This window comes from Chenopodium quinoa, unplaced genomic scaffold (genome assembly GCF_001683475.1).
Source record: "Chenopodium quinoa cultivar QQ74 unplaced genomic scaffold, ASM168347v1, whole genome shotgun sequence".
Lineage (NCBI taxonomy): Eukaryota > Viridiplantae > Streptophyta > Magnoliopsida > Caryophyllales > Amaranthaceae > Chenopodium > Chenopodium quinoa.
This window is the reverse complement of record NW_018744151.1, coordinates 1154023-1214970: the sequence shown is the minus strand read 5'-3', so window position 1 is coordinate 1214970 and position 60948 is coordinate 1154023. Positions and strand designations below refer to the sequence as shown.

Genomic DNA, 60948 nt, shown 5'->3' with positions numbered 1-60948 from the left:
ACTCTAATATGAATAAAAGTTATCCTGACATAAATATAAGATACGAAATATTTATGCTTTATTAATAAAAATAATTCAAATTTTTTAAAAAGTGACCCTAAATTTGATAAAAGTGTCCTTCGATGTACATTAAATTACTGTACACCGGATGTATACAAAAGTTTTGGAGTGGCTTATTTTTATTAACTTTTAGAATGAATTAATGTGACGGTGAGTCACCCAGCACCCATAAAATTCTGGATCCGCCACTGATTACGAATAACACAATTCTTATTGCAGACTATCAGTTAGTTTATTATTAATCAGTTCAATCAAAATATGTACATGACATGGAAACAAGTCAGCCTGATAGAAGTTCCTCAAATTATGTGTCAACGAACAACATATTCGAAGGAGTATTATACAATATTGATTAGAAGTATTTGTATTAAGGTAATGATTTTAATTGCATCGTTATTATAGTAAATCATTAATAATAATAATAATAATAATAATAATAATAATCTAATATATATAAATAAAGTAGGCATTTTTCGGGAGCATTTGGCGCGCCACATAAGAAAAGGTATTATTTTGTCCAAAGAAAAATTAGATTAATAATTTATTTTAGAATTAAAAAATTTACTCGCCACCTAAGCAAAAGTGACGAATAATATTTAAGAATTTTGACACATACGTAAAAACAACGAATAGAGAATAATTAAAATTTAAATTATTTTAAAAAACCAACAATTATCTTCTCTTAAAAAAACAAAAAAAAACACAAAAAAAACACTAAGTAATAATTATCTATATGAATGCAAATTTTTTATCGCAAATATTTTTAATCTTTTCCTAGCAAATATTATAAAAGTTTGATTTTAATAATGTACCCATCGAGACGAATAAAACTAAATCTCACATGACTAATTTCCCATAATTTTTAATAGTTAAACAATTATAAATGAGACTACTATTTTAAACAGAATGAGTATATTACATAAACACATAGGCAAAAAACTTATTTTGATCAATAAAAAAAACTAGATTTGTCATTTATTTTATGAATTAAAAATTTAAATTGTCACATAAGCAAAATTAGTGAATAAGGTTTGAGATTTTAAATTCAAGTGTCACATAAAATTAATAAAAACAACAAAATATAACTTTAGTGTTAAAATTAAAAAATTATCTTATGATATTAGAAATTTTATCCATATATTTAATGAATGATATTCATAAATATACAAAATTTTAAATTAAATAAAATAATTTATTAGAACCGTGCATCGCACGGGCTTACATCTAGTAATAATAATTCTAATCCTTCAATTTTTTCTGCTAAATTATTGGTCATATATTAAACATGTTAAAATTCTATAAATATTAAATAAGATGTAAATAGAAAAAGTAATTCTAATACTTGATTATAACTACACTTCTACAAAATCAGATAAGTTTTAAACAAACTTGCAATTTGTCACACACATTATTACTTTGCTAGCTTTCTATATATGTTTTCCGCAATGTATTCTCTTCTCCGTTAAAAGCTTCCGTTGCCAATGAGCCACAACCAATCAAGGCAAGCGCCGGAAAATATACCACCTAAAAGAAATAAGACCAACAAATTTCCCAATGCATTTTGCTCCGGTCCCTACATATCAATTTACACCAAAATTTCAAATTGTAGATACATTTAGCCATACTATATTAGAACAATGCTAGCTATCAAAATATGATCAACCAATGAGTTTGTCAAAGTACAAACCTTGTAACCTTTAGGTGTTGCAGTCATCACACAAACCGTGAGATGGCCATTCGTAAATCCCAATAACGATGTGAGCATGATCATCCATCCTTCATTTGCATATTTTGCGGTGAAGTAAAATGCAGGGACAAAGAGGAAACGAGCTAGTATCGCGATCATTAGGCCCTTTCGAGACTCCACGTTTAAGCACTTTATCAAGGGAGTGTATCTTCCAACTAAGTCCAAAACATTGTACATGGCAATTAACACAATGGAATACCTACAAATTAAAAGAAATGATATTATAACCTTATATTTGTAATATATATATCTCTTGAAGTCTTGATATAATATAATAGTAATAAACTTAAGAATATAATTGACACGCTATGCTACCTAAATAATTAAGAGCTATACCATGCACCTAATGTGTGGTTCCCTGTATCTTCATACAAAAAACCAGGGAAAATTGACAGTGTGAGCGCATAGATAAGGTATAAACCCAAAAAGTAATCCCAATTTTGACGTAGCAATTGTTTCAGTGTGAAACGATCCACAACTTTCGCACCATCATCAACCTGCAATGTTTTAAGAGGTAATCTCATCAAAAAGTTGCTTAAATAATTCACAACTAAAACTGAAAAATGAAAGTGAAATGAACTGATGTTGTATCTTGTTTATTACTTGATTGATACCGGCAGCAGCAAGGTCAGCTGTAACAGTTTTAGATCCTTCCGAAGCTGCCTTGGACCGGAAATACTTGACAATTGGCAACTTAGGGAAGTAGTATGCATACAAGAAAATGCATAAAAATTCTATTCCTGTGGAGATTGCCAAGAATAGTACTGCAAAAATAGATTTACTAAACAATCAAGACGTGATAAGTGTCAATTTATTCACAAAAATGTCCTCATGAGAAACAAATTTCATTTCTCAATGTGAGAAACAAGGAATTTCCCTAATTTGTATAAGTATTTTTCAGATAAAAAATGAAGCGAGTTTTAGTCAAGAAAAGAGTACTAAACAAGTCGTCCTAAACATGAAGAATTAATATACTTACAAGCACCCTTGCGTAGTCCATCATGAGATTTGTCGAATGCTGCCTTTGTAACTAGCCTCAGAACAGAGGTCAGAGCACCGGATGCAGCCAAACCAGCAAAGAAAGACTGTATTTAGGCATGCATTACAGGAATAATTATTAGTATTACACTATTACATGTATACTTGCATTGTGTAACATTAAAAGATCAATACTATAGGTGAGTTTAAGTAATAACCGCGACACATTTTACATACTTGTAAAAGTTCAGGCACCATAAAAGCCAAGTCTCCACACATCCCACCTTGGACACAAGCATCTGCAACACCGAAAGCACCAACCAGTATGCACAGACCAATATAAGGAACAACTCCGCCTTTTCCAGATGTTCCAAGATCTAACTGTTATGATCATACAAAAGGGATCGATATATTCACAAAAAATCCAACTTTGAATTAAATTCAGAATCTGAAATCACACGTGTAAGGTAAGTTACCAATAAACATCCCAGAATACTAATGAAGAACAGAATGTATCCAGCTATGTTTCTCGTTCTAGTATTGATCCGATGTTCATTATACGCCAATATTGCCATTGTTCCAACAGCAAACGGTTGATATATTAGTGTAAGTACCCTTGAAGGATGGTAGTTCTTCACATGAAAAAGCCGCGAACCAAATTAGCTAAAATATACGTAGTATACTATTATAATCTTCTGAAGGCAGTTTAGTTCTAACAGATTGATTAAATAAAACAGGGGAAAGATGAGTATCTACTACCTCCGTTACATGTTATTTGCAACGATTAGACATTTTTCCTCTCAACTTTATGTCAAATCGTTGCAAATAATATGTAACAGAGATTATATATGAAATTATTGGTACACAAGCCAACCAAATTCATACCGGAAAAACTTGGTAATAGTAATCTCCAACGGTGAGCATGGTGTTCCATGAAAGGAGAGTCCCCATTCCAAGTAACCAACATACTAACACAGCGCTCCATTTTCCCTGATCACCACACACAATCAATTCTTTATTGAGGCTCATAAGGGTCCCACCCCTTTAAATATGTTGTACAGAGTATATTGAGTAAAGTAATAATTGTTTTTGTTCAAGATCCACTACTGCTTAAAGAGGGCTTACATAAAATTTGAGCAATTTCTTACCTCCAATCGAGTAGGGGTACCATCATTTCCATCAGCAGTAGTACTCATGGCTAGTTCACCACCTACTGTATTAAATCACAAAATTAAGATGGCAATTTATTTGTTAACCATATTTCCACTGTCACACGTTATTCTTTTATTGTACTATTAGATTCCTTTCAATTTATATTTTTAATACATCAAGTTTTTTACATTACTATTTTATTTAGAATTAAGGATATTAATGGTCAAATTTACGTGTTGATGAACGCAATTTCTACATGTTGCAAAATTTGTAGGAGTTTTTTTTTGACAAAAAATTCATAGGAGTTACTCCTAGTAAGAGGGACGGGATCATGCATTCATGCATGTCAAACAATTTAATAAGTAAATTGAAGCAAACAACACCCGAAAAATATAAGTTGTGAAGATTTGTTTGGTTTATCGATAGTGCAAACTTACTAAATTACACGATCAACATGACAATTGGCTTTGAACAAGGGATGTACTCATGTACAATACTACAATAAAAAGGGAGCAATTTAAATAAAATCAGATGAAAGATCGAAAAACTTACTTTGCTCTGAGCTCTAGTGTGGTGAATTTATGTGGTGATCAAAGAGAACAAGAGAAAATCAAGGCAATCGTACGTGTTACCTTTGCATAACGGATTTTTTTAAGAAAAAAAAAAGTTAGAAAATAAATTATTAAATATGAAAAGATTAGATAGAAGAATTTAATTTCAATTAGGTTTCTATAAGATAGAATTCTGAAATTATACGGAGTATCATATACAAGTGTATGAGATAGTTAGATTATGTGTTTCTTTACACATCTATAGCCTGAAGTTAAAAAAAAATATTTAATAATGAAAATAATTAGTAAACTAAAACAGTAATTATGTAGTTTTCTTTAGTGCAATTGGGCCGAAATATCAATAACTTTAATCTAGTGGACAATTTTGCAATGGCTACAATAATATTGAAGCCATTGTAATCTTTCAATCTGAACCCTTAAAATTTAGTACTAAATCTTGACCATTCATAAAGTTGACTTTATAATTAATAGAGTAGAATGATGTATTTGTATACAAAAAATAAAAATTAGTTCTGTTTGAAAAAATTAGTAATAATATCTGATTACTTAAAAAAAACTTAAAGTTTAATTCTCAAACCTTAATTCCATTGATTTTCGTTTGATTCTGAATTTCAACTTTCGTAAGATTACTTCGTGGTGTTGTTTTTTTCCTCCAAAACTATTTCCCCCCCCCCCTTTTTATACTTTTTATTGTAAATATTCTTTATATATATATATATATATATATATATATATATATATACTAGTTTTGTGCCCGTGCGATACCCGGGTTGTTTATTGAATTTTAAGATAAATTTTTAATCTATATGTCAAATTTTAAAATATATCATTGATACAAAATTAGTTAGGAATTGATGAGTTTTTGTGATGATTTAAACTATATAGTAGACATGTAATGACTAATAATAATAACATTGATGAAAAACATTTATTGACCCGTAGCCTGAAGTAATGACCCTATCCGAAATAACTCGTGACCCGACCCGATTGACAGGTCTACACACAATAATAAAATTATATTGGATTGTAAAGTATATTGTTTCAATTGATTATAATATATTATAAATAATGGATGTGGTGCATTTTGAGCTAATTTTTTCGCTCCAAAAAAATACTATGATACAAAAAATAAATTTATATGATAATTTATGAGTGTTATAATTTTTTTTAATAGAAGTTAATTTAATTTTGTACATATGAAATATTGGTACTTTATCGAAAATAAAATTCTAAATTAACAATTTTATCCTAAAATTCTATCCAAATTTGATTGAAAATAGAATTCTAAATTAATTTTTTTATCCTACAAATTGAATTCTATATAACTATATCCTACGTGGCGCAACATTTGGCGAAAAGTTGGAACGCCAAGTGTCGCTATCTCGTCGCCTGGCTAAAAGTTTAGCTTTATATATTAGTTATTATTATTATTATTATTATTATTATTATATATATATATATATATATTTGTCAAATCATTTTATTTGTGTTTTTAATATTTTCCATATCTTTTTATTGTATATTTTATTATTCTATATCTAAACTATTCAATCTATGACGTAAAAATTGTTTCCAAAAAAAAATCTATAACGTAATATTAAAACAGACATCAGGAAGAAATCGACTCTAAAAATTAAACGTCTCATAATTTGTCATTGTTTTTTCCTCTATGTTTTTTTCCATGGTGACATCAACTAGTATAATTATATTATTCCAAATATTTTATATTATCTTTATATCAAAAATAATTCTTTTAATTTGGTGTTCAAAAATTTCCGTACACATTTACCTAAAATATTATTTCAACACTTATTTAATAAACAGAGTAATATTATATTTTGCCAAAAAAAAAAAGTAATTTTCCGTAGTCACTTTTATTTGTTAGATATATTATGTTTTTCTTAAAATAAAAAATAGATAGGGTTTGTTCATATTTACTTAATTTCAGTTCAGTTCAGCTCCAATTAGTTCAGCTTTTAATTTCCCTCTCTCATAAAATATTCATTTCAGCTCAGTTCAGCTCCAATCAGTTCAGTTCAACTCCAATCAATTCAGCTCAGTAAATATGAACATGTTCTTACTGTCCATAGCACGGGGCCTAAACTAGTTAAATTACTAGAGGAAAGGGGATTTGAATTAGTGACCTATGATGTACGGGTTCTCAATGTTTGCCACTAGCCAAAACCACTTTGGTATTTATGTAGTTAAGTGGTCGGTGATAATTAAGTTGATAACACTCCTCTTATATCACGTATATTGTCTTCATTGCAAATATGAAGACATTCCTCAGCTTGTTGGGATCTTGATAAAATTATACTCCACTTTTTTCCCTTAAATCTGTTACATGGAAAAAGTGTGTATAATTATTAAAGTCCATATATAAGAGTAGTGAATTTATTTATGTTACTATTATCAAGTTATGAATGATGATTTGATTTACTAGAAATCTGCTAAGAATCAACTATATACACCCAAAATAATTTATTTATTTATTTATTTATTATTATTATTATTTATTTTTTTGAAAAATACATCCACAAAAAACGTCAACCAACCCATTTTTCTAAAGGTTCCCACATTTGGAAGGCTGTAGGGAAAGGATGGGACCTTTTTAGGCATAGTCTAAGGTGGGAAGTAGGAAATGGTGAATTAATAAATTTCTAGGAGGATGCTTGGCTGCAAGAGGAATCTGTGAGGAACCTTCTCATTGGCCCTTTATTAAATGATTACCAAACCCAAAACATCTCTTCCCTCCCTATTCACTCAAAACATGAACTTGAAGAAAAAATCCATTTCCAGATATCTGAGCACCTTTTTTCCAGAATAAATTGCACAATCTTTTCAGATGACATGGATTATAATTACACTTGTTCCTCAGGCAGGTGAACTGGGATAGACTTCCAACTTCCTCAAACCTACACATCAGAAAATGTTCACACTCAAAACACTTGCTCTTTCTGCCCAAACCAACCTGAAAACTCATCTCACATCTTCATGGCTTGTCTTGACTTGTCTCAGTATCCCAGTGCATTTGGTCTGCTAGTGAATGGTACTACTCTACTGTAGACCCCACTCCTAGAACAAAGCCCATCTCCCCCGCATGGGACCCTCTCTCTCCTCCCTTCTTAAAAATAAATGTTGATGCCTCTTACCTAAACCCTTCAAAAGATACAGGGTGTGCAGCTGTATGTAGAGATGAGAAAGGACATTGGCTGGGTGGAATTCAATGGAAGGGCTTCACCCCATCCATACTTGATTCTGAAACAACATCAATCTACTTGGCTATGAAATGGGCTGAATCGAAATTCATCTTGAAATCTAACAGTAAACAGGCTGATTTACATAAATGCAGGGAACAGCTGCAGCTTCTACCCGAGTTTCGTCTAAGCTATGGAGAAAGAGGGAAGAACAAAGTAGCAGACTTCCTGGCAAAGAATGCAAGAGGAGCTCTAAATATTTTGAATCAGATTTGTAATATAGAACAACCTCCTTTGTAATGTATTAAACTCCTTGATGACGATTTATGTTCTGCTCGTAGGACTCTAGTTCCCAGGATGTAATTTTGGGCTTGCCCATGGGTAGCCACCAAACTTTGATGTATGATGCTAACTTAATTAATTAATCTTACCCTCTTCTTCTCAAAAAAAAAATAAAAAAAAAATGTTATTATATCCATAAATTCATATAATAAATACTCCGTATATAAGCTTTAAATAAACAATATATTCAATAATATTTCATTTCAATTCATTGCATTTTGATTTCTCTTCTTTAAAAGCTTCCGTGGCCTATGAGCCACAACCAATCAAGGCAAATTAAAGGCCGGAAAATAGGCCAATGAAAAACACAAGCAAATTCCCCAATAATGTGTTTTGTTCAGGTCCCTATACATCAATTTATAATGTATTAATGTAAATCTTGACAGACCTTGTAACCTTTAGGCGCATCAGTCATCACACAAACTGTGAGATGGCCATTTGTTGATCCCAATAAGGATGTTAGCATGAGCATCCATACTTCATTGGCATACTTGTCAAAGAGGAAACGAGCTAGTATCGCGATCATTAGGTCCTTTTGAGACTCCAAGTTTAAGCAATTTATCAAGGGAGTGTATCTTCCAATTAGGTCGAAACATTGTACATGGCAACCAACACAATGGATCAAAAGCTTCCATTGCCTATGAGCCACAACCAATCAAGGCAAACGCCGGAAAATATACCACCTAGAAGAGATAAGACCAACAAATTTCCCAATGCGTTTTGCTCCGGTCCCTACTCATCAATTTACACCAAAATTTAATTGTACACATTTAGCCACACTATATACAATGCTATCAAAATATAATCAACAAATGAGTTTCTCAAAGTACAAACCTTGTAACCTTTAGGCGCCGCAGTCATCACACAAACCGTGAGATGGCCATTGGTGAATCCCAATAATGATGTGAGCATGATCATCCATCCTTCATTTGCATATTTTGCAGTGAAGTAAAATGCAGGGACAAAGAGGAAACGAGCTAGTATCGCGATCATTAGGCCCTTTCGAGACTCCAAGTTTAAGCACTTTATCAAGGGAGTGTATCTTCCAACTAGGTCCAAAACATTGTACATGGCAATCAACACAATGGAATACCTACAAATTAAAAGAAGATCACCGATTTTATCAGCTTTTATGTTCCAAGTTTACTTTTGATAATAGACCATATACTATACTTATTAAGTAAGAGCTATACCATGCGCCTAATGTGTGATGTCCTGTATCTTCATACAAAAAACCCGGGAAAATTGACAGTGTCAGCACATAGATAAGGTATAACCCCAAAAAATAATCCCAATTTTGACATAGTAATTGTTTCAGGGTGAAACGATCCACTACTTTGGCACCATCATCCTCAACCTGCAATGTTTGAAGATGCAGTCTCATGAAAAAGTTGGTTAAATAATTCACAACTGAAACTGAAAAATGAAAGTGAAATGATTTGATGCTGTATCTTATTATTACTTGATTGATACCGGCAGCAGCAAGGTCAGCTGTAACAGTTTTAGATCCTTCCGAAGCTGCCTTGGACCGGAAATACTTGACAATTGGCAACTTAGGGAAGTAATATGCATACAAGAAAATGCATAAAAATTCTATTCCTGTGGAGATTGCCAAGAATAGTACTGCAAAAATAAAAGGTTCAAATAAGTGTCAATAAGAAAGAAAAATCAATCAAAACGCGATAAGTGTGCCTATAATTCATATAAGTATGTTTCATATAAAAAAAATGCACAAAGTTAAGTAAAGACAAGAGCACTGAGTACTAATCAAGCTAAGTCCTCCTAAACTAACATCGAGAATGAATATACTTATATACTTACAAGCACCCTTGCGTAGTCCATCATGAGATTTGTCGAATGCTGCCTTTGTAACTAGCCTCAGAACAGAGGTCAGAGCACCGGATGCAGCCAAACCAGCAAAGAAAGACTGTGTGTAGGCATGCATCACAGGACTAATTAGTATTACACTATTACATCTATACTATAGGTGAGTTTAAGTAATAACCGCGACACATTTTACATACTTGTAAAAGTTCAGGAATCATAAAGGCCAGGTCTCCACACATCCCACCTTGTACAAAAGCATCTGCAACACCGAAAGCACCAACCAGTATGCATAAACCAATATAAGGTCCAACTCTATTAGAGTTTGGTTTTTCATATATGTTAATATTGTATATTTGGAAAGTTTATCTTGTTTAGGAGTTTTAGGCAAGTTAGGTATTCTATTGTAGATTGGTATATATTTGTGATTAATAGAATACAGAAGGCCAAGCCGTTTTCTCCCATATTTCTCCACTTTAACATGGTATCACAGCCTCTCTAATTTTTAGAGAATTTTTCGATCCTTGGTTTGTTTGTTTGAATTATTTCCGCAAATTCATTTGTTTGTGAGATTAGGCTTCAATTTTTCGTTACAACTTTACAAAGATTACATTTTTTTCGGAATTAGGGTTTCTTTTCCCCCAATTATCAGTTTTGTGGTGCATTCCTTCGAGTGTACTGCTGGGCGTTTTTATTTGGTTTGTGGGGTGTTGCGATCTGCTTCGTGGTGCTGCTGTGTGGTGTTGTTTGGTGTGCGTGTTGCTGCTGTGTGGTGCGTGTGCTGTGTGGTGCGTGTGTTGTGCTGCGTGAGGTAGTGCGGTGTTGTTGTTGTTGTGCGTGCTGCTGTTGTGTGGTGCGTGGGGGTGCTGCGTGTGTGTGGTGCTACGGTGTGTGTGCTGTTGTGTGTGCGTGGTGCTTTGTGTTTATTGGTTTTGGTTTGGTCGTGCTGTGAGGTGCGCTTGTGGTGGTGGTGTGTTGATATTTGTTTTATATTTTTTGGTGAGTTGTGGTTTGGTTAATCGTGGTGTAGTGCGATGCCGGGTGATGATGACACACCTCCTAATCCTCCTTCTAAGTACGAGCCGTTCACCGATTACTACCTTCATCCTAGTGAGGGCTCTGAATTGGTGATTTGTCCAGTGTTGCTTACCGTCGACAACTATGAAGAGTGGTCGAGGTCAGTTCGCAACAATCTTCGGTCCAAGAGCAAGCTCGGGTTCGTGGATGGCTCTATTGTTCAGCCCGATCCCAAGCATCCAGATTTTCGTCAGTGGGGTATTGTTAATTCTACTGTTGTTGCTTGGATTTATAATACTCTTGATGTTTCAATTCGTTCTATTGTTATTATTCCTGATGATGCTAAAACTTTATGGGATGATTTGCATGATCGTTATTCTCTTGGTAACGGTCCTCGTATTTTTGAATTGAAACATGATATTGCTGATTGTAAGCAAAGAGGTCGTTCTGTTGCAGTTTATTATGGTGAATTGAATAAATTGCAGAATTTATTGTCTAGTTATGTGAAATTGCCTACTTGTACTTGTTCCGCTGCGAAAGAATATGCTAAGTTGCATGAGAATGAGTTGTTGCATCAGTTTTTTCTTGGTTTAGAACCTAAGAAGTTTGGTTCTGTTGTGTCTACTTTGTTGATGAGTGATCCCTTGCCTTCTATGAATGTTGCTTATGCTAAAGTTGTTGCTGATGAGCGTAAGCAATCTGTGTCTGAGGCACATGAGACCTCTTCCTCTACGACTGTTGGTTTTAATGTAACAGGTACGGCTTCCGGTCGAACTACCGAACGGATTGAGTGTACTTATTGTAAAAGGTCTGGTCATGATAAGGACCATTGTTATCAACTTCATGGCTTCCCGGGTGGGGTCGTGGTGGTCGTGGTGGTCAAGGAGGTAGTGGTGGTCGGTCATCTGGTAAGGGGAAGGGTGAGTTTGCTGGTGCTGCTGGAAATTCTCGTGGTAATAATGAGCCGGTTTCGGATTCTGATCGTGGGAGTGTTCCTACGATTACTGATGCTCAATGGAAGGAACTCATGTCTACGGTAAAGGGTGCCAAGTCTGGTTCTTCGTCAGATGGCAACAAACTTGGTACGTATAATTCCTTTGATTGGCTCATTGACACTGGCGCTTCAAATCATATGTCTGGTAATATTGATCTTTTCACTGATTTACATGACATCCCTTCGCCTGTTGGTTTACCCAATGGGAAGAGTACAACGGCAACGAAGGAAGGAAGAGTTATTTTGTCTGATAATTTAACTCTTGATAATGTTTTATAAGTTCCTGCTCTTACATGCAACTTGTTATCTGTGTCTCAATTGTTAGAAAAACAATGCTATTTTATTATGTTCACTGACAAGCTATGCATTATTCAGGATCGCAGTTTGAGGAACCTGATTGGAGCGGGGGTCCAATGTGATGGGGTCTATATTTTTCGTCCGGTTTGTGCTCGGATTCTGCAGGCAAACAAAGTGGTTATTTCAGATGCAAGTTTGTTATGGCATAGGCGTCTCGGGCATCCGTCAATGCAAGTTGTGAGCTCTCTTCCGGGAGTTTCTAGTAGTCATAGTACTCATAGTAGTAACTCTGTTTGTTCGTTTAATTGTGACATTTGTTTTATGGGGAAACAACCCCGAAACTCTTTTCCGTTAAGTATGAATAAAGCATCTGGAATTTTTTGATTTAATTCATTGTGATATTTGGGGTCCAAATAAGATTGCCTCTAGTTGTGATGCTCGTTATTTTCTAACCATTGTTGATGATTTTTCTCGTGCTACTACGATTCTGTTAAAAAAACTACTTCAATTTAAGTATTTGGAATTACACAATGCAAGTTGACATACCAATAGACAACCCAGGGTACTAATGAAGTATATACTGTATCCGGTTATGATTCTTTTTCTAGTATCAATCAGCGATTCGTTGTACGCAAGAATCGCTATTGTTCCAAGAGCACATGGTTGATATACTAGTGTAAGTACTCTTGAAGGATGATAATTCTTCATAACAAAACAAGGAAAACCAACATTAAAAATAAAAATTCGCAATCTTAACTTAGGAAAAATTATTTTTCTTTAGAACGAACTAACATTATTGCAATAAAGAATATTCATCTACATTACTATAATTTTACTGCACTAAATCAATAAAACTAAAACATTTATATACATACACTATTTTTGTATGTATGTTGCATGTGTTATGTGTATATACATTCACACATATAATGATATAATTAGGTGTACTTAATAATTTATAGATTACTGATTAAATATATATTGTTTTTTCCCAAGTAATTCAAATATACCCCTTTTTTTTAACCTTTTCTTTTAGTTGTTTGTAACAAGTTTTTTCAATTAGTTAAATAGAGTCAATTAACCCATTTTTTGAATAGATTTTATATTTCAGATTGTTTCATACTTTCATATCAACTTAATGCAACACATAACAGTATAACACTAATATCATATTTTATTATTTTTGTTTGAGTTGATCCTTTAACATAAGACACATATACAAAACTTGAGATCAAATCCTGTCATATTTTAATTTGTCGGGTTGCTCTGAGGCAGCCCAAAAGTTATTAAATACATAAAGGGACAAAAAAGGAAGAGAATCATACAGGGAAAACTTTGTAATAGTAGTCATTAATGGTGGCCATACTGTTCCATGCAAGGAGTGACCCCAATCCAAGAAACCAGCACATTATCACAGCATTCCTCTTTCCCTGATTAATCACCAGGAAAAACAAATAATTAAAAATCTTATCCATCATAATAGTTTCTTTGAATTTACTGAAAATTAGAAATAAAATCATTGAAACTTTAATTCAAACACTTTATTAATTAATTACCTGCAATTTCTCAGGAGCGCCATTTTCAACCTCAAAAGAGTCAAATCCCATGATTAATTCACAAAATCAATTGACAATTCTGATTGAACTTTTTAAACCATTGTATCATTTGTATACATGAATATATGACTTATTTTTATACGAGTAGATTAAAGACTTAACTTGTAAGTTGTACTCCTCATTAATTACTACTGCCCACCCACTAAACATGCATCTTATTACATATGGCAACTTAATTGCATGAATGCCATATTGCACTGCATGCAGGGCCTTTGGAGTACTTTATTAACAATAAATAATATTGTGCATAGAGTTAGGGCCTCTTCTCTTCAGATTATTTTCAGTTCAGCTCAGCTCAACTTAGTTTTGTTGAGTTCCTATAAGTTCAGTTCAGTTTAGTTTTATTTCCTTCTCTTATAAAATATTCAGTTTAGTTTAGTTCAATTTAATTCAGCTCAGTTTAGTCAATTAGAACAAGCCCCTTAGTGAGTTACAAAGGGTAGTGACATTAATGTTAGGTGTTATACATTAAAAGATTGAGTAAAGAGTTATGCCATGTCATTTCTTTCTTTTTTTTTTATTGTCAATTGGTTTTAGCATGAAATCTTACAAAACTAAATACTTCAAACTTACTGTTGTAAGGTTGTTAGAATAACAACTTTTTTATGGGAAAACTGTCCAAAGTTCATATATAAACAGAAAATTTTCCAAGAGTAAAAAGATATATTATCTTGCCTTATTGCTTATATAAATAATGAAAATAATATGATGAGAGCAAAGTCTAAAAGGGGCTAGGAATTGCCTCAAAAAAAAATTAAAAAGGGAAAATTTAAATGAGTGACATTGAAGATTACAACCCGGAGTACCCCAATCAAATTATGTCTAGTGTTGTCCAAATGCCAAACGGCCCAACTTTCAAGCCCACCACATTGTACAGTCCAACAAAATAGAGAGCCCAAAGCCTGTCTTAACCTCGTTGATTTGTTTAAGTTGCGCAAGTTGACCTTTGTGTTGTTTAAATCTTTGATTGATGATCTTAAATATCCTAGGCACGACTCTTCACCAAAAAAAAAAAAAAAAAAAAAAAAAAAAATCCTTGGCACGACTAATTGACTGTTGGTGTAGTGGTGATTGGGCCTACACTTGGTAGGTAGGACCAGTGTTCGATCCCATGCAACAACAATTGGGAGGGGACTAGAACCTAACCACTCAGAACTGAGACTTAGGTAGGGAGGAGGAAAGCGCGATACATGTAGTTGAGCTCCTCTATAAATTCAGGTGCTTTTGATGAATAAGATTTCATGAAAGTATAAGTCAATCTTTTTTTCATCAAAATTTCATTTCTTCACTTTGACTTGCCTTTAAATATTAATGATATGCAATTGATTATTACTTCTTCCCTGTTTCTTGTTCGGTATTGTCTGCTTTATTTTAAAGAAAAACGCGTTTAGGTTCTTGTTAGCATGTTAGGATTGTTAGCCAGTTAAACACTTTTTTTTTTTCTATTGTTTGCAATGAGTGATAATTGCCATATTCGTCAACTGTTGTTTCTTGTTTAATTTATAGGCTGTTGTTAGCATGTTAGCTATCTGAACAATTTTTGTATGATTTGCAATGAGTGATAATTGCCATATTTGTCAGCTGTTGTTTCTTGTATACTAGCTGATCATTGCTACAAAGCCATGGAAATTTAAATATATCGGGTTTGCAGCTTAGTCTGTTGTGATTAGATAGCAGGTTCAATTCTAGACTGGTGAATTCAGTCTCGAACTAGAAGAAGAAATTCTCAACAAGGATAACCGAAAAAGAAACACTTGTATACAATTGATAACAGAGACATTTCTTTCCAAGTATCAAAATAATAATCAAACTATGCACAACTTCCCCTGCTTCTAGTGAATTGTATTGTTCAATCTATCAGCTCACCTTAGTATCAAGACCTAGAGTTTCAAGGCGATAAGAAATAATGTGGAATATTGTTTGTATATCCCTTAAAGATTAAAGAAACTAGCAAAGCTATTTATAAAGTGTGGCTCACCATGTCTTGTATTTTATCTCTACTAGAACGATCGGTTGCCTATGATCCACAGCCAATCAAGGCAAACACCGGTAAATATACCTGCTAACAGGAATAAAACAAGCAAATTTCCCATCGCGTTTTGCTCTGGTCCCTGCAATAATTAAAACCAAAACTATTTAAAATTTGCTTTAGAAAAATCCATACAAGATATCAACCAGCACTAAACTACAGGACTGATCAGCACTTCACACCATATAACGAACCTTGTAACCCTTGGGCGCGACTGTCATCACACAAACTGTGAGATGGCCATTGGTGAATCCCAATAGGGATGTGAGCATTATCATCCATCCTTCATCACCATACTTAGCTGTGAAGTAAAACGCGGGGACAAAGAGGAAACGAGCTACTATTGCAGTCAATAAGCCTTTTCGAGACTCCAATTTTATGAACTTTATTAGGGGAGTGTATCTTCCTATTAGATCCAAAACATTGTACATAGCAATCAACACAACAGCATACCTTCAAAACCAAATTTGATAGAACAATGTATACTACAAGAGGGGGGTGAATTGTAGTGTATGTAGACTATGGTAAATTTTGCGGAATTAAATCTACTACTAAGAGAAAAGACACTGAGATAGGCAATGAATAAATTCACTATGTAAAAATGATTTACAATCACTAATACGTTGCCTAGACTCAAGTTCCGTGAGGAACTCAAGTTACCCAACTGTGATCCCTTAATCACAGTTTCTCACACTTTGTGATTCTATTCCGAATCACTTGTACAGTGTAACGAACTCTCTCAAGTCTCACACTTTACAACTCTCACAACCCAATCCCAATTACACAATGATTACAAATATTTCCTAAGGAACTTAAGAGACTAAGGATGGAAGGAACTTCTCGTTTTAAACACTTTGAAACTCTACGCTCAGAATACTTAAAATTGTTTTTCCACACTTTCAAAAAGCCACGTTGATCTATTTTTATAGGGAGATTATCCAAGCTTCTATCATGTTCCTACTTCCCCCTCAATCCCACGTTCACCTATATTGGGAAGTTGGGATGTAAGTGGAGGAAGTTGAGAAACATGATTTCACTAACTTGACTCCCAAGTCCAACGTGCATCCTGTTTTTAAGCAAATAGAATTTTACCAAGTCAAAATCAGTTTAAAAGAATATTTATTAAAAAGATAAATATTTATTTATTAAAAAGATATTTAAACAATTAATTAATTTAAAATAAATTTATCTTTTAAATTAAAGAATTATTTAGATTTTATTTATTTATAAAATAAATCTTTTCAACTGATTTTATCCCAATATTTTCAAACTGATTTTATCTCTTCCTTAAATTAAGGATTTTGAAAACTGTCAAAAACTTTTCTGAGTCATCCGTCAAGTTCCTTCAGGAACTTCAGGTTCCTTCAGGAACTTCAGGTTCCTTCAGGAACTTCAGGTTCCTTCAGGAACTTCAGGTTCCTTCAGGAACTTCGAGTTTCTTCTTAGTTCCTTCCAACACTTTTGTTTCTTAAGTTCGTACACTGAGTAACTAAGTATATAGAGTCGTGAGGATATCTTGAAAGCTTGCATTCATCGTCAAGTCTTCCAAACTTTGTTGTTCCTACTCCGGAACATATTACTTCAAACCTGAATCTTCTGCTTAACCAAGACTCTTTAAACATCATTAGTCAGAGTTTGTTTTATGTAAGTCAATCATCAAAATATAAGGTAGTCAATTCAACAATATTCCCCCTTTTTGATGATGACAAACAAAAACAAACTCGGTTAAAACAAAATAATCATCCAGGCAAATGTCGTAACCATTAACTGAATAAACTAATTATATAAACAAAACAGTAAAATAAACTAAGTATTAAGAAGTCTGCATCATTCATGAAATTAATAAATTATGAAATTTATACCTTTGTTTAAACGATGAAGACTTGAAGAGGAGTCGGTTTGAGTCCAGCTTTCTGAGTTTGTTCTTCTCTTCCCCCTTTTGACATTATCAAAATGATAGAAAGAGCATGCTATATATAGTACTAAACTACGGAGGGAGTAGTAAATCTGAATTCATGAACGATTAAGCATGCGCGCACAGTTCATATGCAACCAAAATGAGAATATCAAATTTAAAAACAAATCAAGCCAATTGATTTCAAACCGAATCAAAACAAAATGTATAAAACAAACCAAAAAAGATCCAAAATTAACAAAAGAAAAACTGAACAGAAGAACATCGTTCATAAATCACAAGAGACAGTGGGGTAGGTATGTTTGGCAGAGAGTGGAAGTGGTAGGAGCTTCATGGTAAAGGAACATCTTTGATTGCCTTGAGAATGGTCTTGTAGCACTGTTCCTTCACCGTAGCTTTGACTTCCTGGGATGAGGAGTCCATATGAGCATTGATTTTATCTTCCAGAGAAATCATCTGAGTTTGCAGCCCCCCAACTGTAGTAGCCAAGTGATCCACTTTAGAGGTAAGGGTAGTTATACTCTGTGTAAGTGTAGTGGACAAATGCTGAAGTTCCTCCTGGATTTGCAAGAGACTTGGACCAGAGCTAAAAGCGCTGAATCCGAAACCAGAAGTACAAGGCTGGGAAGCAGGTGGAGAAGGTGTGGTTTGGTGAGCAGGGGATGGAAATGGAGGTGGTGATGGAGTTTCTTCTGGAACAGATGAGGAGGGACCCTGAGGAACTTGGATGGAAGTTCCTTCGGAAACTTTGGTTGAATCATCATCCAACTCAACAATAACAGGCTTAGATTGCAGGGTTCTGGGTTTAGATGTAGCAAGTCTGATACTTCTCCTTCTTCTTCCTGTTACAGGGGTGTGTTTGACAGAGCCCCCAATTTCCTGAAGCAACTCTTTCATTAATTTCTCTTGATCATCCTCTTCCTCCTTCTCACTCTCACTCTCTTTTTCTATTATATCACTCTCACTCTCTTTTCCAATTGTGTCTTTCTCTTTTTCTTTTTCTCCTGCTTCCTCTGATTTACCTTCTGTTTTCTCTCCTTTGCTACTCTTCTTTACTACTGCCCCATCACTCTTTTCTTCTTCGTCCTCTTTGTCACTATCTTTTTCTGTTTCTTTCTCACCAATTTCTTCTTTATTTTTCTCACTATCTTCCTCTCTCTTTTCTCCTTCCCCCTCACTGTGTTCCCCCTCAGACTCACTTTGCACATCAGATGAAAAACCAACATTCCCATGCACCACTTTTAAATTCAGCTTTAACAGTGATTTTTCTTGAAGGATGTGTTCAGGTTTGAGAATGTATGTCTCGGTTTGTGGCAAAGGAACTTTCAAATCCTGAAACACCACTGTCAAAAGGGAACCATAGGGTATGTGTAGGTCGGGAATGCAGTGGTCTAGGTGGGCTATCATTAAGGCAGGAAAGTTAATGCTAACTTTCTTTGCTAGACAGAAGATAAGGGATGCATCTAACAGGGTAACAGTGCTGCGTTTTTGGGAACGAGGAAGAATTCCTCTCCAAATGATGTTGAACAATAGTTTATGCAAAGGAGTTAAGGCATTGTGGTTAGTTGTAGTAACTTTCGGGTTTCCACCAATAAATGTGACAATGTCGGTTTCATTGTGGCCATCTACGGTGTTTTTGGATTTGTTTTTGACATAGGTTCTATATCCAATATTTGGGGTTTTAAACAATTTGGCCAAATAACCTGCATCAAACTCAATATTCACACCACCAACCGTAGCACTACATACACCATCAACGCAAACAAAAGATGAGCAAAATTCATCCATTAATGTAGGATAAATTGGAAACTTTGAACATACATCCAACAAATATATCCAATTTTGATAATCCAACAACTCTAAAATTTCGGAAAACTTACAATCCGTGCACCATGAGTGATCAATTGCATACCCAAGTAAGAATTTGTCGTTTCGGGTTTGCCGGGCTTTGGTGCGACGGGCCTTAGTTTTTTCTGGTTTTTCCTTGGGTTGAGTAGCCTTGCGTTTTGGTGCGTGAGAGGAGGAAGGGATTATCATAGTTGGAGGGACGGGTTTTGATGGTGAGTTCCGTCCGGATCGTCGTTCTAAGGGGTTGGAATTGATGTTGGTTTTCATGGTTGGGTGAATTTTGAGAAAGTAGGAGAAGTGTATAAATGGAGGTTGGTGGGAACGTGAAGGTGAGGAGGGGTTTGTGGGGAGTGACGGGTGATGATAGGTGATGAAGTTGAAGGGTTTGTAAAAAGTGACGGTTTAAGGGGTGTGGTGAAGTGACGGTTTAGGTGAAGTGAATGTGGGAGGGAATGTGGGAAAGCGTGTTAGTGGGGAGGTTGAAAGGTTGTGTGATTTATTTACAATAAAAAGAAAAATAAAAATAAAAATAAGATAAAATCTAATTGAGAAAAAAAATCTTTTTGTTGTTTTGGAATTTATAAGATGAAAAAAGATAAAATTAAAGATAAATAAAAATGCTAGTAAGTTACTTCAGAGTAAAATACTGGTTGACCTGTACAGAGCTTTTCAAAAAAACTTGGAAAATAATATGGCTTAATTTGTCTTCTTTATTGACATAATCACATGATCACACACTCATTAGAATTACATGCTTGTTCATTGCAAGATTCGAGATTATGTTTTTCACACCAAGGTTATATATAGCAATGCTCAGTCGTTTCACTAAGACATACCTTGGGGTTCCAAGAAGAACTGCTCAATTCAGCTTTATCATTCCGAGTTCCAATCGCATCTTTTCGAATTTTTCTCTACTCAAAGGCTTTGTTAGAATGTCAGCAATTTGATATTCAGTTTGTACAAATTCTAATTTAATAGAGCCTTTTTCCACATTGTCTTTTAGAAAGTGATGCCTAACATGAATATGCTTTACACGTGAATGATGTACTGGATCTTTTGAGATGCAAATAGCACTAGTATTATCACAGTATATAGGAACACATTCTAAAATTATGCCAAAATCACGCAACTGTTGCTTTATCCATATTAATTGGGAGCAACATGCAGCAGCAGCTACATATTCTGCTTCAGCAGTGGATAGAGCAACAGTGTTTTGTTTCTTGGAACTCCAAGAAACTGGACAAGAGCCTAAGAATTGAACCATACCTGACGTGCTCTTGCGATTTACTAAGTCTCCGGCATAATCTGCATCAGCAAATCCTTTGAGATCGAATGTATCACTTAGTGGGTAGAATAAACTCAAGTCTGCCGTTCCTTTAAGATATCTCAGTATTCTTTTTACGGCAGTTAGATGCGACTCTTTTGGATTTGATTGGAACCTAGCACAAAGACCAACACTAAAAGAAATGTCAGGTCTACTTGCAGTTAAATATAATAAGGAACCAATCATACCTCTGTACATTGTCTGGTCCACACAAGTTCCTGAGGGATCTTCGTCTAATCTAGAGTTAGTTCCCATAGGAGTGTGGTTAGTCTTTGCGTTGTCAAGGTTATACTTTTTCAGGAGTTCCTTGACATATTTTTGCTGATGTATAAATATTCCTGATTCTGTTTGTTTGATCTGCAGTCCTAAAAAGAAATTGAGTTCCCCCATCATGCTCATTTGGAACTCACTACACATCAAGTCAGCAAAGTACTTGCACAAAGATTCGTTAGTTGCACCAAATATAATATCATCAACATAGATCTGTACAGATAAAAGATGAGTTCCTTTAGATTTTAAAAACAAAGTTTTATCAATTTTTCCTCGTTTAAAATCATTTTCCAAAAGGAACTTAGACAATCTTTCATACCATGCTCTTGGAGCTTGTTTTAGTCCGTAGAGAGCCTTATCAAGTTTAAAAACATGGTTTGGAAAATTTGGATTCTCGAATCCAGGGGGTTGATCGACGTAAACTGTTTCTTTTAATAAACCATTCAAAAACGCACACTTTACGTCCATCTGATACAGTTTAAAACCCATAAAAGCAGCAAAAGATATTAAAATTCTAATAGCCTCAAGTCTAGCAACAGGAGCAAATGTTTCCTCAAAATCAATACCCTCCTGTTGGTTATATCCCTTTACAACCAACCTAGCCTTATTTCGTACAATTGTACCATATTCATCAAGTTTGTTTCGAAAGACCCATTTTAAGCCTATGACCTTTTTATCTAGTGGCTTAGGTTCAAGATGCCATACCTGATTTCTTTCGAATTCATTGAGTTCCTCTTGCATGGCTATAATCCAGTCAGGGTCTTCTAAGGCTTCTTTGTGGTTGCGAGGTTCCAAAGTAGATAGAAAAGCATTGAAGGCACAGAAGTTCCTCATTTGCGATCTAGTCTGAGTTCCTTTGCATAAGTCACTGATAATTTTGTCCAGTGGGTGTGACTTTTGGTGCTTCCAAGGTTTGGGCTGGAAGGTTTGGATAGGAACTCGACTATTCTGATTTCCTGAGCCTGTTGCTTCTTCTTCAGTGATTTCCTCTTGTGTTATTGGTTCCTCGGCAGGTTCTTCATTCTGAGGCTGTTCTCTCGAAGGAACTTCAGTCTGTATGTCGAGTTCCTTCTCTGGATTTTCATGATTTTCATTTAATCGAGTTGGCTGCTTATTTGGAATTACTGCATCTTCTTCTTGTTCTTGAGGACGTACTAGACCAATTTCAAAGTCATAGTCCTCATGTTCCTGTGTACATGGAAGTGGATTAGTTTCATCAAATATAACATGCACACTTTCCTCAACACACATAGTGCGTTTATTGTAAACTCTATACGCTTTACTGTTAGTAGCATATCCAAGAAATACGGCTTCATCACTTCTTTCATCGAATTTCCCTATGTTCCTTTTACCATTATTATGCACAAAACATTTACAACCAAATGCTCTCAGATGAGATATATTCGGTTTTCTGCCTTTCATAAGTTCATAGGGTGTCTTATTTAATATAGGCCTTAGCATGACACGATTTATAATATAACAGGCTGTATTCACGGCTTCTGCCCAAAAGTTCCTTGGAAGATCGCTGGCTATTAACATGGTTCGAGCCATGTCTTCTAAGGTTCTGTTCTTCCTTTCCACAACTCCATTTTGCTGTGGAGTTCTTGGAGCTGAGAAATTATGACTTAAGCCTTGTTCCCTGCATAAATCATCAAATTTAAAATTCTCAAATTCAGTGCCATGATCAGATCTAAGGTGTATCAGTTGATGTCCGGTGGACTTTTGAATTCTCCTGAAAAATGTGACAAACTCATCAAAAGTCTCATCTTTGCTAGACATAAAAATTACCCATGTAAATCTAGAATAATCATCAACAATTACTAAGACATACTTCTTTCCACTTCTACTTTGAATCCTCATAGGACCACACAAATCCATATGAATTAACTCTAAAGGTTTCGTGGAACTCACCATTTTCTTGGATTTAAAGGATGATCTGACCTGTTTTCCTTTCACACAAGCATCACAAATTTTGTCACATAGGAACTTGATTGAAGGAAGTCCCTCTACCAAGTTCCTTGTTCTTAATTTATCAATCAAAGAGAAACTTGCATGACCAAAACGTTTATGCCACAGTAAAGGATCATCCTCAATGACACTGAGGCAAGTTAAGTTGTTCCTCGGAACTGTATTGAGATCCACTGTATAAGTGTTCCCTTTCCGAGTTCCTTCCAGCAAAACTTTCCCAGTGTCATTCTGAATGATGCTACATTTTTCAGAATCAAAACTTACTGAGTTTCCTTTATCACAAAATTGTGATATGCTTAATAAGCTGTGTTTGAGGCCCTCGACTAAAAAAACGTTATCAATAGCTTGGGAACTTGACCTTCCAACTTTTCCTACGGCAACAATGCTGCCTTTCTTATTATCACCAAAGGTCACAGTTCCTCCTGTATAGGCCGTCAGTGAGAGAAATCTTGATTCATCTCCTGTCATGTGCTTGGAACAACCACTATCGAGGTACCATTGGTTGTTCCCCCTCACTACGACCTGCAAAAGAAACTAAGGGTTAGATTCAGGAACCCCATCTTTCATGGGTTCCTTCGTTGATACAGCAGACTCATTTTTCTTTTGCCATACATAAACTATATTTTTAGTGGACTTAAGTTCCTTTCTTTTGCATTCAGTATCTTTGTGTCCTGACTTGCCACAGAAGGAACACACAGTCTCACTAGGAAGTTCCACATAGTTTTTCTTTTTACTACTACTCTTCTTTTTGTGGTTGAAACCCAAACCTTCTGTCCTTCTGGTTTGAGCTTCAAGTATCCACTTTGGAACTCCCATGTGGATTACACTCTCATTGTTTCTTTCTCTTTCTAGATCCTTTTCAAGGAACTCATTTTTGTCTTTAGTAACCTGCAATTCTTTTTTCAAATTTTCAAGATCATCATTAAAGGTTACTAAAGGCAATTGAAGAGCATTATTAGAATCAATGTTAGTGCATAGCAATTTATACTGAGTCAATTCAACATTTAACATGATATTTTCATTTTTGACTCTTTCCAGTGTTTCTTTAAGCATAGTATTTCTATCTAGCAAATCAAAGAATCTTCCCTGAACATCTGTTCTTGAACTATTCAAATATTTCATATGATCCTTATAGATTTCTAGAGCTTTTTCATTTTGTCCAAGTTTAAGACATATTTCTTTATATTCATCCAATGTTTCTATGAGCAAAGAAATTAATTTGTCTTTTGACAGGGATTTCAGAAATTTAGGTTCGAGATTTACCTCCTTTGACTTTTCACTGTGTTTAGCCATCAAACACAGGTTTGCAGTTTCTTCTTCCGTGGATTCTTCTTCATCCTCAGAACTTGTGTCTCCCCACGCAGCTATCATGGCTTTCCTGTAATCAGATTTTGAAAAGTTAGGAGTATTAGATTTTCCGTGTTCCTTCATTTTGCCTTTTCCTTTTTCTGATTCCCAGAGAGGGCATTCCTTGATGAAGTGATCTGTGTTCCCACATTTGTGGCAACCTCCTGTTTCCTTGGAGTATTGGTTCTTCTTGAAGTTCCTTTTCTTTTGGTCACCAAACCTTTTGTTGCGGTACAGCTTTTTTAACTTCCTGACTAGCATGGCAGCTTCTTCCTCTCCAGATTCGGAATCCTCATCACTTGGTTGGGCAACTTTTAAAGCGATTCCTCGGCTTTTTGAGCTTTCTTGACTTTTGTTTGATAGGTGAAGCTCATGAGTTATCAAGGAACCTGCAAGTTGTTCAAGGTTAAAGGTTGTAAAGTCCTTTGATTCCTGCAAAGCAGCCACTTTGGCTCTCCACCGTTCATCTTCAGGAAGGCTTCTTAGAATTTTGCGTACCTGTTCATCCATAGGAACAACTCTACCAAGAGAAACTAATTCATTAGTAATATTTTTAAAACGAGTAAACATTTCTTGAATAGTTTCTTTTGAACCCATTTCAAAACGTTCATATTTAGAAAGCAGTATATCAATTTTAGAACGTTTGACTTCATGAGTTCCTTCGTGGGTTATTTCTAGTAAATCCCATATTTCTTTTGCTGTTTTACATCCCATAACACGGGTGTGTTCATCTGGCCCTAAACCCCAAACTAGGAGTTTTTTAGCAGTAGCATTAATCTCTTTCTTCTCAAAGTCATTTCTATCATATTCAGAGATAGGTTTAGGAATTACCTCATTTTCTGCATTGGTCTTGGTTACCTCGTAATCTCCTACTTCGATAGCTCGCCAGACTTGATAATTCTCGGACTATATGAACATCTCCATCCTTGTCTTCCAATAGGCATAGTACTTCCCATTGAAGAGTGGTGGTCTTTGTGTAGAGTAACCTTCAGCTAGTCTCTCGTCCTTTGACATTGTTCCTCCAGGAACTTGACTCGACAGGGCTTCCTGCTTTTCCGAGTTCCTTGCTCTGATACCAATTGATAGAACAATGTATACTACAAGAGGGGGGGTGAATTGTAGTGTATGTAGACTATGGTAAATTTTGCGGAATTAAATCTACTACTAAGAGAAAAGACACTGAGATAGGCAATGAATAAATTCACTATGTAAAAATGATTTACAATCACTAATACGTTGCCTAGACTCAAGTTCCGTGAGGAACTCAAGTTACCCAACTGTGATCCCTTAATCACAGTTTCTCACACTTTGTGATTCTACTCCGAATCACTTGTACAGTGTAACGAACTCTCTCAAGTCTCACACTTTACAACTCTCACAACCCAATCCCAATTACACAATGATTACAAATATTTCCTAAGGAACTTAAGAGACTAAGGATGGAAGGAACTTCTCGTTTTAAACACTTTGAAACTCTACGCTCAGAATACTTAAAATTGTTTTTCCACACTTTCAAAAAGCCACGTTGATCTATTTTTATAGGGAGATTATCCAAGCTTCTATCATGTTCCTACTTCCCCCTCAATCCCACGTTCACCTATATTGGGAAGTTGGGATGTAAGTGGAGGAAGTTGAGAAACATGATTTCACTAACTTGACTCCCAAGTCCAACGTGCATCCTGTTTTTAAGCAAACAGAATTTTACCAAGTCAAAATCAGTTTAAAAGAATATTTATTAAAAAGATAAATATTTATTTATTAAAAAGATATTTAAACAATTAATTAATTTAAAATAAATTTATCTTTTAAATTAAAGAATTATTTAGATTTTATTTATTTATAAAATAAATCTTTTCAACTGATTTTATCCCAATATTTTCAAACTGATTTTATCTCTTCCTTAAATTAAGGATTTTGAAAACTGTCAAAAACTTTTCTGAGTCATCCGTCAAGTTCCTTCAGGAACTTCAGGTTCCTTCAGGAACTTCAGGTTCCTTCAGGAACTTCGAGTTCCTTCAGGAACTTCGAGTTTCTTCTTAGTTCCTTCCAACACTTTTGTTTCTTAAGTTCGTACACTGAGTAACTAAGTATATAGAGTCGTGAGGATATCTTGAAAGCTTGCATTCATCGTCAAGTCTTCCAAACTTTGTTGTTCCTACTCCGGAACATATTACTTCAAACCTGAATCTTCTGCTTAACCAAGACTCTTTAAACATCATTAGTCAGAGTTTGTTTTATGTAAGTCAATCATCAAAATATAAGGTAGTCAATTCAACAAAATTCAACTTAATCAGCATATATATGGTTTTTATTGTTTCTTATAAATAGATTAAATAGAAGATTCAGAGACATACCAGTCCCCTAATCTGTGAGTTCCTGTATTTTCATATAGAAAACCAGGGAATATTGACAATGTCAGCACATATATCAGGTATAAACCCAAAAAGTAATCCCAATTTTGATATATCAATCGTTTGAGTGTAAAACGATCTTCAACTTTTGCACTACCTTCAATCTGCAAAGATTCAAGTAGTCATCATGAAATGCTGCATAAATGTACAGCAGAACTTAATAATGCAGTAAAATAAACAAATGTAGCTTGCCTGGTTGATACCACCAGCAGCAAGGTCAGATGTAACTGTTTTAGACCCTTCTGAAGCTGCCTTTGCACGAAAGTACTTGACAATAGGCAACTTTGGGAAGTAAAACGCGTACAGGAAAATGCACAAAAACTCAACTCCTACGGTGATAGACAAAAACAATACTGCAAAAGGCAAGGGTATGATACATCAGTTACTAAGTCAAGACAATGGTACCCCTGTATGGCTATATAAGTGAGATTCGTAAATACAATCATTTACAATAATAACACCCTCCAGGGCTCTATTAGATACTACGGAGTCTAATAGTAACCCTGTATGGCTGTATAAGTGAGATTCGTAAATTGTTATTGCAATATTAACAAGTCTAATAGTCTAAAATAACTCTGCATAAACTTAAACGATTGTGATAGAGGGAGTAATAAACTCACAAGCACCCTTGCGTAGGCCATCATTAGATTTATCAAATGCTGCTTTCGTCACTAGCCTTAAACCAGAGGTTATAACACCAGAAGCAGCCAAACCAGCAAAGAATGACTGCAGATCAGAATCACAGTATTAGTAAGACTTATTAAACACTAACAAAACAACAAATGAATTTTTTTGTGGAAGTGCAAAGAATGGATGGATAACCACAACACATACTTGAATAAATTGAGGCGGCATAAAAGCCAAGTCCCCGCACATTCCACCTTGAACATGTGCATCTGCAACTCCAAACGCGCCAACAAGTAAACATAAACCGACATAAGGCCCAACTCCTCCTCTTCCAGATGTTCCTACATCTAACTGTCATGATCAAACAACACAATATTACTAAAATTCCAACTGAGAGACCTATAAACATTTAAATTTATTATATTCCACCAAACTATTTAAAGTGGCATACCAATAGACAACCCAGAGTACTAATGAAGAACAGAACCAATCCAGCAAGGTTCCTCTTTCTAGTATCAAGTCGCGATTCATTGTACGCGAGTATTGCCATAGTTCCCACAGCAAATGGTTGATACACAAGTGTGAGTACCCTTGAAGGATGATAATTCTTCATAAGAAAATAAGAGAAGCCAAAATCAACAATAACAACAACAAAAACAATCTTCACAAAATGTAACCAACATTGCAATAATGTACAAAGAAACTAAATCTTTAATTAGCTCCATACTTTCATGTAAACTTTAATACAACAAAATCAACTATTACATTATCATGCTTAAAATAGAATTTTCATACTGGAAAAACATTGTAATAATAATCTCCAATTGTCAGCATACTGTTCCATGATAAGAGTGACCCTAATCCAAGTAACCAGCAAACTATCACAGCATTCCTTTTTCCCTGATTACCAACACAAAAACAATCAAATCCAGCAAAAGGGTATCCTTGAATTTTACTGAAATTATGAAATAAATTCAAATTGACATAAATAATTTGTCAAGACATTATTTAAGAACACCTTACCTGCAACCTTTCAGGAGTGCTAATTTCTTCAGTAGTAACACCCATTTCTTCAATTTTACCTGTCACAAAATTAAAAAGACAGTGTGAAATAAACCAGTATATATGAGCATGAATTATATATCAGCAAACATATTATATTATGATTATTATAATATTAAGTAGCTTAAATCTGATCCCAAAAATGAGGGGAATAATGTCAAAGATACTTGCTAAAGTAAATCCCATAAAAAAAAACCATCAAATCAAATAAAAAAGATGAATTCTTTTTAAAAGATTTGGTTCGTAATTAAAGTTGCAGAAAAGAAATGACAAAAATAAGTCAAATAAATGAATGAAAGAGGAAGAGAAGATTACTCTGCTCTTGGCACTGGATTGGGCGAAAGTGTGTAAGAATAAAATGATTTAAAAAGAGAGAGATACTCTACATTAATATTGAAAAGAATCTCATAAAAATGGTAAATTCAATGGAAGATACGTAGAATAATTGAGCATTCATATTCTCATGACAATTAGGGCATGTTCTGTTCCGTTGAAATTCAGTTTAGTTCAATTCAGTTCAATTCAGTTCAGTTCAGTTCAGTTCAGCTCAGCTCTGCTCAGTTCAGCTCAGTACAGTTCAGTTCAGTTCACTTCAGTTCAATTCAGTTCAGCTCAGCTCTTAATTTATGTCTAATGATATTGCTAATGATATAAAACCAAATTTCATTCTTTTAAGCTCTTATTACAACGACGACAACAACAATAATAATAATAATAATGATAATAATAATAATAATAATAATAATAATAATATTAACAATAATAATAATAATAACAATAATAATTGAAATAATAATAATAATACTAATAATAATAATAATAATCAATAAATAATAATAATAATCATCAATAAATAATAATAATAATAATAATAACAATAATAATAATAATAATAATAATACTAATAATAATTATCAATAATTAATAATAATAATTATCAATAATTAATAATAATAACAATAATAATATTGATACAATTCATTGTTCAAATGGTTCTATTTTTTTGAAACATATTTCTAATGTTAATCTCATTGAGAAAATTAGAGTACTACACAACTTAAACTAATTTTAGCTAATTTCAGCTTTTCTTGTTGGTTTTTTTTGGTTTTTTTTTTATATATATATATATAATATTTTATTTAAAATTTGTTTAAATAGGTTAGATACATGTAAGTGTTTTGTGTTCTTTTGTCTAAATACTATTTTATTTTTAAATTAAATAGTATATGTGTTTAAAATGTTTAGCGGTTTTAAGTTTTTAATATATTTTTCATACATTTTATAATATATTTTCCATACATTTTATAATTATCAATAAATAATCAAAGATCACTAATCCATAGTTAAAAATCACTAATTAATAAGTTCAGTTCAGTTCAGTTCAGTTCAGTTCAGCTCGGTTCAGTTCAGTTTAGTTCAGTTCAGTTCAGTTCAGCTGAGTTCAGTCAATCGGAACAGGCCCTTATAGGTGTTTGTAATTTGTAAATTGTAATGAATCAATGTATCTTCTAAATAGTATTATAGGAGTATTAAGGAGGACTTTTATAGAAATAGTATTAGCTGTTTTTTTGGAGTAACAAACAAATTACAGCTTGAAATATCATTGATGAAAGATTATTGAAAATGAAATCAAAGTTGTGTTTGCTAAAAATTATTTTACCAAGCCGGAAAAAAAAAATCATACATACAAATTCTTCGAGGTGAAAATTAAATCGGATGGTTTGATGGGATAATTTTGGGTTGGGTCATTGAAGTAAGACTTGTTTGGATTTCGGATTGATTTTGGTTTTTGTCGAGTATTGAACATATACGTATACGTATTAATTTATTTGGGTGAGGTCAACATTGATGTTAATACTCCGTATCTTATATTTATATAATTGAACAAATTAACAAGTTTATGAAATAGTCTGTATAAAGGATTAGAAGATATAATCAATAACCTAAGTAATCCAAGTTACTCTCTCATAAGAAAAATCATAATAACACCAAACGATTAAGATAATATTTACTAAGGGCTTATTCTCATACGTTTATTTTCAGTTCAGCTCCTAATTTCCTTCTCTTATAAAATATTCATTTCAGTTTATTTTAGTTCAGTTCAGTTTAGCTCAGTTCAATTCAGTTCAGTTAGCTAAGTTTAGTTTATGAGAACAGACCCTAAATGTATAATACAATTGTAAGGATATTGATTATATCTTATACAAAGTATCTTTAACCATCAATAAACCTATACTAAAGGCGAAACCAGAAATGACATTCCTGATTAACAATTTTCCCGCCTTTTTTTTCCTTTCCTTCTTAGTTTTTTTTTAAAAACATATTTAATCCAATTATATTCAATTAAATATTTTACATATCTATTAACTATTACTAAAACAGAAGAGGATGACATCATCACTGCCCACGTGTCATTTTCTTAATAAATATTTTCCCGCCTAAATGCAATGATGATGTCATCCTTTTTTTTTTTTAGTGTAGAGTTATCCTATTTAACATTTTTGAAATTTAAATATTAAAAGCTTCTATCTTACAACTAAAACCTATCAATTTATTGAAGGAAATTGAAACAACTTTTAATAACACACTAATAAACGATCTCCTTTATTGAACTATGAATTAGACGACGTCGAACAAATACTATCTATATCATAGTTTTGATGAAAATAAAAGATTTTAAATTGCAAAATGTACGTAATTCTTATTTATATTCATGTATAATAACGATTTATTATTAAAATGTACAAATTAAAAATAGGTTTTAGAGAAACCGTGCATCGCACGGGTTCTAACCAAGATCAATTTATCGTATGAAATTGGAACAATTTTAAATAGCACACTAATAAATGATCTCCGTACTATGAATTAGACAATGTTAAACAGATACTATATCATAATTTTGATTAAAATAAAAAAATTTAAAATTTTGAAATTACAAAATATACATAATTCTTATCTATTCATGTATAATAGCAATTTAAAATGTACAAATTAAAAATAGGCTTTATATAAATCGTGCATCGCACGGGTTCTAACCTAGTTATTTTAAGTAAATTCGAATTTTAAATCAGGTATTTTATATTTAGATCCAATGTAAAATTATTGAGATAATTGAGTACAAGTCTAAATTATAGTGCTACTTCGAAAGAAAAATTATTTTATAAGATCTCTATTTTTTATTAGTTTCAATAAATAAGTACGGTTATTTACTCCAACATAAAATTACTTCGTACTTTGTTGTAACTAATAAAAAACGTAGGTGCAACACCATTATAAAATTGGTGAGAACGTGATTAGAATAAGACTGTAAATATCAAGGAAATCATTAAATGCGCCAACCTTACGATTATAATATTGGGCATATATAGCCGCATTGAGTAATGGACTAATTGGGTATGGAGTGACAGCAAGTTGACAAGTAAGAGATTGAAGCTAAAATAATGTGAAAATATGACCAATTGATAGATTTGACAAAAATAATTTGTTGATTAAATAAGAATAATCATTAGAAGGGGGATTGGACTACGTAGTATAAACGCCTAAGCCACTTAGACTTTTATTATACGACTAATTTACATTATTTTCATTGTGAAATACGTAGAAATAATAATAGTATCACCACGTTCTTTAGAAGATTTTTCAATACTATTTGTTGTGAAATAATAGTACTACTCATACTAATAAGCAAAGTACAACATCTATCTATCTTAAGTAAGGCAATTTGATATATTATGATACAAAAATGTGCTTGTTTGTTGTTTGTTATATTAAGAACATGTTACAGGCGATCAAATTTGCCTTAATAATGTTATTAAGATAGAAAGCATTTGGTATGGACATCAAGTAATATAGTGAGCGTAACGCTATAATCTAAGAATGATAAAAAAATAAATAAAAAAAAAAAAAAAAATCAAATTATGGTCATACCATATTACCATTGCTCTATGTGAGTATGTGACTCCATTGTCTCCACAGCCCATGTACCCAAAATAACAAAAAAAAAAAAAAAAAAAAAAAAAAAAAAATACTATACCATTTGTTGTATTTTTGTTCCGTATAACAAAAAAGAAGATACCATTTCGTGTGAATGCTAGCTAGACCTCTATTATGAGAGTATTCATTACTTCAAAGTCATCTTATTTAGGCAAGCATCTCTTTTTTTTTTTTATTATTCAAAAACCATTTATTTATAATATTTGCTAATAAGTCATACTTCCTCCGGTTTTTTATTTTTTATTTTTTATTTTTTATTATTGCACTGTAGTGGTTAGGTACAAATATTTTGGTAGTGGAAAAAAATTAGAGAGAGAAAGGTAAAAATACAATATTGTCCGTGTGACATATTGATAAATTAAAAAGTAAGTGTGAAAAAGCAAGGGTATGTTAGGTATTTGTAATGGGAACACAAATAATTTTTTTCCTAAAGAGGAAACGGTGCAATATTTGTGAAACTTTCTAAAAAGACAAGTGATGCAATAATAAAAGAATAGTGGAAGTATATTGTCAATTATAAAAGTCAAAATGATGTAAATTTTACTTAGGACGTACTTAACTATTTTCTAAAAAAAGAAAAAGTTGTGTTCAGGTCATTTTGTTTAAATGATATTTAATGAACTTATATTATATGTACTAAATTAAATTATTTTTATTAGAGTAAAGTTATATGTAACCCTTAAGGCTAAGAACAAATATTTAATTAATTTTTTAAGAAAATAAGTCACAAAAACGGAGAGCCCTAGAAAGTTAAATTTAAAGTGAGTGTGCTATTGGCAATATTTACTCCGTATTAATTACAGTATAACAACGTAAATATCTTAATAGTAATACGGAGTACATAGTTAAAGCTAAGATTTTGGGCCCAATAAGTAAACTACTGTATAATGAATTTATGGACCAACTTGGAAGTTGTATATGGATTATATGGGTCCACATTTGGGAAGGGGAACAAGGCAATGAAACACTAGGTCCCATTCATCGCCGCCCGTCAAATAGCCTTCTATCTCATATTGCTTTGCCCCATAAACCACTTTCCAATTTCAACTCAAACATTATAACTTCTTACATTTTTGACCCGACCCGTTTAGCAACGGTAGTAAATTATGATAATGAAAAGAAAAATTTGTCAAAAATAAACCAACCTTTGCATGATTAGCTCAAGATAAGCCAAATTTTCATTTAACTCAAAATAAGTCGACTATTTAATAGTGTTTTCTTTTAATAAGTCTAATGACCTGCCACCTACTAATCAAGTCATTTTTTTAATTAAAAATAATTTATTAAATGTTAAATATAATTACATAAAATAAACAAATTTAAAAAAAAAAATACCTATCCCCAGTTCCCTACTATCTCCCCTTCCACCAGCCGCCGGTCGGAGGCTGCTCTATCCCTCGGCCGCCGGTCGGGACCACTCCATCCCCCGGCGCCGGTGACCCCACCCCCTTCTTTTTTCGGCTTTTCCCACCCAACACCCCTATCCCTCCCTAGCTTTTCGCTTTCCTGCTTCCTACCGATAGCACCACCTACACAACCATCGCCACCTCGGTAACGCAAACAACAAAAACCAGACTCACCCACCAATTTACAGCTCTAGCCGCCACTTTCGCACCACCACAGCAGCACCAATTTTGCATCTACTTGAAATTGTGTTTGGCAGTAGTACGTCATTGAAAAGCCCCAATTTCGCTTCGATCTCATCGCAAGATTGACGAGGGCACGCATCCTCCAAGCATTGGTTCATCGCAGCCGCACAAGCAATGTTAAGGATGTCACACTTCCTTCCGGCGAATTGCCGGCGAACTAGGGAGCGAAAGAGGAGGGAGAGGGGTGAGTACGTGTTGGGGTGGGATCGACGGCCGGCGCCGGAGGATGGGGTAGTCTCAGCGGCCGGTGGAAGGAAAGTTAATGATGATGGGGGCTGCAGTGGGTACGGGGTGGCTGTGGGATTTTTTTATTTTTTATTTTTTATTTGATATAATTTTTTTTAAATAACTACTCATAAAAAAAAAACTTAATTTGTTTTTTTAAAAGATCAACCCCATAATGACATGTGCCATAAATTACCAAAATAACCGATTTTCCTAAAATTCAACAAGTCATGATTTATTTTGAGAAGCTACCCTATAAAGTTCGACTTATTTTTAGTTAATTAAAAGGTTGACTTATTTTGAGCTAACTGGACAAAAGGTTGACTTATTTTTGACAAATTTTAAATGTAAATCAAAAATAAATTAATATTATAATTTAAGTGTAAATCAAAAATAAATTAATATTATAATTTACATGGTAATGTTATTTCATCCTCAACCACATGTTTTTTTTTTTCCCATTAATATTCGTTAGTACAAATATTATGTACGAATAAAAAATTTCTATTCTACAGAAAAATAGCCAATCTAGATGAGCTAACATCATCATGAGAATAAATCTTGATTTTCCTTGCTAATTTACATATAAATTCATTCTCATTAAAATCATTTATATGACACCTATCACAGGGACAGTTAGTAAGGAGCATCAATTTTGCAAATGATTGATTTGAAATCATGTTTAACGGCTATATATGAGTATAATGAGCTCAAAATTATTATTATTATTATTATTATTATTATTATTATTATATCTCAAAAACAAAAGTCATACAACCAACAATAAATTATTATTATCATTATTATGATTATTATTATTATACAAAATTACAAAGTAGTTAAGAATCTTATTGACCTAGTGCCTTTAAAAAGAAAAAAGTCAATGTATGAGTTCTTGATGTAATTAAAGGTGTGATGTAGTCACTTATTTTCAATTAGAACCCAATTTTCTTTGTCTTATCTTATTTGAACAACTTTTTCTAAAATAAGTGAAAAAAATAAAATTATGGAGATCCAAAACCCTTTAATAACGGAGGGAAATCCGAAAATGTAAAGAATTGACGCAGGAGGAATTCTAAGGCTCTAACTGTTAGAGTATAATCGTCCATTCACTTTTACCATACTTGAAAAAAATAATGTCATAACACATGTTGGTATTTTATTATACTTTAGATAGTATCACCATGATACCAATTACCTTATCATTAATACCAACGAACATAAAATTATTTTGTTGGTATCGATATAATTTGTTATTGGTATCATGTGAAATACCAACGTGTGCTGTTAGAATCATTCACGGTTAGAGTCTTATCTAAACTTCTAAAGTGCTCCTATGCTGTACGAATCTTTGTTCATTTCTATACCACTCGTGTATTAGGAGAATCTAAGTAATTTGTGATTTAGCAATAGCAGCTCATAGTATGCTGCAAGTTACAGTACAACATAACTCCAGACGATGCTTATTCGGTGATTCCCTTATGAAATCAGCTTTAATTAAATTAATATGTAACAAAATGCCGTCCATAATTATTAAATTCCAGATGCTTCTAACAAATTGTAATTTTTAATCATCTGACATTTTGTTTATACACTTGTGATCACGTCAAACAGCTCAGCTACTTCTCAAATTGGATCATTTAACTACCATTTACAGTAGGTTGTTGAATATTACACTATGATTATTGATTATCTAAGATTATGCAATTATTTGAGTAATGGATTACGTCTTGGTATCAATATTACTATTATTAATGTTACAATCATCTTAACGTTATGTATTGTTTATATTCTCCTTGTGTCTCATCCAGGGGTGGTTCTGACTTCTGAGTATGTTAAGGGTGGTCAATTGCACAAGACCCCATAAGTGATACTATTATAAAAGGGCCCGATTTTTTAATTTAGTAACGTATTTTTCTTCAAAAAAAATAATTTCAAGGTCCAATTTAACAAAATTGCACCGGACCATCTTCACTATTAGCTTTTATAGCCTGCCTCTGGTCTCATCTCACGAGACAGCCTGTTATCCATACATATAATAATTGTTTTTTTTTTGAAGGGATCCATACATATAATCATAAAACTATAAAAGATTTTACAGTCATATTAATAAATAATAGTATCCCGTCAAAAAAAAAATAACAGCATATGAACTTCATAACTTAATTGAGTTTTACCTCTAAACTATACATCTCGAAAATGTTTTAGATTATGAAAACAAAAATATTACAAAAACAATAATAATTCTACAACACCCAATTCTACAATCAATAAGCGTGAAAAAGGTAAAATTTCTAACACATTTTATAGTTTTTCATAAAAAACAAAGCACATGATGATCCCATGTCATAATTTTTTCTCATACTCCATACATTATAATTTAGAAATTTAATAGCATAGTTTACCTTAATTATTCATGAAATAGTAAGATAATAGGTGAGGGAACATAACCTTAATAAACCCTCAAGACAAAGGATTGATAATAATTAGGGAGTGGCTAATAATCACTTATTCTTTTTGTGGCTTTAAATAACATCCAAAAATTGATGACAGTTAACCACCTAGTTACAGCAATAATGCTTTACTTTTTAACGAAAATCAAGTATACACCTACTAAATGGGCCCAACCTGGCCCAACTTCGATGATAAATACCCAAATTTTCAAATTTAATTTAGTTTAAAATGAAATCAACTCCAAAATTAGACTAAAACCGCTAAAAAAAACACAACGAATCTTCTGATGATGCGTCTGTGACAAACTCATCCATCACCGAACGTGTAACCCAGTCATCTCCCTCCCTCCCTCTTTCCCTCCTCCATTATTTCACAAACAAACATTCTCTCTCTCCTCCTTTTATTCTAGAGAGAGAAAATCAGATTATATTTTCTGATCCCGAGTTCTTCTTCATCTTCTTCAAGCTTCAACAATGGAGATGGACTCGGGGGCTGACTCAGTGAGTTCAACACCGCGTTCAGTCCACCATAAACACCCTCTTTCCGACGATAAATCGGTGGTTCGACTGATGGTTAGCTTCGGCGGTAAAATCCTTCCTCGTCCTCACGACAATCAGCTTCGTTACGTCGGTGGTGATACCAGAATCGTCGCCATTAATCGTACCTCTACTTTCTCTCTCCTACTTTCCAAGCTCTCGAAGCTTCTTTCGTCCCCTCAAAACAACACCACCACCACCACCACCAACAACAACAACTCAACCTCTTCCTCAACCTCCGTTGCTAACGCCACCGCCACCGCCGCCGTTGACTTCACCGTGAAATACCAGCTACCCAACGAAGAACTCGACGCTTTGATTACAGTTTCGACGGATGAAGACGTCGAAAATATGATGGAGGAATTCGACAGATTATCGACCTCAGCAACGAATAAGATCCCGCGGTTGCGGCTTTTTCTGTTTCCGGATACGAATGAAGGAGGGGTTTCTAGAACTTCGAGTATCGCATCGCTTCTAGATGGTTCTAGGAAGAGGGAGAATTGGTTTCTCGACGCTTTGAACGGCGGTTCTACTGGCGGCGGATTGGAAAGAGGAAGATCAGAAGCGTCGTCAATTGTTTCGGAAGTTCCAGATTATTTATTCGGGTTAGAAAGCTCCGATGAACCACCTCAACCGCCTGCTAAATTCAGGAACCGGTCTGGGTTAGCTGAACCGAACCCCGGTTCAGCTCCTGGTTCACCGGCTTTCGGTTCGGCTTCTGCTGCACCGTCTATGCCCAACCTTCCACCAGTTAAGACTAAACCGGAGAAAACTAATATGCATTCGGTTGATGATGGGGGTGAACCGGTTCATGTTAGCGGTCCGGTATGGAGCCATAATGTTAACCCGAGTTCACCTTACCGGGCTCATGCGGTTCAGCAGCAGCCTGTACCGGTTTATTATGTTCAGGCACCCGGGTCTGGGCCGGGTATGATTCCTTCTCATAGGAATGTGGTTCCGGTTTCGGTTCCGATTCAAGGGCAGTATATGACTCAATATGGGCCGGTTCCGGTTCAGGTTCCAGTTGGGTATCCGGGTCAGGGTCAGAATCCGGGTCAAATGTATGAGATGCAAATGCAAGGGAATATGATTCAAAGTCAGGGTTTAAGTGGGATGAACCAGCCTGTTTATTATGGGGTTAATAATGGTGGTATGGTTGCTACTTATCCGGGTACGAATATGCCTATACATGGAGATGATGATGGATCAAAGGGTCGAACTTATCAAAGTTGAAATACTCCATCGGTTTCAAAATAATTAGTAATGTGACAATTAAATTCAGAGAAATGTATAGATTATTTAAAAAGAGTTGTCAATTATAATTTGCTATAGTAGTTCATAAAAAAGCTTCATCATACTCCGTAGTATGATACGGTGTTTTAGTAAAAGTGTGCAGCAAATCTTGTTTTTGCTTATTTTTGTTGATTTTTGGCTAAGTAAGCATGTTGTTTTTGTTGAAGTTATGGTTCTTCTATGTGAAGATTAAAAGGAAAGGAGAAATATCATTATTATTATATATTGTATATATAAAAGAAATTTGGTGAAGGTTTACCAATTGTAAAGAATTTTGGAAGTTCAATAGTTCATTCATTTCATTGTTAATTTTGGGCAAATAAAGTGGAAAGCTAAAACTGTTGTTGGTATTATTGAAGCTGTCCATACAAATAAGCATCATTTTACATGGCATTGGTGCATTACCATTTTGTGAGGGGCCTAACTTCCAAAGGGCCAATTTCCATAATGAAATGTTTGTTTGTTACTTTGTTTAGCGGGGTTGTTTTTACAAATCCTTTGTATTTTAAGTACTTAGGTCCTGTTCATTTTAGCTTAATTTCAATTCAGTTCATTCCAACTTCTAATTTCCTTCTCTCATAAAATATACATTTTAGCTCTATTTAGTTCTGTTCAGCTCCAATCATTTCAGTTTAGTTTTGTTCAACTCCAATCAACTCAGTAGATGTGAACATACCCTTAGTATTAAGGATCATTGAAGAAGTATATAAGTGTTTTAAATTGTACAAGTATATATATTATATCTCTATTTTTGAACTCATTTAACTTATAAAAATTATCATTAAAAAATACAAGTAATTTGGAATAAGTCAATCAAAAATCTACATGATTATTTATCATATCATGCTATCATAGTCAATACAAAAAGTAAGGGATAGGGTAGAATAAACTTTTTAAATTTAACTAAAAACATGTAATGGACTAATGGGAGCTTAGTTTGAACTTTGGACTAGACTAGTATTTAATTGTCACATGACTATCCAAAACAGGCTAACAATATCAGACAAAGCGAGTTATAGAGGAGAACCGGAGAAGGCATTTAAATGGTTACATCAACAAGCTCCTGGTAACGTCAATATAGCCTCCACTGTAGAAACACTCTCTTGGCCAATAGAAACTGTTTCGGTTGAAAACAATGGGACCTTGCCGAAGGTCCACTAAAATGGAGAAGACTGGATTCGATCCAAGCTGTGTTGGGCCGAAGGTTTCCTGCACAGTGAACACACGTAAACTAGCCTCGGGGGTGTTTCCGAGGAAGGCCCCTCCGATGCTAAAGTCAGTACAATGTGTAAAAAGGAAGACACTATGCAAGAGAGTTTGTAGCTTGAGGCTTTTGTGGAGTATTTCTCAATGCAAGAATGAGCATATGAATTGCAATAATCGGTGTATGAGATAATGCAAGTGACAATGTGTCTGATAGTGTATGATCTCGTATGTGATGTTATGAGATGTCTTCTTGAATGTGTTAATATGAGGGCTTTTATACCTCATCATATTTGGAGAGGTTGGGCTTTAGCCCAATTGGCTTACTTTGTGGGCTGACTTTTGACTTTTGAGCAATTGGAGAGTTGAACCTTGACCTTGGGCTTTTAATTGGATCATTTAGTGCTCAGGCCCAATTTTGACTAAATTGGACCCAAACAACTTGCCCCCCAGACCCGATTCGGAAGAATGACGGGTCGGGTTTGATTTAACTCAGAAAAGGAGGGAAGTAAATGATTTAATTGATCCAAAAATTTGAATTTAAACCGTAATTAATGAGATAACAACGGTTAATGATTTGCGGAAGTTGGACGGATAATGGGCGGTTTAATCACAAGACATGTGTTTAATGGTTACTTAGTGGGTACTTAAGAGAAATTAAAGCACAGACTCTTCGTATCCCGTACCTGGAGATATAAACAGAGGCGCGTCATTCTCCTCACTGATTCACCAACACAAACCCAGAATTCTTCGAGAGAGAATCCAAGAATCCGTATCAAAACTTCGCAAATTCCCCCGAGCATTGAGCTTAGAAGCTGAGACTTGCCACTACGAACTCGTAAATCGGCAACTTTCGCTTCAGATTAGGTAAATTCCTTTGATTTCAGTTTATTTTTCTTCGAATTCGAACTCCTTCCCCTCTTCTTTCGACTTTTCTCTTCGAAATAGTCCATGGCAAGAGGAGTTAGAGGTAGAGCCCGTGCTCCAAGAAGAGCAAGGCCGATTCCCGATCCTAGGAATAGGATTGGGACCTGGAATGGTCGAAGGCCGGAGTCTGACCCTGCTGATGGGATTAGGGCGACTCCCCTTTCCTCGGCTCCTCCTCAAAGAACGGATGAGCCGAGTGCTTCTGGACGGGACGATGAAATTCCCGCTGTCCTTTGGGATATCCTCCCTGGGTTTTCAGAGTGGGAGAATGCCGAAGTCGCTTCGGCCATGATAAAGAACCGCCCCTACTCATGGTGGGTAGAGAACGCCGATCAATATCGATTTGCCGAGCAAATTGAGTTGCACTACGGCATTTTTGAAGCTGATGGATATTGGTGCCGAATGCCCTCAGCATCCGATAGAATCCATCGTCCACCCCCGGGGTATGTGGGGGTGTACACGAGACAGCTTCAGTATGGGCTGAGGTTCCCTTTGGACGTTTTCGTCCGAGACTTGCTGATCCATTACAACATTTCCCTATGTCAGCTAACCCCCACCAGCATCCGAAGGGTGATGACATACTTATGGGTCTGCAAGTTCTTCAGATACGTGCCGAACCTGCACTGCTTCAGAAAGCTCCATCGGCTAGTGCCAAATATTCAGAGTGGGCACGGAAGCCATGGTTCTGGGTGGTATCGGATTGAGTCCCGGCCCCAATATTTGACCATGTGGCCAAATGACTCTTCAGACAAGGACTGGAGAGGTCAATGGATTTGGGTTAGGGCACCCATAGATCCGGGCCACCCTTGTGTCTTCAGCGCTCCCCGGTACTTAGCTGAGCCTGATCCCGAAATGGGAAGTCTAGGTCCCCCTGCAGATAACGGGGCGGATCCGAACCTGGATCAGCAACATATCTTCGGCAAGCTGCCGAACCCGGGGGGGAGTGGTCGAATGCAGCATATCCCGGAGACTTGGCTCCCCGATACGCATTACGTTTTCCAAGAGAATATGCTAGCAGCTGTTGGCCTCAGCCGAAAGTTTAAGGATGGTAAGCTTCTTCGGCTGGGGCCGAGGCTTTTAACTACCTCTTTTTCTTCTCTCGCTTTGCTTTTTTATGCTGTGCCAACATATCTGAGCTAAACTTTTTCCCTTTCCTTTTTTCAGAGCGGGACGAGACCAACGTTGGTATTAACTACGCTCGTCTTGGTGTTAACCGAGAGCGAGTTGTAACTGAACGGGCCCCGTCTATCACTGAGCCGAGGCATAGGGAAGTTCATCTGGACTCTTCCCACTTCCAAATTGAGGCTGTTGCTCTGTATCAGAGGCAGAAGCCTTGGTGGAAGAAGAGAGACCCTTGGTTTCAGCTGCTGAACGAAGAAGCTGAAGCTGCCCGCACAGCCGAAGAGGTTGCACGGGTACTTGAGGCTTGTGAAGGAGGAGAAGGGTCCTCCAGAGCTGCTGAAGCCGAAGCTGCAGCTAGAGCAGCTGAAGAAGACGAGGCTTTGCTGAAGACCTCGGTGAGCTTTCAGACAACTTTTTTCTTTTCTTCTTTTTTTTTTTTTTTTTTTTTTTTTTTTTTTTTTACTCACACTCTTCTTCCCCCCTGTCTGTTACAGTCTGAAGAGAGTAACAGACACAGAGAAGGCAAAGCTCCTGTTCGTCCCGAAGATCAAATACAAGAGTCTTCAGACTCAGATATGGACGAGCAGCCTCTTCTGAAAAGGCGCCGAAGGATGGCCATCATCGGCCCTCATGATTTTCAGCAGAGGCCGATGACCATCGGCGTCGCAATAAGGGAACCTGAGGAAGGCAATGGATCGCCGAGGGTTCCCCAGCCAACACCCCAATCTCCTCAAAAGACCCCTCCGCCACCTCCTGAGATGGAGGTGGATCAGAGAACTCCCGAACCTAAGGGAGGGGTCCAAGAAGAAATCAAGGAGAGTGCTGCTGAGCACGAAAATAAAGATGCCGTGATGTCAAGTGCTGAAGGCTTCACGGCAGATATCGCAAGAGAGGTTGAGGCTTTCGTCCTCACCCCTGAAGAAGAGGAGGTCATAGTACTTGACTCCTCTGAGAAGGACGATGCTGAGACAACCAAAGCTAATCAAGCTCCATCGTCGTCCTTCCCTTCTTTCCAGACTCTGCATTCTGGAGAAATGGGTTTCTCGGCCCCCCGAATTCCAATCCCAGATCACATCTGGGACCTCATATGGGGTCAAAACCGAGAAGGAGCTGAAGCCTACTTCGGCAGTTTTGCTGGCATGTCCGAAGTAGACAGGGCAAGGATCTGGTCGCTGAAGGCCACTGCTGGGATGGGCGAATCCAGTAGATCAGTTCCTGACCCAGCCAGGTCTAACCAACTGCTGATGATGCAGGTAATTTTCCTTCATTTCCTCCGAAATTCAGCTCTATTTTTTTTTTTATTACTTATTTTTTTTTTGTCTTCCTGTTTTCAGTTCGTGCACAATCAGACTCTCACTGTAGAGCTGATTGATACCCTACAAGATAGGGTAGACGCTGCTGTGCACGAAAGGAAGGTGGCTGAAGAGGAAGTTAAGCTTGCTAAGCTGAAGCAAGCAGCAGCTGAAGAGAAGCAGCAGGAGGTTGAGGAGTACGGTAAAAAAGCTGCCGAAGCTCTGAAAACCTTCTGCGATGCTATGGAGATGGAGGTTTTTCCCCCACTGATGGAAGGGGAAAAATTCCTCCAGGAGCATATGGGAGTGGACGTCTCCAAATTCAAGGCTGCTATTGAGAGCCGAATTCAAGAAGGAACTGCTGCACAAGCTGAAGTGCAGCAGCGTCTAGAGGCTCTTGAAGCCAGCCGAATGGCTGTTGAAGAGTTGCTCTTGGCCAAAGACGTCCAACTCTCAGAGGCTGCTGCTGCTGCTGAAGCTCAAAGAGCTAAATTCCAAGAGGCTGAGGATCAACTGCTGATCCAGAAAGTTGAAGTGGCCCAAGCTCAGACAAAGGCTTTCCAAATTCAGCGAGAGCTGAATGAGCTGAAGGGTTCCTCCTCCAAAGTCGCTGATGAGCTGAAGAAATCCAAGGAAGACTTGGAGGAGACCCAGAAGAAGCTGGCTGATGCTGAGGCTTCACTCAAGGTCCGTGTCTATACCCAAGAGGAATATGAGATGGGTTTCAGAAACGGATTCCGAGTATGCCGAAGAGTCTGCCTTCATGCTGAGCCGAAACTGGACTGGTCTAAATGTGCTGAGTGGGTCCAGAATCCCGAAGACCCTCACATGAAGTATGCAACTCCAGCTGAAGCTGAAATTCTTAAGGCTGAGGAAGCCGAAGAGGAAGCTGAAAGACTGGAGTTGGAAGCTGAGCAGAGGGAAAGGGAGGCTCGGCAAAGTGCAAAGCCCGCCTCTTCTGCTGCTGGGGCTGAGGCCACCATGGGACTCAACGCTGATCAGTCTGATCCTCCGGCTGAAGCATAGGAACTCGGGCAGTCGTCTTCAGAATCTTGCGGTTCATCATGTGCTTAACTTTAGACTTGCCGCTTTCTGAGTTTTTTGCCTTGTTTTTTGCTTCAGCTTGCCTTGTCGTACAGCAGTTTTATTTTTTTGCTTATGTACGTATTTCGGCAGCTGTTATTTTCCGCTTGTGGGCGGCTGCCGATACTGAATTATTGAACTTGTAGCTCAATATTTTTTCTTCAGTTGCTTTATTTTTGAATGCTTTACTGTTTCTTTTCTTCAACTCTGCCGAACATAGCTGCACTGCGTGCTTCTTGCCCCCACAGAAATTGAAGTATGACTTTAGTTGAATAAGCAATTTCTGAACTTCTTCAAAATAGATATCCGAAACACAGGGCCAACTTAAGGCAATGCTTCTGGGATACAAGTCTTACTGAAGATTGACTGTCTGAAAGTTGGATATCCGAAACACAGGGCCAACTGAAGGCAATGCTTCTGGGATACAAGGCTCAGTTAAGGCAATATCCCAGAACTGTCCATGGACTCATGTCTTTGGAGAACAGGTCTTACTGATGTTTGATTTCAGCTGAAAGACCAGTGTTCTTTAGAAAGACTGAGTTTTGTAAGCCATCTGAAACCCAGTTACCCGAAGGCGAAGGTTTCAGACGAGGCTGATTTAAAAAGGCTGTTATCCTTGATTTTCTGTCTATCTTTGAAAAATGGATACCCGAAACACAGGGCCAACTTAAGGCAATGTTTCGGATAATGGCTCTCTGGGATACAAGGCTCAGTTAAGGCAATATCCCAGAATTGTCCATGGACTCATGTCTTTGGAGAACAAGTCTTACTGAAGTTTGACTTCAGCTGAAAGACCAGTGTTCTTTAAAAAGACATGAGTTTTGTAAGCCATCTGAAACCCAGTTACCCGAAGGCGAAGGCTTCAGACGAGGCTGATTTAAAAATTTTCAACTGTTGCTGTTATCCTTGATTTTCTGGCTATCTTTGAAAAATGGATACCCGAAACACAGGGCCAACTTAAGGCAATGTTTCGGATAATGGCTCTCTGGGATACAGGGCTCAGTTAAGGCAATATCCCAGAATTGTCCATGGACTCATGTCTTTGGAGAACAAGTCTTACTGAAGTTTGACTTCAGCTGAAAGACCGGTGTTCTTTAAAAAGACAGGTTTTGTCAGCAATCTGAAACCCAGTTACCCGAAGGCGAAGGCTTCAGACGAGGCTGAATAAAAAACCCTCAAAGAGTAGATAGAACAAAGAAAATTTTGAAAGGATAAACAGTTGTAAATTTTATATAAATGGCGGCTCCAAGGCCTGTCATTAGTTCAAAATGTACTTACAAAGATTGTTCTGCCCCGAAGGGTTTACACATGGTATTTTTTCAGTACATCAGCATTCCAGTGATTCTTCAACTCAGTTCCATCCAACTGCCGAAGTCGGTATGTCCCTGGCTGAAGCTCATCATAAATTTCATAAGGTCCCTCCCATGTAGCTGAGAGCTTCCCATGGATTCGGCCTTTCTGAACTGCAGCAGCATTCCGAAGGACAAGATCCCCAATTTTGAGAGGCCTTGCATGGACCCTTCGGTTATAAAATTTGCTGACTCTCTGCTTATAGGCCGCCATTTTATCTCGAGCTGAGTCTCTTACTTCGTCGAGGAAGTCGAGAGATTCCCTCATCAGTCGCTCATTCTCAGCCGAGAAATGGTGCACTCGAAGGCTCTCAGAGCCAATTTCCACTGGAAGGACGGCTTCGGCACCATACACCAGTTCAAAAGGTGAGTGGCCCGTTGCCTCTTTTTCAGTTGTCCGAAGGGACCAAAGGGTTCCAGGGAGCTCCTCTAGCCATTTGGACTTTTGATCTTCCACCCTCTTCTTGAGGGCACTTAAGATCTGTTTATTTGCTGCTTCGGCTTGTCCGTTACTCTGCGGGTGGCATACCGCTGAAAATGCCAGTTTTATGCCGAACTGATCTGTATATCGCTTCAGTGGTAAGTTGTCAAATTGCCTCCCATGATCGAAAACAAATACTCTCGGGATGCCAAAGCGAGTGATGATATTCTGCCAGATAAATTTTCTGACAGTTTGCTCTGTAATGTTCGAGGCTGCTTCGGCCTCGATCCATTTACTGAAGTAGTCAACACCAACTATCAGCCATTTTTTCTGGTACACAGCCTCTGGAAATGGTCCCAGTATATCCAGTCCCCATTGGGCAAACGGGAGTGGATTAAGGATCGGCTGAAGATCCCTTGCTGGCTGATGGATAACTGGAGCATATTTTTGACATTTTTCGCATTTCCGAACCAGCTCCTTAGCATCTGCGATCATGGTGGGCCAGTAATATCCGGCCCTCAATGCCTTGTGGGCTAAGGTTCTTCCCCCAATGTGGTTCCCACAGATGCCGAGGTGAATCTCCCGCAGGATATAATCTGCATCTGTTGGTCCCACGCATTTCAGCAATGGGGCTGAGAAGGACTTTTTCAGAAGTTCCCCCTTGAAGACAATGAACCTAGAGCTGGTTCTCTTCATTTTGGAGGCCAAAGCTTTGTCCTCAGGAGTTTCTCCCCGAAGCTTAAAAGCTAAAATGGGTTCCATCCAACTAGGCTCTGGGTCGGCGCAGCACACTTCAGGTGCTTCGTCAACACTTCTTACTCGACGCACTTCTACATATACAGATCTGTTCAGCTCGGTAAAAGATGAACTAGCAAGTTTGGAGAGTGCATCGGCCTGAGTATTCTGACCCCTTGGGATCAGCTGAACCTCAAAAGTTTTCAGCTCTGCAATGACTGATTTGATCTTGGCAAGATAAGCTATCATGGAGGGCTCTTTGGCCTCATAGCTGCCACTGATCTGATATGCAACTAGCTGAGAGTCTGTTTTTAAGCAGACATGATCGGCTTCCAAGGAGATGCACAATTGTAGGCCGGCGATTGCTGCCTCATATTCGGCTTCATTGTTCGAGGCCTTAAAAGAAAATTTTAGTGCATACTCAAAGGATTTGCCTTCGGGAGAAGTTATCACTACTCCTGCCCCCGAACCGTTTTCGGTGGAAGACCCATCCGTAAACACGGTCCAGACTTTCTTGTCACTGTCCAGCACTTCTTGGTATGAGCATTCGGCCAAGAAATCCGCCAGGGCTTGAGCCTTGATGGCAGCCCTCGGACGGTAGCTGATGCTGAATTCGGTGAGCTCAAAAGCCCACTTGGCTAGTCTACCGGATTTTTCAACCTTGCCAAGAACTTTTTCCAACGGCTGATCAGTTAAGACCACTATCTGATGGCAATCAAAATAGGGCCTCAGCTTCCGAGCAGCTACCACTACCGCGAAAGCAACTTTCTCGAGTAGAGGATAGCGGGTCTCGGCATCCGTCAGTGTATGACTGACGAAATAAATCGGTTGCTGACTCTTACTCTCTTCCCTCAGCAATACTGCGCTGATGGTGGCTGGGCTAACGGCCACATATAGGTATAGAGTTTCTCCTTCAACTGGGCTAGCCAGCGTTGGGAGTTGAGCCAGATGCTCCCGAAGCTGTTGAAAGGCGTCTTTTTGCTCTTCCTCCCAAACAAGCTCTTTTGTTTTCGGGAGTTTCAGGGCTTTGAAGAAGGGTAACCCCTTATCCGAAGCTCTAGAAATGAACCTCGAAAGGGCTGCCATTCTTCCGGTGAGCCGCTGAACATCCCTCTTCGTTTTCGGCTCAGGAAGGTCGAGCGCCGCTTTGACTTTAGAGGGATTGGCATCAATCCCCCTTTTGCTGACCATGAAACCCAGGAATTTCCCTGACTTCACGCCGAAGACACACTTCTTCGGATTCAGCTTCATTTGATGCTTTCTCAAGGTGGCGAAAGTTTCAGCCAGGTCCTTTACATGGTCCTCTAGTTTTTTGCTTTTGACGATTGAATCGTCAACATAGACTTCCATGTTTCGGCCCTTTTGATCGGCGAAAACTTGATCCACCAGCCTTTGATAGGTTGCCCCCGCATTTTTCAATCCGAAGGGCATCATTTTGTAATTATACACCCCAGCGTTCGTGACGAATGCTGTCTTTGCTCGATCGTCGGGGTGCATGAAGATCTGATGATACCCTGAGAATGCGTCCATGAAACTAAGCAAGGCATGGCCACTTGTCGAATCGACTAGCTGATCGATTCTTGGCAAGGGATAGAAATCCTTTGGACAAGCCTTATTTAGGTCCGTGAAGTCAACGCACATCCTCCAGGTACCATTGGGCTTCTGAACCATCACCACATTTGCCAGCCATTCCGGATATTGGCAAGGTTCAATGAATCCTGCCTCCAATAATTTTCTGACTTCGGCTGCGATGTCTCGGTTCTTATTGGCGGAGTAATTCCGCTTCTTTTGCTTAACTGGTCGACACGCTGGGTCAACATTAAGCTTGTGGGAGATGAGGTCTGAACTTATCCCGGGCATATCAGCTGCCGAGAAAGCAAACACATCTCTGTTATCCCGAAGGAGCTGAATAAGTTCACAACGGGTGTCAGGATCAAGGTCCATCCCGATTGTTACACATTTCTCAGCATCTCCTTCGGCCAACTCAACTGTTTCAGTCTGTTGGTCCATGTCCATTGCCGATGGACTGGACTCTTCAGAATCTGGTCTGCTGCCAATGTCAGCAGGTGTCCCAGTCTTTGTGTTCTTCGGCTGGCTCTCTGAGTCTTTCGGCTCAGATGAAGAGTCAACCTTTTCCCTTTCGGGACCTTTTTCTCTGGGCACTGATCCTTGGGCCGAAGCACTTAGGCCTTTCGGCTTTTTTGTGCTTGGCTCTCTTTCTTTTTCTTTCTCCTCCTCATCCTTGTCGTTATCTGGGCGACTACTGGATGGCTTGAGGTAGTTGCACCTTCGGGCGTCCTTCTGGTTGCCCTGTATCCTTTCGGGGAAGCCGGCGTCTGAGACGTAAATCATCAGCTGATGATAAGTTGAGACGACCCCTTGGATCTCGTGAATTATGGGTCTCCCCAAAATCACGTTGTACACTGAAGGAGCGTCGATGACCAAAAACTCAATCATGACGTTCCGGGCTGCCTCATCGCAACCGATGGTGACAGGAAGCGTCACCTTCCCATCTGGATAAGTTGAAGCCCCATTGAACCCGGATACCGGATAGGGTACCGGCGTAAGGTGCTTGGGCTTCAGCTTAATTTGGTTGTAGGCCTTTCGGAACAGAATGTTTGCTCCGCTGCCACCGTCAACAAGGACCTTACTGACGTCGTGGTTGGCCACCGTGGCGATGATCACCAACGGATCCTCGTGAGGGAACGTAATCCCCCGGCAGTCGGCGGCTGTGAACGTCATGTTCGGCACCGGCGACTGGGGAGATTGAATGTCAGCGTTGTTCACCTGGTGAGTCAAAGCTCTAAGGTGACGCTTGTGCTCCCTCCGAGAGTATATTCCTCCCGAGATAACATTGATCGGAGGGAATTTCCCCTCCTGTTTTTTACTGTTTTTCCGGGGGAAATCAAGGTCCTGCCGAGAGTCCTTTGCTAACCTCTCGGATTCTTTTTTCTCGCGGTGATCCGCGATGTATTTTTTCAAGTATCCCTTCCGAACCATGTCTTCTATCTGGTCCTTCAGCTGGATACACTCCTCAGTGTTGTGGCCCGAAGACTCGTGGAACTCACACCACTGATTTTTATTTTTTTCGCTGATACCACTCTGGGAGTGGTCTCGGCTTTCGGTAACTCTGCTCCTCCTTCGTCACACTGTAAATTTTGGCGCGTGGAAGAGAGAGCGGAGTGTAGGAGTCGTATCTGCCTGTGTATGAGGCAAACCTGTCCTTCTTTAGGTCGCTGGCCGAAGATGGCTCCGGAGCCTTTGATTTTCCCTTTGCCTTATGGCCTTGGCCTTCAGACAAAGGTATTTGCCTCTGATTCCCTCCCCCGGATTGAGGTTGGGTTTTTGCTTTATTCCATTCTTCGGCTCGGATGAACTTATCCGAAGCACTAAGAGCTTCCTCCAAGGTCTGCGGGGTATGCATGACCATGAAGTCTAGGAATTTTCCTGGCTGAAGGCCATTCTGCATTGCAAAAACAGCTAGCCCCTGGTCCAGCTGAGAGACGCTTGATGACTCGTTACTGAAACGGGTCAGGTAGTCTCGGAGGCTTTCGGTTTCCCCCTGTTGCAGACCCATGAGCTCTGCGGTAGTCTTCTCTCGGCGGTTTGCCGTGGAAAACTTGCTCCTGAACTTGGAGGACAGATCATCCCAACCTGTTATGGAGCCTTGCCTTACTCCCTTGGAGATCCACGCTTGCGCGACCCCCTTGAGAGTGGTTGGGAAATATTTGCACCAAGTCGCCTCGGATCTGGGGCAAAGATGCATATGAGTCTCATACGAGGCCACGTGGTCCTTCGGATCCGTGGTCCCGTCATATGTGATATGCGACGGTATTTTAACCGTGGGTACGCGCTCTTCTAGTATCCATTGCTCGAATGGTGAACTAGCGGGAAGCATAATGGCCTTGCCCTTGTTCCTGGCCGAAGGGACCGCGCTCCGCCCTCTCAGAGAGGTAGGAGTGGTTTTCGTCCCTGGCTGGGAAGTCTGGGCCTCGGCTGCAGGGAACGTGAGGCGACTACGCACGCTCGGTTCCTGGCCGCCGAGTCGGTCAAGGACGCTTCTGCGAGCAGTCTCAGGTTCCCGGCGAGCAGATTCTGGCCGAGAAGCTGAGCTGCTGCTCTTATGCGCTGCTGGTCTTGAGGATGAGGATCCTTTAAATAATTGAGAGTTCTTCTTCCTCTGTTTTTCATTTTTCCAAGAATCCTCCTCCCACTCTTCCAGTTCCCGGAAGGAAGGAAGCTTCCCACCGTCATGGTCTAACTTCCTCCGCTGATGCCGGGTATGCGGAGGAGTTCGATCACGAGGCGGTGGCATATTCTGTGCCCTCATTGCCTCCATGAGTACTGCCAGCGCTCTTGCCACCTCCTCCGAACTGGGCCCCGTCAAAGGGGTCCCCGGCCGAGTGTGGTAATGAGGCCGTGCAGCCGATGGTTGGCTTTGGGACACTGAATATGTCCTATGATCAGACTGACCCCTGCTAGACCGAGAGTGGTCCGGCCTATATTGAGAGTCATGCATTATAGGAGATAGGGAATCCTCCTTGTGTGATCCTCCCCCCGAGTCGGCACCCTTGGGAGAGTTCCGGTCCGGCGAGGGCGATGGTGTAGGGGTTTTAGGCTTTTCGCCCGCTCCTTGACGGAGGCTTTTGCTCTTGCGGTTCTTAGCCATGGCTGCTAAGATAATTGCAAGATGATCTTGGTTAGGAATTTGGCTTAAAGATTTTTGAAAGTCTTCCCCACAGACGGCGCCAAATTGTTTCGGTTGAAAACAATGGGACCTTGCCGAAGGTCCACTAAAATGGAGAAGACTGGATTCGATCCAAGCTGTGTTGGGCCGAAGGTTTCCTGCACAGTGAACACACGTAAACTAGCCTCGGGGGTGTTTCCGAGGAAGGCCCCTCCGATGCTAAAGTCAGTACAATGTGTAAAAAGGAAGACACTATGCAAGAGAGTTTGTAGCTTGAGGCTTTTGTGGAGTATTTCTCAATGCAAGAATGAGCATATGAATTGCAATAATCGGTGTATGAGATAATGCAAGTGACAATGTGTCTGATAGTGTATGATCTCGTATGTGATGTTATGAGATGTCTTCTTGAATGTGTTAATATGAGGGCTTTTATACCTCATCATATTTGGAGAGGTTGGGCTTTAGCCCAATTGGCTTACTTTGTGGGCTGACTTTTGACTTTTGAGCAATTGGAGAGTTGAACCTTGACCTTGGGCTTTTAATTGGATCATTTAGTGCTCAGGCCCAATTTTGACTAAATTGGACCCAAACAGAAACAAACATCATCCCTCCATCTTCGTTCTTTTGGCTCATCGAACTACCCTTGTTTAGATGAGAGCTTAACCGATTCCAACTGTAAGTAGTAGAACTATAGTGGGCTGTGTCACAGATTTCTGCATACACCTACAATTCATATTTTTGATTTTAGATTTTACCTTTAAAAAAATCGGGTGTACAATAATTATTCACAAACTTTCAAACCATCACATGGGGCTAGAGTCTAGAAGGAATTTTAAAGAAAGGAAACTTAGGCATTTGTAAATGTATAACATTGATTAAAATATTACTAAAACACATGATAGAGAGAGAAAAGAGGAGAGGGATAGGAGGAAAAAGATCTGTAGGTGAACCCCACCTATTTTTTGATCAGATTGTATCACGTGATGGGGGACCACATATTGATTGTTCCACTGAAATTTTATATGTTACCATTGAATCCTCAGTGGTACTATTTATGCATAAATTTTGTACAACTGAATGCATATATAATACTATTATGTGCATATATAGTATCACTGTATATTCAGTGGTACCATTTGATCATCCAATGATACCAGAATATGCATTCGTTTGTACATGTATAATTACATGAATACCCCTTGTTATGCATTTGTAAATGTTTAACTTTCCTCTGTTTTGGGGTTTTTTGTACGTACCCGAATGGAGGGTGTGTACGTCCCTCCGGAGACAGATCTGCAATGCAACACTCGAACGGCCCGATCACCTGCAAAACAACGGACCCCGGGGGGGCTGGAGGTCCGCCTCCGACGATGAAGTCAGTGACCGAAATAATGTATTTTAGAGAGAGAAAGTAGAGAGAAGGGAGAGTAAATGTGGGGGGCATTGCCCTTGGAGAGAGAATTGGATCCCCTGAAACTGATGTAATGATCAGTATTTATAGAGTATTGGGATATGTGCCTCTTAGGTTATTTAACCTAAGTAGATTGGCTTCCCACCGTTTTACGGTTTATAGGGTTGTGGGCTTAAAGCCCATTTTCACCCTTCTATCATTGAGTGACACGTGTCATGCTCTGATTGGCTCATTGAGCGCTGAGCTTGCGGACACGTGTCGAGGTGGCATTGGTCCACATATAGGGGGTATTTTTTACCCCCAAACATTAGCCCCTCGGAAGGGGTAATTTCTTTTTCAAGAGGAATTACTCATTTCGAAATCAAGGCTTTATTTTCCGCTTGTTCAAAAGCTCTATGGGCGGCATATGTCTAGTTCAATAAAAGAGAGATTTGATAAACTTGGAAAAAAATTTAATACCTTAAATGGTATGATATTTTCTAAGTTAATCAATCATAATAATGATTGTCGCCTGAACTAGACAGATGACGACTTTTATTTCTTTTAGCCCCACTATGGTGGTCATATGACCTTTGGGTGACTTAGAATATTTTTGAGACGTTTGACATCCCATAAGGTAGGAGGCAAATGGCCGCCTGATAGGGCAGGAGGCAAATGGCCGCCTAACTCTTCATAGGGAAAGAGGCAAATGGTCGTCTGACTCTTCATAGGGCAAGAGGCAAATGGCCGCCTGGGGGCAGGAGGTAAATGGCTGCCTGGGGTGTTTGTTATCCAATTATACTCTCAATGTCCTTCTACCCCATTGGGAGGACTTGTATAATTTGGAAGGTAATCTAGGTTAGAACTTTGGTCGATCACCGGCTGAGGTCTTTTGGACATCCGGTTCCCGAAGACTTGGTCATTCTTTAGATTACCCAGGTCAGGCGGCTATGAGTTGACCAATGAGGTCGTTCAATTTTTGCCGTCTGCATGCGTACGTAAAGCAAACGATAGAGTGCTTTTTGCGACGATTGCACCCGGAGGGGTGTCGCCGGACGCCATATTTCACATTGGAGCAGACGAATTTACCAAAATGTATAACCATCCGGCCATTAGCCTCATGTCTTTTTCAAGAAGGTTGTATAGCCATTGCACAACTCTTTTTTCCCCAATGGGAGAGTCTGTGCAATTGTGGAATGAAAAGCCTAAGTAAGAACTTCGGTCGGTCACCGACTGATGTCTTAGGACATCCGGTGTTCCGAAAACTTAGCCGTTCTTTAGAATGTTCTGGTCAGACGGCTATGAGTTGACCAATTTGGTCGTTCAATCTTTGCCGTCTGCATAGGTACGTAGAGCAAGCAAGTAGGCTGCTCTCTGCGACGATCGCACCCGGAGGGGTGTCGCCGGACGCCATTGTCCATGTTGGGACAGGCGATTTTATGAAAAAAGCAACCATTCGGCCATTGGCCTCTGGTCTAGGTTAAGACCGGCTGTATAGCCACTAAGCGGTTTTGTGCCTAGTTTAGTTATCTGGCCATTGGCCGCATGTCACTCGGACGTTGAATTCGCTACTAAGTTTCAAACTTAGTTTATTATCCGGCCATTGGCCTCACGTCACTTGGACGTTAGTTTAGCTACTAAGTTTCAAACTTAGTTTATTATCCGGTCATTGGCCTCACGTCACTTGGACGTTTGTTTAGCTACTAAGTTTATAACTTAGTTTATTCAATTAATTAATATTCAATAATGTCAATACTAACAATAATAAAAAGTTACCACGTTTGGGCTTGATGGTACCAGCTCAATAGTTACAAGGCACCTTGACATATACTTGTATTTTGCATGCCACATTTGTTCTTAACACGCCTAACTTGGCAGCATGTGGCAACAATTAATAGTATTCCATACTTGACTGCCATGAACTTGAGAGGCGGCTTTCTTAGTGTCGGTGAGAGTGCCGCATAAATTCATTCCGCTTGGTCTTAGATGGAATTTCAATGCCAAAATTTACAAGCTTAAGTCCATATACATTCGGCTAGGCTTAAACCCATATATGCCGCCTGGCATGCTTAAGCTTCTGGCTCTTTAAATGCCTCACGAGCATATGCAATCACAGCCGGAGATATTACAAGCTCTTTGCTGTAGTGCCATGCGGCTTTTATCATTTCATGCTGCCTGGTTTGAAATTAACTTGCTGCCTGTGCTAAATACACGCTTGAATAATGATGCATAAAGCACCCGGATTTAATTTGTGAACAAGGCAGCCACGCAGCCGTCTTTGAAGATGAAAAAAAGCAGCCCCGCAGCGGGGCTTGATGAAGAACAAAACATCCCACAGCCGGACTTAATGAAGGACAAGGCAACCCCTAGAGCCGGGCTTGATTGAAGAGCAACGCAGCCCCTTAGCAGCCTGACATTAATGATGTTTGAGCACAACCAGCTTTAATGGAGGCACAAAGCAGCCCCTGCAGCCGGCTTTTGTGACGAGCAAAGCTGCCACCACAACCAGGGTGAACTGGCAAGGAAAGCTACTCAAACAGCCGGAATTAAGGTTGAATGAAGCAACCATGCCGCTTGACTAGTTAGACAATCAAACTTTTCGACGGATAATCGGTAATGAGTACCTGACTTATTAACGCAAGAATAAATAGTGTCGCTTGAGTGCTCTTATGTAAAATATGATGGAAGCCGACTGGGCATACTCAAACTCATCATAATACTCTTGAGCGTTGCTGCCTATATAAATTTCTTGCTTGAGAATTCATGCTAGCTTTTTGCCGAATGTATATCAGTGTTGTTTATGAGAGTAACAAAAGACAGGCTTACTATAATAATGGTGGAGTACATACGGCTGCTATGTAAGTTGCTTGGCCGCTTGTCTCCATTGCTTACAAGTAGGGGTGGGACTTCGGTCTGGCAGTTCGGTTTGACCTCGGTTTGAGTCGGTTTCGGTTTGGAGCAGTTCGGATTGAAACGGTTTAGTTTAGCTGGCGGGTCGGTTTGGTTCGGTTTGGGTTAGTCACGGCTCGGTTTGGTTTCGGTTTATTTCTTTGCGGTTTAAATTCGGTTTGGGTCATAAGTGGGTCGGTTTATAAACGATTCGGATTATGTCGGTTCGGTTTGATACGGGTCGGTTTAAGGGGCGGGTTTACCCGGGTCAATGTCAGTTCGGTTTACAAACGGTTTGGATCAAGCCGGTTTGGTTTGAAATGGGTCGGTTTAGGGGCGGATTTACCCGGGTCAATATCGGTTCGGTTTATAAATGGTGCGAATCATGTCGGTTCAGTTTGAAATGGGCCGGTTTAGTAGAGGGTTTACACAGTTCAATTGGTTCGGTTTATGAACGGATTGGATCATGTCGGTTCGGTTTATAAGCGGTTTGGGTCATGAATTGAATTCATGATTGTTTTAAAGATCGCGTCATGACCATGATTTAATGAGTTGATACTTATAATACGATAAATCGATAATTAAGAATGTACAAATATTCAATTAGATTGATCAACAAGTGTTTTAAACTTTTAAGTTTTAATAATCAGATATGTAAATATGTTTATCGATTGTAGATTTGTAGTACATACCAATAATTCAATGAGGCAATGATACTTATGATAGTATGATAATGATACCAACCATACATTCGTACGATATGATATACATAATAATTAATCTATAATTACATATACATCAACAATATCGTATTGAATCAATTTCCATTTCCAAACATTGCATTTCTTATAAATTATAACTTACACGAGATTAAATGGATTCGTTATTTAGTTTGTTACTTTATTTAGATTACTAACTCAAACAACTTAATAAGTTAAATGGACGAAATCACGAAATCACTAATTAAAGTGGTGATGAAAGCATTATGCAATACTAATGTACGAATAGTCAAATATACAACGGTTAGATTGAATGCCCATGAAAAACAATGGTTAGATTTTCATTACTTTATTAGTTATTAGTATTATTACTTATTAAGTTATTATTAGTTTTATAGTTTACTATATATACTGATATACAATCACAGACTCACAGATGTCAGATATTGTCATATTGATGAGCATTAAGCCATTAACTCATTAAGTCATTAACTATGTCGTATTGAATCAATTTCAATTTTGAAACATTTGCGTTTCTTACAATTTATAACTTATAAGTAATAAACTAATAATAATAATAATAATAATAGTAATAATAATAATTATTATTATAATAATATTATAATAATAGTAGTAGTAAACTAGTAATAATAATAATATTAACAAATAATTATACTAACAATAATAATAATAATAATAATAATAATAATAATAATAAATAATAAAAAAAAACGGTCAAAAAGACCTAGAAAAGCACAAAGAAAATCTAGACCGTTAGATCTAGATGAATATTCTAGAATCTACAAAAAAAAAATAAAAAAAAAAATGAACGGTTAGATCTAACTTAAAATAGTGTGGTTGGCCAATTTGGCCGGCTCACTCCTTTATTTTTTTTTATTTTTGTTTTTTTACAAAAGATGGATTAGCTCATTCCATTAGTTATCAAAACTAGTGGAATAAATAGATAAAGTAGCAGGCGGCTGCCGTATGTATACATCCGGCTGTGAAGCATGCGGCCGACTCATTAGATTGGTCGGATTAGGATAGTGGAGTTAGCCAATTTAGCCGTCTCACCCCTAATGTATCATCCCCCAACTTAGATCAAACGACATTGCCCTTTAACCTTCCATTGTGAGAATAAAAAATGCATAACTTAGTCTGACAGGCCTTTTTGGCCGCCTGACTCTCAACATTCAGCCTCATGACGCCTGCTGTACTTGACATCCGGCCTCATGACAATTGCTGCCTCCCGAAGGAGGCTACCCTCTTGAGTCGGTGATCCACTACCGTTGTGCCATTACAGGTGTGTCTCCCCACAGACGGCGCCAAATGTTTTGGGGTTTTTTTGTACGTACCCGAATGGAGGGTGTGTACGTCCCTCGGGAGACAGATCTGCAATGCAACACTCGAACGGCCCGATCACCTGCAAAACAACGGACCCCGGGGGGGCTGGAGGTCCGCCTCCGACGATCAAGTTAGTGATCGAAATAATGTATTTTAGAGAGAGAAAGTAGAGAGAAGGGAGAGTAAATGTGGGGGGCATTGCCCTTGGAGAGAGAATTGGATCCCCTGAAACTGATGTAATGATCAATATTTATAGAGTATTGGGATATGTGCCTCTTAGGTTATTTAACCTAAGTAGATTGGATTCCCACCGTTTTACGGTTTCTAGGGTTGTGGGCTTAAAGCCCATTTTCACCCTTCTATCATTGAGTGACACGTGTCATGCTCTGATTGGCTCATTGAGCGCTGAGCTTGCGGACACGTGTCGAGGTGGCATTGGTCCACATATAGGGGGTATTTTTTACCCCCAAACATCCTCCATTTCTAGTTCCTCATAGTCTAGACCTGGCAATCCTGACCCAGACCCGAAATTGACCCAAAAACATTGACTGAAACCTGAAATTGACCCGACCCGACCCGAAAATAAAGTTGACCCGATTCTAACCAGACACCCGAATTGACCCGGCCCGAAGTTGACTTGATTCGAAATTGACCTGAATTGTTTGACCCGAACAGACCCGATACCTGAAATTGACCCGAACAAACTTGATACCCGAAATGTCCTGAACTAAAATTACCTTATAATTGAACTTAAAATGTCTTGTACCAAAAATAATTTAAATTGTTCATCTTTAATCGTAGATAAGCTCATAAACTGAATTAGTAGTGTTGTTATAACAATAACAAAATATATACATGCATACTGCGTATAAAATTATTGATTTGAGCTTGATTCACAAATGAAACAACCCGAACTGATTTTGACCTGACCCGAATATGATTCGAACATACTTAACCCGAAATTGACCCGATCCGACCCATACCCGACCCGAAAGTGACCCACCCAAACCGACCCGAATGATCCATTTGCCGGGTCTAGACTAAACATGCACGTTTGATCAGAATGTATTCAGTCAAATAAGGGAGGGGGTGGGATAGCCAGATAAATTTTAACTTTGATAGGTACCAAAATAAAACAAAATTTTAGATGGGTATCAGAAATCAAACTATTTTCTAGATACTAAAAGTCAAAAATTCCTAAAAAAATACCTTTTTTTTTTTTTTTTTTTGATGTTATACCCGGTTCATCCTTTGGACTAATCCGGATTTGGGGATCAGTTATGGGTGGTTAGGTTCCAGTCCCCTCCAAATTGTTGTTGCAGGTGATCAAACACAGGTCTTCTATACAAGTTCAGTCCCAATCACCACTGCACCAATAACCAATTGGTAAAATTGAATTTATTAAGTACACATTGAAATATAATCTAACAAGAATACAAGATATCATTTGCCTATGTTTATTCCTATCTTTAAATCAGGAATGTTAGTCAAATCAAAGTTATCATTATGCAAAAACTTTTTACTAATTTTATGATAAAATTGAAGATTGATTATTGATTAACAAGTTTTCTCTTGTATAAATAAATTCCAAAAATTGAGTCCTTAGTTAATGACAGAATCAATCTTAAGTATCAAACGTTAATTAAACATTAGAACTTCAAAAATTATGATTACCTTGTTGATGTTGATCCTGATGGGATCATAGTTCCGATGCTTTATTATTAATCCAAGATATAAGCCAGTGTCGTTGTTTCCCATCTATGTTGTTGCCTTGATACGCAACAGCGGCAGTAGCAGTTGATTTTAGTCATATTTCTTAGCTACTTACACAAGTTTCCTATCATTATGCAATTTTTTTTTTTTTTTTTTTTTTTTTTTTTTAAAAAAAGAGAGCCTCAAGGATAGATGATGTAGACTAAATTTGATCCTAAATCTTGAATTTGACCTTTGAAACTTTAACCAGTTGTTTGGGTCCAATTTAGTCAAAATTGGGCCTGAGCACTAAATGATCCAATTAAAAGCCCAAGGTCAAGGTTCAACTCTCCAATTGCTCAAAAGTCAAAAGTCAGCCCACAAAGTAAGCCAATTGGGCTAAAGCCCAACCTCTCCAAATATGATGAGGTATAAAAGCCCTCATATTAACACATTCAAGAAGACATCTCATAACATCACATACGAGATCATACACTATCAGACACATTGTCACTTGCATTATCTCATACACCGATTATTGCAATTCATATGCTCATTCTTGCATTGAGAAATACTCCACAAAAGCCTCAAGCTACAAACTCTCTTGCATAGTGTCTTCCTTTTTACACATTGTACTGACTTTAGCATCGGAGGGGCCTTCCTCGGAAACAATTTGGCGCCGTCTGTGGGGAAGACTTTCAAAAATCTTTAAGCCAAATTCCTAACCAAGATCATCTTGCAATTATCTTAGCAGCCATGGCTAAGAACCGCAAGAGCAAAAGCCTCCGTCAAGGAGCGGGCGAAAAGCCTAAAACCCCTACACCATCGCCCTCGCCGGACCGGAACTCTCCCAAGGGTGCCGGCTCGGGGGGAGGATCACACAAGGAGGATTCCCTATCTCCTATAATGCATGACTCTCAATATAGGCCGGACCACTCTCGGTCTAGCAGGGGTCAGTCTGATCATAGGACATATTCAGTGTCCCAAAGCCAACCATCGGCTGCACGGCCTCATTACCACACTCGGCCGGGGACCCCTTTGACGGGGCCCAGTTCGGAGGAGGTGGCAAGAGCGCTGGCAGTACTCATGGAGGCAATGAGGGCACAGAATATGCCACCGCCTCGTGATCGAACTCCTCCGCATACCCGGCATCAGCGGAGGAAGTTAGACCATGACGGTGGGAAGCTTCCTTCCTTCCGGGAACTGGAAGAGTGGGAGGAGGATTCTTGGAAAAATGAAAAACTGAGGAAGAAGAACTCTCAATTATTTAAAGGATCCTCATCCTCAAGACCAGCAGCGCATAAGAGCAGCAGCTCAGCTTCTCGGCCAGAATCTGCTCGCCGGGAAC

At 37.7% G+C, this 60948-nt stretch overlaps 4 protein-coding genes across 5 annotated transcripts; 1 reads left to right on the top strand and 3 right to left on the bottom strand.

The window, feature by feature from the left end:
* Positions 1-1522: 1522 nt before the first annotated feature.
* LOC110693383 (equilibrative nucleotide transporter 3-like) lies at positions 1523-3981 on the bottom strand. The gene is made up of 9 exons (XM_021870508.1): positions 3934-3981; positions 3671-3775; positions 3262-3417; positions 3023-3166; positions 2787-2892; positions 2411-2571; positions 2144-2304; positions 1748-2006; positions 1523-1633 (listed from the first exon to the last, which is right to left on the bottom strand). Exons 1-9 carry the CDS (start codon positions 3979-3981, stop codon positions 1523-1525), a joined length of 1251 nt encoding a protein of 416 aa, XP_021726200.1.
* A 4543-nt stretch (positions 3982-8524) lies between these two features.
* LOC110693382 (equilibrative nucleotide transporter 3-like) lies at positions 8525-13787 on the bottom strand. The gene is made up of 10 exons (XM_021870507.1): positions 13737-13787; positions 13506-13610; positions 12723-12882; positions 11221-11237; positions 10073-10195; positions 9870-9975; positions 9511-9671; positions 9242-9399; positions 8883-9141; positions 8525-8780 (listed from the first exon to the last, which is right to left on the bottom strand). Exons 1-10 carry the CDS (start codon positions 13785-13787, stop codon positions 8670-8672), a joined length of 1251 nt encoding a protein of 416 aa, XP_021726199.1. The 3' UTR covers positions 8525-8669.
* Positions 13788-15532: 1745 nt separating this feature from the next.
* Positions 15533-28996, bottom strand: LOC110693502 (equilibrative nucleotide transporter 3-like). Of its 2 annotated transcripts, XM_021870617.1 has the most exons (10): positions 28913-28996; positions 28559-28617; positions 28331-28435; positions 27987-28142; positions 27743-27886; positions 27529-27634; positions 27101-27261; positions 26852-27012; positions 16020-16278; positions 15533-15907 (listed from the first exon to the last, which is right to left on the bottom strand). In XM_021870617.1, exons 2-10 carry the CDS (start codon positions 28601-28603, stop codon positions 15797-15799), a joined length of 1248 nt encoding a protein of 415 aa, XP_021726309.1. In that variant the 5' UTR covers positions 28604-28617; positions 28913-28996; the 3' UTR covers positions 15533-15796. The 2 variants fall into 2 exon arrangements, with proteins under 2 accessions (XP_021726309.1, XP_021726310.1); XM_021870618.1 differs by lacking the exon at positions 28331-28435.
* An 8144-nt stretch (positions 28997-37140) lies between these two features.
* LOC110693501 lies at positions 37141-39019 on the top strand. The gene has a single exon (XM_021870616.1). The coding sequence runs from the start codon at positions 37392-37394 to the stop codon at positions 38685-38687; it is 1296 nt and encodes a 431-aa protein (XP_021726308.1). The 5' UTR covers positions 37141-37391; the 3' UTR covers positions 38688-39019.
* Positions 39020-60948: the final 21929 nt, after the last annotated feature.

Coding starts and splice junctions, on each gene's coding strand:
- LOC110693502 (XM_021870617.1), bottom strand. CDS start 28,603: ATGGGTGTTACTACTGAAGAAATTAGCACTCCTGAAAGGTTGCAG. Junction 27,013..27,100: donor CTGCTGGTGGTATCAACCAG/GCAAGCTACATT, acceptor GAATCTTTGCAG/ATTGAAGGTAGTGCAAAAGT. Junction 16,279..26,851: donor ACTCACAGATTAGGGGACTG/GTATGTCTCTGA, acceptor TTGGTTTTGAAG/GTATGCTGTTGTGTTGATTG.
- LOC110693383 (XM_021870508.1), bottom strand. CDS start 3,981: ATGAGTACTACTGCTGATGGAAATGATGGTACCCCTACTCGATTGGAG. Junction 3,418..3,670: donor ACTATTACCAAGTTTTTCCG/GTATGAATTTGG, acceptor TTTCATGTGAAG/AACTACCATCCTTCAAGGGT. Junction 2,893..3,022: donor TGGTGCCTGAACTTTTACAA/GTATGTAAAATG, acceptor GCCTAAATACAG/TCTTTCTTTGCTGGTTTGGC.
- LOC110693501 (XM_021870616.1), top strand. CDS start 37,392: ATGGAGATGGACTCGGGGGCTGACTCAGTGAGTTCAACACCGCGTTCA.
- LOC110693382 (XM_021870507.1), bottom strand. CDS start 13,787: ATGGGATTTGACTCTTTTGAGGTTGAAAATGGCGCTCCTGAGAAATTG. Junction 9,142..9,241: donor CATCACACATTAGGCGCATG/GTATAGCTCTTA, acceptor TTTAATTTGTAG/GTATTCCATTGTGTTGATTG. Junction 8,781..8,882: donor CGGCGCCTAAAGGTTACAAG/GTTTGTACTTTG, acceptor ATTGATGAGTAG/GGACCGGAGCAAAACGCATT.